Source organism: Saimiri boliviensis, chromosome 15 (genome assembly GCF_048565385.1).
Source record: "Saimiri boliviensis isolate mSaiBol1 chromosome 15, mSaiBol1.pri, whole genome shotgun sequence".
Classification (NCBI taxonomy): domain Eukaryota; kingdom Metazoa; phylum Chordata; class Mammalia; order Primates; family Cebidae; genus Saimiri; species Saimiri boliviensis.
In genome coordinates this window covers 34,852,271-34,924,359 of record NC_133463.1, presented here as the reverse complement: position 1 = coordinate 34,924,359, position 72,089 = coordinate 34,852,271, and the positions used below count along the sequence as shown (strand labels likewise).

Sequence of the window (72,089 nt, the reverse complement as noted above, 5' to 3'; positions counted from 1 at the left end):
AGGCTGGAATGCAGTGATGCAGTCTTGGCTCACTGCAGCCTCTGCTTTCTGGGTTCCAGTGATTTGGAGGTCATTTTGTTAAGTATAGTAAGGCAGGCACAGAAAGAAAAACTTAACATGTTCTCACATAATTGTGGTAGCTAAAAATAAGAATAATTGAACTCATGGAGTCAGACAATAGAATGATAGTTACCAGAATCTGGAAAGGGTGATCTGTGTATAAGGGGGAGGTGGGGATGGTTAATGGGTCCAAAAAATAATAAAAAAAAGAATAAAATTCAGTATTTGATATGATATCAGGGTGACTATAGTCAATAATAATTTAACTGTACATATCAAAATAACTAAAAGAACATAATTAGATTGTTTGTAACACAAAGGGTATATGCTTGAGGTGATGGATACCCAATTTACCCGGATGTGATTATTGCATATTGTATCCTGTATCAAAATATCTTTTATACCCCATGAATGTATATACCTACTATGTGCCCACAAAAAATAAATGTTAAAAAAATTGATATATCTACAAGGTGTTTTGTGTAGGCTTTATGGTAACCACAATGTAAAAACTTACAGTAGATTCACTAAAAATAAAAAGCAACAAATTAAAACATGTTACTGGGGAAAACCACTTGACCACAGAGAAAGACAGTGAGAGAGGAAGAGAAGAGTTACAAAACAACCAAAAACGTCCACCAGAAATAATAGTAAGCAGGAAATCATGACCTTCTCAAAATGAAAAAGCAAGGAACAAGTGTGGAAAAATTATAATAGTAAGTTCTTACATATTAATACCACTGAACATAAATGACTCAGTTCTCCAGTTAAAAGGTGTAGAGTTGCTAAATAGATAAAGAAACAAGACCCAACTATGTGCTACCTACAAAAATTCCATTTTACCTATAAAGAAAAATATAGACTGAAAGTGAAGGAGTGGAAAAAGGTATTCAATCCAAGGGAAAACAAAAGAAAAATGTAGGAATAGCTATACTTACATAACATGGGCTACATTATTTCAGCTTCCAAGATCACTGATGAGAATAACATTTATTCATTTATTTGATTAATAGTTACTGAGTTATTCACTTTGTGCCTATTACCAAACTGATCACTTTGAGTGATAAAAAAAGATATTCCTTTAGGGGACATATTCACAAAGGTAAATAGTAATGATCATACATACTGAGCAGCAATAAAATAATATGAGATGCATGCCACAGGGCAGGACAAAATTCAGTTCTAAAAGAATAATGGAGACAATATGTTTTGCATTTTGCATGTAGGAGGCAGCACTCTGGGTAGAGGCATTTGGAAACAATGCAGGGGAAGATATTGGAATTACCCTGTTAAAAATATATGTTAAGAGTCAAAATAATGATCATGGTTACATGAGATGTAGCCACAATACAAACATGTCAATACTACCATAAACTAATAAACTGTTTCAGAAATAGAATTCTCATCAAACATACATAACTCAGAAGCAATAATAAAAACACAGAACATTAGAACAAAGCAAATGGCATAAAACATGAGTGGTCAGAAAGTATGAATCTCTTACAGAAAGCAGTGCCATGAAAGGTGGGTATTGATGGCACATCTCACCCCTTGCAGGGACAACAGCCTTCTGGTAGAGGAGTCAGTACAAAGTAATGTGGAAACTGTGAAGAGAGCAAGAGAAGGATAGGCCTTTGATAGTAGGTGATGCTCATGGCAAGAAATTGATGGGAGGTCATCAGAGGGGAGCTGATCGTTGTGGATGTGAAAGTAGGGCCCACTTTCTCTGCAGCAATTATCTCAGAGTTTTGTCAAAGAATATATCTGATTAGGATGCCTGCCTACCAGTTCTATTTTATTAACAGCACTGCAGACTGGAGCCTGTAAGGTTTAGTGAGACCTATGTACAATCTGTTTACTTGGATGTTCCACATGCCCCTCAAATTCACTGTATTTTAAGCAGAATTCATCATCCTTCCCCGATTTCCATACTTTCTTGTCAACCACATAATTCTAGAACATTCACCACCTCTCATTTTCCTTGGTCCCTCAGATAGGCAACCAATTCTGTCAATTATATTTCCTTAGTGTTTTTTCTCTCTGTTCCTTTCTCTGTCTTAGTGGATACTGCCTTAATTCTGATACTAATTATTTCTACTCAGATTTTTACATATGCATCCTAGATAAGTAAACATTTCTCTAGTCTCATTTCTCACTGTATCTCCCAATCACTCTGCCATAAAGCCACCAAAATATCTACCAAAAAGGCAAACATGACTATTGTCTCCATTGTCTTTGGAACAAAGTCTTGAGCCTTTGCCACAGCCCACAATGTTCCTCACTGGGGCTCTTTAGATCCATCTCACCTATAGCAACAGTCATGCAAAACCCTGGCATGCTTCAGTGGGCCACAGGTTTTCATTTCCATCCCTCTGCTCATGCTCCCTCAGCCTAGACTGACTGGCCCTTTGTCTATATGAAGATTTACTCATTTTCTTTTATTTCAAAATATATATTTTTAAGACCCAGCTCTCTCAACTACACCAAGCAATCTCTCCTCATTGTTCCTGGAGAGCTGAAAACATCCTCTTTCAGTCTCTACTGCACTTCTATTGTTGTGCCTTATCACACTTCTTTATTCATTTATTTTCTCAACTGCTATGCTTTGAGCTCCTTGAGGTCAGAATTTTTATCTTCTTTCAAATTTGCACTTTGGTATCTTGGATAATTCCTGGGCTATTGCAGGTGTTAATAAAAATGAGTTGAAACAAATGGATAAATGAGAACATGACATACCACAAACATTCATACATGTATATATATGTGTACAAAAATATATTATGTATGTATTCATGTATTTTCTTGTGGTATAGAGAAACCTCCTCTTTCAAAAGTATTCAGGAGAAAAACGAGAAAGTAATTAGAACATTAAAAAATAAGTTTGGTAAAGTAATTCTTGAGGTGACTGACCACAGGAATGTGCCCATTTTAGAGAACAATTTGAAAAACTTAGATTGTGATCAATATTAGCCATAAACAAGAATCTCCTCAGACCAAATGAACTGTAGAAATAGTCTGAATACTGACTGAGAAACACAAGAGGGCCTTAAGACCTTCTCAAAGATAGTGGAAGGCAATTTAAGACCCAATGACTTTCTACAGAACAGAACCACTCCTAGTGACTAGGATGATGTATGTGTACTATCAGCAGGTCGGGAATGATTTTCACAAATTTCTGTCAAGACACATAGCAAAAGAGGTCTCCTCCAACTGGAACTATATCATATGTAATGGAAGAGATGCATTCTGGGACAGTCCTTCTAGAAAAGTACTTGACTTCAGGGTCATCCTCACTTGAAGAAAATGAAGCAGAGTTGATCCTTTCATGTCAGGGAAAGACCTGCAGAACTTACTTGCTCTTTTCTCACTCTGGTTTTTCTGACTCCCTATTTCCAACAAATAAAGTTTTTTAAAGGCTTATTTTAAAAACTTATGAGGATTTCTAGTCATTGAATATCTCTTATGAAACAATATCATGATGAGTTAAGTGAAAATTAGAAACACATGCCTGAAATTTCCCTGAAAAGACACACATATCCTTTAAAATGAAAGAGGAAAGTGCCAGGAAAAAAATATGTTTTTAATTTGTTTGATTTGAAAACATTGGAAACATATTTTTAGATATTTGCCAAGGGTTTTCTAAAAACCACCGGATTTCTCATAAACCCTAAAAGATGTCTTTCTTTTTAGGAATGGCAGACAGCAACTGGCTTGTTTACTAACTAAATATCCTATCTTCAATTGCTTTTGACTATTGCTATCTTTTTACACTTCTAAGTTTCTTATTTGGGGTTGAAAAGAAAATATCCATGGTCTTGGCTTTGGGGTAAGAAAGAGAAACATTTTACCTATTTATCTTTACATTTATAAGAAAATAAGTGTTAATGATCCTAAAGAATTTGGCTTGAGTGTTGGAAATACTGTAGAGAAAGTGGGTGACCATCTTTATAATTTAGAGAATAAAGAGTTAGTAACAGATTCCATTGCTGCCTGCTGTCAGAGTTCTCCAAAAGGATTACACTTAAGTTTTCCATGTCTGCCTATATAATTTAATATTATTATGAGAACCCCTAATGTACTAACAAACAAAAAAGAATTTTCTCTAGAGAAATTGCTTATATGATAACTTAATGGGCCCTTATCTTCTCCATTCATTATTGGAGTAGTTTAGCTTATCAAGCATAATGCTTAACCTGTTGGCCAAAAGGAACTTGATAGTCTTTAAGTTGCAAATCGTATGCTTCTACCATGCCAGAGAATGTAGGAGTCTAGGCATGGAACATTTGAAGGGGTGTGTGTGTGTGTGTGTGTGTGTGTGTGTGTGTGAGAGAGAGAGAGAGAGAGAGAGAGAGAGAGAAAGAGAAAGTGAGAGAAAGGAGGGACGGAGAAAGAAGAAAGGGAGTACAAGAGTGTGAGTGTGTGTATGCATGTATGCATGGGTGGAATGAGAGAGAAATGACTTACATAACCAAGGGATAACTCTCAAGTTTGATTTAGAGGCAGTGATGGCATAATGAAAAGTGTCCTGTGTTTAATCCAGGAGTGTCAGAAGTCAAATCTCATTTCAATTTCTAGTTATGAAGCCTTGGAAATGTGCTGAATGTGTCTACAGTCACAATTTCTTCCCTACCCACTTTGTCCTCAAAGGGAAGCTGCCCCTAACCAAAGTGGCCAAGTGGTGATATTTAGTCTTTGTAAATCCCTCTGCCTGAATGCAGCTGCTTGGGTCGGAAGTGAGCACCTGATCCAAGGGCAACAAATCACTAGGAAACCCAGTGACTTGTGAGCCTGGATCAAAGAAATAAGATGAGCTGATCAGGCTCTTTCTTTCTGTCGTCAAAATCTGCCAGTTGTGTTGAGAATCTCTGGTAAAGATCAAGACATAGAGCTGGAACAAGAAATAGTGTGACGACCTAAAATTATATAAAAGCAACTAGCAGCAGAACAGAAGGAAGGAAACAACGGGTGACTGTATCATGTTAATGACAAAGCACTAGGAAGTGGTCCACGCTTCTGACATCTCTAGACATCTAGAAGGATGCCTTGGCTCCACCTCCATGACCCCAGGACTTTTTAAGTCTTAAGTTCTTGACTCTTCTCAAGACACCTTTTTCTTTTCATTCCACATAGATCCCAACAATAACCCCCCTTAGTTGAGTTTTCCTGGGTATTGTGGGGATATCTATCACTCTAACCCAGGCACCTAGATGTATCTTTTTGCTACTATGTACCTCTTAATCGAAACTCCTTTGGATAACGAAAATATGGTTAAGATTTTCATAACATCTCTTATAAACAGTCAGATAAGTTTCAGTCTTCTACATCAGTATTTGTTGATGGAGGGGTTTCTTCCAGTTATAATATCAAATCAGACCAACCAAAACAAGCACATCTTGGATGGTGTCCTTACATTTTAAACCAAGTTTAGATTTTTAGCTAGTGATCCCACATTTTGTTTCTTCCCGTAGATCTCATCTCTCCTATCCTTCTCTTTGGGACCTCTTGTGGCCTTATCTTCCTCTGAGGTCACTATCAAAGAATCACTTGACTTTCCTTTTACATTCATAAGCCCTCTTCAACCGACCTTTCAGTACCCTACCTTTCTGTGTCTGTCTCATTGCTACTCATTATGTACTGGGTCCTTTCTAAGAAAATGAAAAAAGGAGAAAAGATGATCACAAGAACTAAGCATTTATTCAGAATTTTCCTAGAAGTATCTTTTTAGATGTTGCATAACAGGAAACACAGCTACCCTTGTTTAAAGATTAGATTTTGATATATAAGATTATTAGTCTTATGCCTCTTTGTGCTAGGCATAGAGTCCTTGTCCTGAATGTAGGAGTGAAGACCAGAGAAAATCATGTAATTGTTTAAATACAAGAACTGTAACAACAGCAACAACAATTTCTTCTAATATCTTAAAATATGAATATGCATAAATGACTTTATATTTCATTTGGTTTTCACAACAACCTTATTAGGAAGTTTCCCATACTAATTTTAAAATAAGGATGTGGAAACCCTGGACTACTAAATACAGCCTAGTTCCAAATGCCTTGTTTTTGTTTTGTTTTGTTTTGTTTTGTTTTTTGTTTTTTGTTTTTGCCCTACTAATAATTTATTTCTTTTGCCTAACTTCCTGTTTAAAAACAACCAAACCCACGTCTTCAGGCCTTGCTGACACCAGCTGCTTGTAGCAGAGGCCACCGAAAACACGCAGTTTCTTGCAGATTCCCTGATCCTACTCTTAGGGTCCACATGCAGGAATGAATTTCCCTTTCTCTTGTGCCTCTGGTATTCTAACAAAGCCTGGCTATTTATTTTTAATAACCACCCTGGAGCTAAGTTACAAAGCACCTAGCCTGTAACAAGTAATAATAACTGCTTGCTTAATCAGAGACCGACTCAACAGACACCTTCCAAGCCCACAGATAATACAAAAGAGACCGCTGGGCTGACTGCAATCGGTTATCCATATGTCTTCTGATTTGGAGCCTTTAGAAACTGAGATCTTCAAAAAGATTGGGATTTAAAAAAACACATACATTGTATAGCACTTTACAGTTTTTAACAATGGTCCTCCCTTCATTGTACGTTGTAATCACCTGCAGATCTTTAAAAAATACTGATGTCCAGCCCCACTCTCAGAATTGTGATTTAATTATGACCTGAGTATTATGATTTTTAAAAGCTTCTGAAATGATTCTAATGCACAGCATTTGGGAAACAGTGGTTTATACTGTCTTCTGTCCAATGACTAAGATATGTGAATATAAGCAGTTACTATTCTACGCTATATTAGAATTACACAAACGAAGTGCAGCAGCTCAGTAGTCAGTCTGCACTTCCTATATTTACAAACATCGGTAAAGTTAATTATTTGCAGAATGAGAATAATAATGGCATCTATCTATTGGAAACCTTTGAGACTTTACATCTGATGTAAGAACACTTTAAATGGTAAAATTTTTATAAATAGCTATTATCATGATTATAATTATGTAACCCAACTATATCATAAACCATATTATGTCACAATTATTTATTTACTATGCATTTTTCTCATTAGGTTTAGAAGATCCAGGTAGACAGGACCATGGCTTTTGCTTTTGTCTTCCTAGTATCTAGTGTAGGATTGGTCCATTGAAGACAACCAATAGGAATTTGTTGAGTGGATAAGTGGATAGATTAACCTACATAAGTAGCATAGAGGGTACAAAGAACAGTGGAAAGGAAAAGACTAGGGTTAGAATCATCTCTCTGTGATTGTATTAGCTTTGTGGGTATGGGAAAGTCCCTAGCTATTTGAGGACTTGAGTTTCCAATCTGTAGCTATTAGCTAATGATTTTGATTACTCAATATGTGTTCTGCTCTATGTTAGGCACTGGGGATATGAAGATGAGTAAGACACAGGCTCCCATCCCTCCTTTATTTCCTGGGCTGATAACAATTGCTTCTATAGTTGTTAAATCATAACAATTACAGTAAGACTTTACCATCTTATATCAAGAGCTTCTATTGTCATACTCTATTTTCCATCTATTTTCCCTTAAATAATACTTTGAGGTGCTAGAAGTAGCACAATTAGAGCTTAAGCAAGATATAAATAACTGTTAAACTAAACCTGTGAATAAATCGTAGTTTTTGAGGGCATCTATCACATTCATTTCATTTGAAAAACAAATAGTTCGTAATAACATTCTGTGAAGAATAAGACAATAAAATCTTTACAATGCTTTCACATGTAGGGTTTCACTGAGTTGATTGAGTCTATGTATTCAAAATGAAGATTTGTAAATGTCTGAATCTTTATCCCCAAAGCACTTTTCTTCTAAAATGAATAAGTACTTGATATGACTCACCCAGATAATTGTTTAAATTGTTGAAGTCACATGAAGGAAAAAAAAAAAGGAAGAGACTCACTCATGTCTCAACTTTATCACATTAAATCCTGTAAATATTTTAAAATCTTTTTCTGTCATGCTGCCCGTTTTCCATCAACAGGGTTAAGGCATATTTATATGGAATTTTTCTTCTTTCTTTGTCTAATATACTTTTAGCAAGTTATTTCAGAAAACACACATGCACACACACACACACAAATACACACACACACACACACACACATATACACACACAGAGACAAATCAAATTTCAAATCTATCCTTAACTGGCTGTATTATCTTGGAAAAAGTTCTTACCTCATTGAACAATGTGACCATTTAATTAATTATTTAATTAACTTAATTATATGTCACAAAACTTATCATTTATTTATATAATCAAATAATTTAATTATATGTCATGTTAAAACATTGGATATAGATACCCCATAAATGTAGATGCCATCTTCAAGAATAAGCTCCTTAAACACAATTTTCACTATGTCAACAGCTGACTTTTAAAAATGACATAGCTCAACAATTACCTGTGTAATGAATTCCACACCCATCAGTAGGGGGACATTCCCACATCTGGTCTCAAACCACAGGACTTCCTGATCACTCCCACAGCCTTCTCATCTTCAGGCATCTGCCCTTTGCTCCATGCATGCCCCATAGCTCCTGTGCTATCGCCCAAATATAACCTCCCTTTCCTCACCTAAGCTACTCCTTTCTGACTTGGCTCCTGCAGCACTTTTTACTTCTCATATAGCACTAAAAATATTCTACCTAACTACCAAAGAAAAATTGTTTAAAAATATCTGTCGTCCTAACAATGTTATAGGGGCTTTTACGAAGGCAAAGCTGGTGTCTTCTATATCTTTGTATTCTTCCCAGCTCTTAGCAATCAGCCTCTGTCATAATGAATATGTACTAGGAGCTTGCTGAATTGAAATTACTTATTTGACATTAGGCACAGTAATATGTCAACTACATTTTTTTAAAATTTTTTCAACTGATTTTGATGAGAGATGTTAACATGGGTTCCAAAGCAATTATAGTCAAAGTTAACAGAACTCAAGAAGTTTGCATGCTGGAAAACACCAGAGACAATATAGGCAGGTATTAAGAGAAAAACAAAAGGGCCTGAAGGAAGTTGTACGAAATGAATTCGCTGAACTGCTCCTTTTCCCAAGGAGGCATGAAGACGCCAGGGATAAGGGAACAGAGGCTAGTGGCAGGTGCAAGAATTTTGGAGCCATGCACCCCAGCTTTGAATTCTGGCTCAATTAATTACTGCCTTAGGCCCTTGAAAAAGTGACTGGACCTTTCTATGCAACATCTACAAGTTAAAAGCTGGGTTTTGTGTGAGGAGTAAATGAGTTGATATATGTGAAGCACGTAGGGCAGTGCCAGGCATATTGTAAGTGCTATGTAAATGTTTATAAACAAATAAGGGACATGTGTCTCAGAGAAACTCCCCAGGAAAAGGAAAAGTCAAAACACAGAAAAAGAGGTGATAATTGATGAAGCAAAGATCTAGAAGAACGTTTTTTTATAGTGGGATTCCCAAACGATCTATATTAGAATCTTCTTTGAGCTTAGTAAATGCAAATTTCTGGATCAAAATTCCCTTATCAAGGGAATTGGGGAATCCAAGATACTGCATTGTAATAACATCCCCAGGTAGTTCTGGTGCCATTTAGAAACAGGACCCACAGCACCAGCAGCACCTGGAGGCTTGTTAGGAATACACAGTCTGAGGCTCTGCTTTAGACCCACTGAATCAGGACCTACATTTTCACAAACCTCAGGTGGTTCATAAGTATACAAAAATTTGAGAAGCATCTTCTATTCTAGAAAATAGATAATTTTGGAAATAGAATCTGCCCAGTAGAATGGGATTTAACATATATAAGAAAGGGGCTTTTTTTTTTTTTTTTTTTAGTAGAGAGAAATAAATGATAGAAGTGGTACATATATATAGTCACTAATTGATGTAACAAACATATTAGGTGTCTACTACATGCCAGAAACAACTCTGATGCTGAAGAACAAGACATACATGGCCTCTACCCTCTGGGGTGTATCAACTAAGGCAATGTTGTGACAGATAAACCCTGAAATCCCACAGACTTCATCCCCATGCAAGTTTACTTCTCAGTAAAAATGAATGTGGATTTTCCTGGTTGGCAGGTGGAGTTCTCCAGAGTCATTCAGAAACCCAGGGCCCTTCTGTAATTCTGCCCTCCCTGGGTACCATAATTTCTGCATAAAGGCTGCTTGGTAGAAAAACAGAGTTCAGGGTATCTCATGGAAGTGCTCACAGGCCCCACCTGGAGGAGTGTGCATCCCTTGTGCTGACATGTCATTGACCACAGATCAGATACATGCACACCCCAGCCTAGAGGCTGGGAAATTCAGTCTAGCTCTGTGGCCTGCAGCGGGAGGAAGCAGAGATTTAGTGAACACATGGCAGCCTCTCCCATGTTGAGTTTACCAACTAAAGGCTAAGGACACAGAGTACAAGGGAGAGAAATAAAAGACCAGAAAGGGTAAAGTTAGTACTGGGAGCCAGGTAAGAAACCTCTCTTAGAAAGATTGGTGCATGGGGCATGATCAAACAGACTCCTTTTAAAGACATAGTAGTATTTTCACACACACCAAAAGGAATGTATGTGTTAATATATATGATCTTTGCAATAACTCTATAAGGTTAGCATCATTACTTCTTTTACAGCACACATGGGGGAAATGGACACTAAATAACTTGCCTAAGTTTGTGAGTAGCAGAGTCAACATTCCAACTCAGGAGCCCACGTCCTCAGGAGCACTGCCTTATCCTGCTGGCCTCACACTGGCTGGGTTGAAAGATCCTGAGAAGCCATGTGTTCACCTGGCTGGCAATGCAGCACACAGCATTATTTTTACACAGACAGAACTTAAAGTATCGAATTTAAACAAATAACTGGGGGGTGACAGGATAGTACTTTTAAAAAACTATATATTTGTTTTGATTCGTACAGATAGCTCTATTCATGTGATATCTCTAGGTTGCAAGAAACAGAAACCAATTCTGATTAATTTAACAGATAGATTATTTTGAATGATACCAGATAGCTCATGGAATAACAGGAAAGCTGGAATTAATAGAACCTTCCTCTTAGTGCTACAGCGAATCTTACATTATGTAATATGCCAGATAGATAGATAGATAGATAGATCTATCTTAGCCTGGTTTCTTCTGAAAACAGAGCCTGACATAAAGGCTTACGAACAGGTGGGATATTTGGGAAGTGATCTCAGGGAAACAGGAAAACAGGAAAAGCCAATACTAGAATAAGTTATGGAATTGTCCACCACTATGAACAACTTCTGAAGAACCTGTAAAAATGCTCTCAAAAGTATCTCCCCAAGAGATACAAGGAAAGCACATCATTTTCTATCTTCCTTTGGTCAAGAGTAGCCCATGGGCATTGATTTCCCTTTCACTTCATAGCTATGGAAACATCCCACATCAGAGAAGACCCAGGTCAAGAAGCAAACGGGGCCAAGAATCAAACAGTACACCCCGCAGGCCTGAGGGATGGTGCTATCAGGCTGCACCTGGTAAGGAAGGTGTAAGCCACAAAACTATTGGTGTGACAGTGGTCAAGGGAAAAAAAAGAGAGGATACAGAGAAGCATAGGAATGGCTGGTACTGTACGCAGCCTGCTTTCATATTATCACTGGGCATGCAGCAAGTACTGAGTGAATTACTGTCAAGGAACAAGACTGGTTCTGGTTATACAGAAGGAAGAAAAGATGACTCCCAAGGTGATTGCACTGTGGTCAGGAAGAAGAGACAGACATTTTCAGTGATCCTGAAGAGCCAGCTAAGTAGTCTGGTTGTTGGAGATAAACTGTGTTTCATTATTACTAAATGTCCTCTCTTTCTAACAGCACTTCAATTTACATGAATGTTAATTACTAGAAACTAGAAACTTAGCCCTACAATGATGTAATCAAATAGGCAGTTCTCTGTCCTGAGTGAATAAAATGAATTGTTCTTTCAAAGTCACTTATGTTCAATCTCTACATATTCCCCTTATTTGGAAGAATCATATGGAAGAGTGGAAATTATAACATAAATCCATACATGTACCTAAGGCATACTATTTCTTAGAAGGGTGCTGGATTAAGGGAGGATAACAAGAAAGACTGAAATGGGTAGAAAAAATCTCTTTTTAAAGTTCACTGGTCAGATATAATCACCCTGCAACTATGTATTTCAGAGTGACAGAACACCATGGACTAAATGTATGATAAAAACATGTTCTCTTTGTTAAACCATAGATGAATACATCTGGAAATCAAAACTTAGAAGAGAAAAAAGACAGCATTTTCTCTTAACAGAGACCCTTAAAATGTTTCTTCAAATAGGGTAGAGGAGAAAAGGTGGAAGTATAAGATTTTGTTTAATTTTAGTGGCCTTTCCTCTGGACAGTTTGAAACCAGTCACTTCATAGAGCTTTACAGCTGTTCTTACTCCTCCCATCTTAAGCTTTTTTACTACAATGAATGATATTTCTGGTCCTGGGAGTTCAGATTTTTAGGGAATTTGTTTTGTAATCAAAAGGATAACTGTAAAATAACGGTTCCCTTGCTTGATATGGATTTATTTTATCAAGAAAATTCTGAACAGTTATGAAATGCAAATAGTTTCAAAAAATTTGAATTAGGATACCTGAGTTCGGCAAATTACAGAAACTACCTGTTTTCTGTAGAGTCAACTGAGCAGGAAACAGATGTCTGTTTCAACTCCCATTGGGCTGCCAAACAGAGGATTGTTTCCATTGATGCTTGCTGTATTAACTATAGAAACATAAAGGATATAGCAATTTTAAACTACCTTTCTCCAAGATGAAAGTGGCTTCACTAGATAATTAAATTAGCTTCCTGAATGGTGAAGAGAACCTCCTCACAAAAGAACAAGCACATGTGCCATGTTTATTGGGAAGGAAATAAGGAGGTACTGCAAATGGTAAAATTGTCTAGTGCTCTACAAACCTTCTTCAGTTAGATCATTTATACATTTGTTTTATCTAATTTTAGCATCGTACCCCAGCATTTGATCCCATATGAAATAGGAAAAAGTAATCGGTCTAGAAGATGACTACATTATATAAACTACTATATAGCGATAGGGAGTGACCATTTACCACATTTTTCTGTTGTGCCTTTAAGAAAAACAGAAATGATAACTCTTAGCCTCAGAAAAATCAGAAGTACTAGACAGCTATACATGGCTATTCCTAGCTCCCGGAACTAACATGGGTGGCAACCTCTGGAAACATGCTATGCACAGCCTGCTTGGCCTCCACAGTAGTTTTTTAACATGTGGTGAGGTCAGGGAGGCAGGAGGAGCCAGATCAAGGAGGAAAAGAGCATCCAAGAGCCAAGCCTCATAGGCTTTGCCTATATTTTGAGATTATTTTTTCTAATTACTGTAGAAAGTCACCAGGTCTTTAAGTAGAGGAGTAATAAAACTTATCTTAAAAATATTGTTTTGTTAATTGTGTGGAGATTGGACTTTAGGGACCAAAGATTAAAGGCAGGGAGAGAAGTTAGAGGCCACTGCAGTAGCTAGAGTGTAAGCATGGTGGTAAACTACACCGGGGTCTGGGCCACCTTGCTTAACATTTTGCTTAAATTTCATTTGCCTGGAAATAGTGAATCAAGTTAAGAATTCATTTATCTCTGTTTCTTTGCTGTATAAATTGGAAATATATACAGTTGTCAATATTAGAAACACAGTGGTTGAGTGGCTTAAAGAAGAGGAGGTTTATTTGCCTTATATTGCAAAAAGTCCAGGCATACCTCATGGTCGCCAGATAGATGCTGTACATCCAGTTCTCTTGATCACATTCCAGCCAGAAATAAGGAGAAAGAGAAAAGAGGAGAGGAATTTTCCCCTAGCAAAAATTTGACCTTTTGTACAGAAAGGTCAGAAAAGTATTTCTTCCAAAATATCATTTACTAGAACTGTGTTCACATGGCCAACCTGATGTATATGGAAGCCTGGGAGGTTCAGTATGTAATTATTTTAAGTATTTTCACCCAGGCACTTTGCCACCCTAAACAAAACCAGAATTCTCTTAGCAGGAAAAGCGGGGAGTGGCTGACAGATAGGGACTAGCAGGGTCTGCCACTCTGCCAGTGGTACTCTACCCTGTGATTCTATGACGTATGCTCACCAAAATACAGCAACTGGCTATGGTATAAAAATAATCAACACATTTTCAGACACTATCTTAGACTCCTGATGACACTAAAGATTCACTCATTATTTATAAAATACATATTTAGTTTGAGAATACTTCTTCAGAAGTATTCTACTAATTTTGGAAGGCACCCTATTCTTATCAGGCAATGAAGTATCTCAGTATCCATTACATAATGTTCTTCGGTCAATTTGCATTGGGATCATCATTACTAACCAGATGGGAATATTTTGATTACTTGCTGTTTGTGCTATTACTGTCTTCTATCCTGGTATCCTGTCATCAACATCAAGGTTATCCTAAATGAAGCTACTCAAACAGAGGCCAGAGGGTTCAAGTGATAAGAAAAGTTTACAAAGATTTAAATGACAAATAAAATTTGAAGTTAGATCTAATTTAGTGAAGAAAAATAGTCAAATTTCTATGTCTATTAAGATGGCTACAATGAACAAAATAAGTGAGCTTTATTTGAGGGACTAGATTATTTAAGTATTACAATGTTTATGCTATTGTTAATGTTTCATAAGCTGTCATCTTTTTATATACAGAAATAAAGGCACATTTATATACATGTATACACATACACATATATGTATACACACACATATACATATATATATATATATATATGTATACATATATATATACTCTCTGTAATGGTCTTATTCACCTTTGGGTCAACTGTTTTCCAAAATTCTCTCCAGCTTTATAATAAAAGTCAGTGCAAAAATAGCAGTCAATTTGTTGTATTTATTCTATTCAGGCTTTCTCTAGATTACCTAAAAGGTATAGGGTTGGTCTAGGTGAGCTTTGGAATTCTAGCCCTGGAAACTCTGAGATTCTAGTTCTAGGATTCTATGATTCCAGAAAGTAGAGTATTCCTAGTTTTCATAAAAACAGAAAAATTAAAGCATGTCTTACCTGAAGTATTATATTAGTCTATCCTCACACTGCTAATAAAGACATAGCCAAGACTGAGTAATTTAAAAAGGAAAGAGGTTTAATTGACTGACAGTTCAGCGTGAGTGGGAGGAAACTTAACAATCATGGCAGAAGGGGAGGCAAACATGTCCTTCTTCACATGGTGGCAGCAAGGAGAAGTGCCAAGCAAAAGTGGGGAAAGCCCCTCATAAAACCATCACATCTTGTGAGAACTCTCTCAGTATCACAAGAACAGCATGGAGGTAACAGCCCCCATGATTCAATTACCTCCCACTGGGACCCTCTCACGACATGTGGAGATTATGAAAACTACAATTCAAACCCTACTCAGGTTTGAGTCGGGACACAGCCAAATCAAATCAAGACTGTACATGTTTAACTTGGATGCAAGTAGGGAAGAAGGAGAGGAGAAATTGACTTTAAGACTCTTTTTTTTTTTTTTTTTTTTTTTTTTTTTTTTGAGACGGAATTTCGCTCTTGTTACCCAGGCGTGATCTCGGCTCACCGCAACCTCCGCCTCCTGGGTTCAGGCAATTCTCCTGCCTCGGCCTCCTGAGTAGCTGGGATTACAGGCACGCACCACCATACCCAGATAATTTTTTGTATTTTTAGTAGAGACGGGGTTTCACCTTGTTGACCAGGATAGTCTCGATCTGTTGACCTCGTGATCCAGCCGCCTCGGCCTCCCAAGGTGCTGGGATTACAGGCTTGAGCCACCGCGCCCGGCAAGAAATTGGCTTTAAGACTCTTAATGAGGACATCCCTATGGTTGCTAGTTTCTAAAGATGGGCCATGCCTACTGGTATACAAATCCCATGCATAGTCCCCCCTGTTTGGGGTTGAGCTGATCCTGTTACTCACCTGTGACTGACCAACAGAATGCAGTGGAAGTAATGCTGCATGACTTCTGAGGATAGTTTGCAGAGAAACTTGCAGCTTTTACAGGGGTCCCTTTGGAACACTTATTTTGAGGGAAGACACTTGTCATGTAAGAAGATGACTCTAACGCTTCCTTGCTATAGAATAGCCCAAAAAGTTAGCCATGTGAGAGGCCATATGGAAAGAGAGAAAGACCCAGCCTGAGCTGTTCTAACCATCTAAGCCCAGGTACCAGACATGTGAGTGAAGAAGTCATTTTGGATGTCCCACCTAGTCAAAACTTTAGATGACTCCAGTGCCATTCACCCTCTGACTGCAAATACATGGGAGATGCCAAGTGAGTGATGATGATCAGAATCTAGACAAACCACAGAATCATGAGAAATAATAACAAAATATTGCTGTAAACAAATAAGTCTTGGGTGGTTTGTTATGCAGCAATAGATCATCAGAACTACCATCTGGCATGAACAACTTAGAGGACTTTTGACATAATTAAGAGTCAAAAAACTCTAAACTGTGCTGTTGACTAACTCAGAGTTTCCTTACCTGTAAATTGAGATCACTTTCTTCTTTCAACAAGTTTGTTGAGTGCCTACAGGATGCTAGCATAGTGCTTAGAGAAAATCAGAGAGACCAAACTTTCATGGCTTATAGACTAGAGGAAGAGACAAACAATAAATAAGAAAACAGTGAAATGAAACACTGTCCATGGTGATGAGCATCATAAAGGAAGAGTGTTTGGGGTGGGAAATAACATGGTTGTAAAAGAAAGCAATCTATTTTAGATAAATAGATTGGGAAGATGTCTTTAAGAAAGTGGGAATCAGGCTGAGATCAGAAGAAATGAGAAGAAATCAGCTATGGAGAAATTCAGGGATAAGGGTTCCAGGTGGTAAAAGTGATCTGCACTTCACAAAGTTGTTATGACAATTAAAAAATAAATGTAGACAAGCAGTAAAGATGTGTAATGCATAAATACTATTTCCTTCTCTGAAATATTTCCAGCTCTTTCCCTTAGTGAACCTAGTTTCCTTTAATTCTCCATGAGCTATGTGCTGATGATCCTCCAATTTGTTCCTTGGTATAGTATGAATGTTTGCACCCCCCAAAATGCATATGTTGAAACTTAATCACCGATATCGATGGCAGCAGTGGGTCATCCAGAGCGGCTGCTGCCACCGCGCCAGCTGCAGTGGGAGGTGCAAGGAGTGGTGGCAGGAGCTGCTGCAGGACCGGCAGTAGTGGCAGCGGGAGCCCTGTGCCCCGTGACCCTAAGCAGTTGACTGTGCCACCCCCACTCTTGTGCAGCCAGGCAGGGCCTGTCCCCAGGCCTGGAGTCTCCATTGCTCTGGATCTTGGTCCCGCATCATTACACCTGCCCTCCATTGCTGCAGGGAAGGCATGGGGAGGAGGTGGACAGTGACTGGAGCCTGCCCTTGGGAGACCCCTGGAGCTCACCGCCTTGGGGCCGCCACAATGGAGCTGGGCCAAGTTACCCACTGGTAGGGGAGCAAGATGGTTGGGCATGATGGGGTGGGCTGAGAGGGACCCCAAGTTTGAGCTGGGCCTGGGGTGGTGCCAGTATTGAATATAGAACAGGAAGTGGGAACAGCACCTGCTTCACAGATGGGGCTAGCAGCATGGCCACCACACCCATGCCACCAAGGGTTCTGGGTTCCTGAGCCTCAGGAGGAGGCTCTGCATGGGGTTTCCTGGGGCCATGTCCCCAGGCCCCCACCACCACCACCATATCGGAGTGACTGAGAGCCTGAGGCTCCCAACGGCCAGGCCTGAGGCCTGTGATCTGCTCCTGGAGGCAAACCCCTGGGCAGGGCCACAAGCCAGGCAAGGGGGAGACCTGGGCTGCCCCTGAGTGCCAGAGCCATGGGAAGAACTTGAGCAATGTCACCCCTCCCCGGGATGCTGGCCTGGGCCCAATAAGGACCTGGAGCTCCTGCTCCAGGCTGCAAGGAGGCATGGTAGAGACTGCATGCTCCACAGAACTGGTGGGAGCCAGGGACAAGTGGGCGCTCTGCCCCTTCTGAGTTGGTGGGGCAGGAGCTCTTAGGATGCAGCTGCAGCCCCCCTGCTGTGGCTGCAGATAAGGCATCTCTGCACTCTCAGGGGCCCAGGAAGTTCCCCCTATCCCTCTGCAAGTTCAAAGGTGCCTGCTCCCGCTGCCTGACTTCTCCCCACTGTCACAGCCTGCTCTGATCTCAGAGCAAGGTTGGAGTCGAGCCTGGACACTGTCACAGCCCAGCTAGGGGTGCACGTGCTTAGGGAAGTGCTGATACGCTAGCCCCCTGCCACCTCAGTTCCCTCTGAACTTTGGTCACCAACAAGCACAGGAGGTCGGTCGGTGGGTGGAGGGGATGAGGACAGCCTGCCACTGGTCTGCAGGCTCCCCTTGACATGAATAACCTGGGCACCATAAATGGTGGCAGGAAGCAGAGAGGCTCCTGGGAAGAAGGGGGCAGGTCTCTGGTGAAGCCCCCCCTTCAAACTGGGGATGGCCTGAAGCCTGGGGCCAGGCTGCCAGGCCCCTGGACCACAGAGGAGCTTGTGGTGCTTTTCCCTGGGCCTGCCAATGGCCATCCATGGTCCAATCAGCATGAACTTCCTCCTCTCTGAGGCCCATAAAAATCCCCTAACTCAGCCAGACTAGAAAAGAGGATGGAGAAATGACGGTGAGGACCTGCCTGCAGAGAGGAACAATGCACTCTAGGGCCTCTTCTCTGCTGAGAGCTGCAGACAGTGGGATGACCAGAGAGGGTCATCTATGGGATGATCTACAATGGGATGGTAGACAGGAGCTCCCCTTTCTGCTGAGAACTGAGCACTTCTTGGGACAACCTGCCTGCAGAAAAGAGCTGCCCTCTCTGCTGATAGCTGAACACTCATCGGGACATCCCAGCTGCTGAAAGGAGATACCTCCTGTGGGTCTCTTCGGAGCTGTTCTATCACTCAGTAAAGCTCCTCTTTATCTTGCTCACCCTCCACTTGTCTGCATACCTCATTCTTCCTGATCACAGGACAAGAATCTGAGACCCACTGAATGATGAGGCTAAACAAGCTGTAACACAAACAGGGCTGAGATATGCCCCTAGCTTGTAACATTGCAGGTGAAGAGAAAGATAGAGGAGCTGCAGCCCTTTGGGAAGCCCAGACCTGGGAGCTCCCCAAAACAGAACTATGACTCCCTCTTTGGGGTCCTTCAGTTCTTTGCATCTCAAAGCTTCTGGGCACCACCATATTCCTCAGTGCCAGCCGTGGAAGCTGCTTGCAGTGCACATGGTCCAGCTACAACCTCATAGAGAGCCAGCACCCATGCCAACACCTGGAGCTGCCCACCCTGCTGCAGCAGCCAGCATGTCTGACTGCACAGTGGCTGGACCCCACACACACTCACACACCACTCACCACTCCATGCCTGACTCGCCTTTTACAGGTGTAGGATCCAGGCTGGTAGTTTGAGCCGAGCACAGGTGGAATGAGCAGAGGGCCAAAGCAAAATTTGGGCAAAGGTGCCACCAGCCACAGAGGTTTCCAGATAGAAAAGCAGCACCCCAAAGACCCCATAACAATGTGATAGTATTTGGGGGTAGGGCCTTTGGGAAATTATTAAGTTATGAGGGCAGAGCCCTTGTGAATGGGATTAGGAACTTTAGAGAAGAGGTTTCAGAGAGCTTCCTTGCCCCTTCTACCATGTGAGGACACAGCAAAAAGAAGATGTCTCTAAGCCAGAGAATGCATTCTTACCATACACAGAATCTATTGGTGCCTTGATCTTGAACTGCCCAGACTCTGTAACTGTGAGGAATGAATTTCTATTGTTTATAAGCCACCCAGTCTAAGGGATGTTGTTATAACAGCCCAAACGAAAACATACCTCCATCCCTATACATTGTCCTGAACTCCAGACTCAGGTATTGAATTGCCTACTAGTATTTCCACTTAGATGTCTAATTGATGACTCAAACTTAACTTGCCCCAGACTGGACTCTTGATCTTTGCTCCAAACCTGTACCACTCAAAGTTTTCTTCATCTAAGTCAACTCCATTCCTCTATACTTAGAATCTCCCTGCATACCTCTCTTATTTTCATCTTATATATGATTCATCAGTAAAACTATTTATTCTACCTTTCGACAATATCCATAATCCAACCGCTTTTCAGCACTGCAACCACTACCACTCTACTCCAAAGCAATGCAATCTTTTGCTTCATTTATTGTAATAGCTCCTAATTGACTTTGCTGCTTCATGTCTTTCTCCCCTGCCATCTGTTGTCAACCCAATCAAGGGAGCAAGCTTGTCTATTCTAAACTTTCTGTATGAGTTTTCCCAGGGATTCTGTTACCAAGTGCCACAAATTGGGTGGCTTAAAACAACTGATATTGATTGTCTCCCTAAAAGTCTGAAATCAAGGTGTCAGCAGGGCCATGCTCCATCTCAAGGCTTCCTTGCCCTCCCTGCCTTCTAGTGGTTGCTGGCAATCCTTGGAATTCCTTGGCTTGCAGCTGCATCACTCCAGTCTCTGCTTCCATATTCACATGATGTTTCCCTCCCTATGTGTCCGTGTCCAAATTTCCCTCTTTTTATAAAGACAGCAGTCACAGGACTAGGGCCCGACATAGTCCAGTATGACTTCCTCTAAGCTTGACAACATCTGCAAAGACTCTATTTCCAAATAAGGCCACATTCATTGGGCCTAGGTGTTAGGACTTGAACACGCCTTTTCAGGAGACACAATTCAACTCTCCACACCCTCCAACAACTTCCTTCCTCAAAGTTACTACAGTGGCCTCACATGTGTCTCCCCCATGTACTCTATGAATTTATCCAGACTGTCCACGATCTTTCTCTATCATACTGGGCATGCTGTCTCCTGGGGACGTTTGTACCTGCTCTGCTCCTTCTGACTCATAGCCTCTTTTCCGAGACCATTCCTCTGCATTCTTCATCTTCATCCTCTTTCATATCTTCAATCTCCTGCTCAGCAAGACCTCCCTGACCACCTTACTTACAATTCCTCCACTACCTCTTCATCTGACACTCTGCATTCCTATTCTCAGCACTATTTTTCTCTTCTTAGTTAGGTAGTAACTGTTACCATCCTCATTCACAGTAATCTCAAGTATTTTCCTCAGGATCACAGAGCTAGGAAATGAAGAAGCCAATTCCCCGCAAGCTCACTCCAGAGTCTGTATTCTTACTTAGTGTTTTGTAGAGTCTCTTAATGACTATTTTCTATGGCTAACTCATTACCCACTTGGCTAGGATGTAAAAGGCCCAGGCTTAGTGACAATTGCCAGATGTTTTATCAAGGATAAACTGTACCTTGTATGGTTTTTTAAATTTTTCTTTGTCAGAATTCATAAAAGTCTAGTTTTCAGTGAAAGATTCAACATGGAAATTCAGAATATGAGGGTATAAACCAATATTTTCATTTTCTTTGACCAGTGATCCAGGAGGCTGACTGAGCAATAAATCAAGAAGAATTTATGTTTTATTGACTCATCTTATCTAAACACTGGGGAGTCCTGGGGCCTACAGAAGAGCACAGACCTATAGTTAAATCATTTATTTTACCAAGCAGTATTGTTTCTACAAATCGATCAGAAATAATTGTCAATAGCACCATTTCTAAACAGAGTTTTCTTTACTGGTGTGATGTCACCTAGATACACTTGTTTATTTGCATGATGTCACACACTCATACACACTTGTTTTTTGCCTGATGCTGTACCAAAAAAAGAAAATGGTCACCCATGCCTGCAGAGATTTCTGGGAATTACCCGAAATTATAGTAATATTCACAGTAACAGTCACCATCCATTGAGTACTGCCCATGAGCTAGTGACTGTGAGAAGTGCTTTTGATGTATTGCTAATTTAATTTCCATAACAACACTGACACAGGTACTTTATCTCTGCTTTCCAGATGAAGAAACGAAGCATTTAGGAGATTCACTAACCTTGCCCAGTGTCAGTTTGCCAGAAAGTGAGGATATTTTTTAAAAGTTCAAAAAGACTATAAAGGAGTACCACACAAAGATTGTCCAGTACATGTACTAATTTACATTGAAAAACATGGAGTCGTCAAGAATATTTATGTTGGCCAGCTGCACGCACAGTTTTCTCTTGAAAAATGTCTATGTTGGCAAGCATATCACCATCAGGCATGGTGTTTGTGAGCATCAGGACACTCTTCTCTTGGGCAGTCTTCAAAGGGCATACAGAATCTTTTATTTTCTCTACTTAGTATAAATCATAAATCATTGTTCTTCCATTATTTTCCAATTTACCTTACAGTCTTTCCACTATGATTGCAAAAATGACAGTTTTATTTCTATCAATTAGAATACAGTTATATTTTCCAGGAAGACACTGACCATCCTGATTGAATTTGGCAACACCTGGCTCTAGATAAGCCACACATGATATACCCCTCAGTCTCTGACAGCAGGCTTACAAGCTTCTGTGGCCACAACCGACTGGTTCAGGCAGCTAATCTCATCAGATCTGTATTGATTCTGGTTATCTTCAATACAGAGTGTTTAGTTTTTTATACCTGTGTCTGAAATATCTGGTGTGCAGGTTTTTTTGGAGACTATGGATCTCCTGTACTGACTTCATCTCATAACTCAGCATCACCATTTTTTCATATAGGAAAAAGTTAATTAAAATATGCTAACAAGTCTGAATTCTATTGTGTACTGTTTTATAACAGATTTTATGAACAGTTTTTCTTTTGCTAGAAGGAGATAAAATAAACCTCTTCACAGACTTATGGTCCTTAAAACACATAGGTTACCAGGGCTTCCTTAATAAATGTGAGCTTCCCAGGATTAGGTCCTATCTTATTTAACACTATATCTGCACACCTATTAAGAAGGTTGGCATTTAATAGTTCTCAATGCACACTTAGAAACTGGACACAACTAGCTCCAGCCCCTGCCCAAATCAGCCCTGTGGAGTTTCTCCACATTCTTTATAACCATCAAGAGAACAAGCACTGACAGCCAGAGAGATGACACTAATAACGTATACTTACAGATTGTTTTGAAAAAAAAAAAAAAATCAGTAAATTAAAAAAGAAAGAAAGGTATTATACAAAGCTGGACAGAATTTCTATCTAAAGTCAAGTGCCTAAGAGTATAAAGCCCTCCTATCCCAATAGTTTCAAATCAATCATTTTCTTTGAAGTAAGTAGGGGAATTATTTAACTCTCATTTTATAGAAATAAAGAATACCAAATTTAACCAAGTTGATTTAAGTCACACAACTTGTTGATACTGTGACTGGGTCCCTGGCTATTATTCTTTGTTTTATTCTATTCATAGCATCCTGAACAAGCAAAGAAAGGGCATGTAAAAGAGAAACAATAAATGTGGTTTTAAGCAGTCAGAGTCTGCGCATTTTTGGCCTAAAGCGCTTTCCATTAGTTGTGGGTAGCTGACTCACCCAATTAACTAACGCTTGCTCACCAACTGAACAAGCCAACATAACTGCAACTTGTTCTTTTTTGCCTCTTACAGAACATTTCTTTGAAGTAATCTCTAAAATATCAGCTGGGAAAAAAAATTTTTTTACTTTAAACAAATCCTGCAATTCTCTTATTATCTCCAGGAGGGGTCTGGGCTATCAAGAAAGGGTACAAAATAAAACTCAACTTCGATTAAGAACTTAGAATGTTCCTGGCAAAGTCTAAGAATATTATATATATGACTTCATTGAACTTTCGCAAGAACCCAGAGGTAGGTACTATTCTTGGTCTCACTTAACAGATAAGAAAAATCAGACCAAAGAGAGCGAAGATGTGAACCCTGGGAATCTGGTTCCCAAACCTATATAATTGTTCTCCCTTCTCAATGGTTTTACTTTGTGTAGTTTCAAGTACCAGACATTAATTGCAGTCTGAAAACATTAAATGGAAAAATTCCAGAAATAAACAATTTATAAGTGTTTTATTTTATTCATTTCTGAGTAGTATGATAAAATCTGAGACTGTCTTGCTCCATCTCACCCAGGATGTTAATCATGGTGGGTTTCACTGTGTTGGCCAGGCTGGTCTTGAACTCCTGACCTCGGGATCCACCCACCTTGACCTCCTAAAGCACTGGGATGACAGGCGTGAGCCACCGTAACCACCTATTGTATCTTTTAATGTAACATGGCTTTTCATTCCTAGCAGTTAGCCTACTACTCAACTAAATCTTCTATTCTTATTTTTAGCTCTTGCCTTTTCCCTAGAGAAAAACATATGAGTCCTTTGAGAGCATTCATCCATTCATGTGCTCACTCTTTTAATAAATTCTTCATTTATTTGTTCAGTAAACATTTCTGAGAAGTAGCATACTCTTGGGTAGATTCTGGGGATATAAGGACTGAACATTGCCCTTTCTTTTAAAAAGCATGTAATCTGGCAGATAAGGTGGACAAATAACATTGATACAGGGTGATATTATGCTGTGGTACTAAGGAAGCACCCAGGAGAAATATGAACCCCAGTGTAAGGTAAGAAAATAAGTCAGGATTCAGGAAGTGGAAGCATCTGGCTTTCTTAGAGGAAATATCATAGATTTTACAGATGAAGAGCATTGATAAAGGTACTTCAAACGGGGGGAGGGAAGAAAAAGCAAATAAATTATACTTTTAGAAAATTGCAATAATTCTGCAGAATATACGTCAAGAAAGGCAAGCAGGTAACAGATCACAAAAGACCTTGATAGTCATACTAAGGGGCACACATGTTCTTATACTGTTTGTGGTAGAAAGTCAATGGAGGGGTTAAAGATACAATCTACACAATAGATTAGAATTTTTTTTTTAATGACTCTATCTCACTAAGAAGAATAGACTAGAAGAGGGTAAAAATAGAGGGAGGATATTCAGGTAGGAGACGTTTGCTGCAATCCAAACATGAAATAATAATGATGGAGTGTCCTAAAGCAATGGCAGTAGGAATGGTGAGAGCGAAGTAGATTCTGGAAATATTCAAGAGAAAAAATCAGTAAGTCTCAGAGTATGGGTAGATGCTCTGTATGAGGAACTCATACACTGGTTCGGCAGTATACCCTTCACTGACATGGGATGGGGGCACAGGAGAATGTACAAATGGAAAGAGAAAGATGAAAACCTCAAATGTTGTATATTGTTAGGTTTTGGCTTTCAAAGGAGAATTTTATGACTGAGTGATTTTCTTCAGTACTGCTGGCAGCCCTAAAATTTCAAAATAAATGAGGACTAGGCTTGGAGGCTGACACCTGTAATCTGAGCACTTCAGCAGGTCAAGGCAGGAGGATCGCTTGAGCCCAGAAGTTCAAGACCAGCCTAGGCCACATAGCAAGACCCTATATCTTAAAAAATAATAATAGTAAATAAAAACACAAAACAACGGAGACAGATGAGTAAGTAAAATGACCCATTATTAAGGATTTACATGTAGGGCAAGTGAGGAGAAAAGGTAAAAGGCCTTGAGCTAGAGAATGAAGCTGGCAATGAACTGGGAGACATGAGAAGGCTTGAGGAACTGAAGGTCTCTGAGAGAAAAATGTGTACTTGCGAGTGAAGAACTGAGAAGGCTTGGAGGAAAGAGGCTTTGTTTAAAGATTAGTAATTTGTGGTTTAAGATTTTCAGAGTTGTAGAATTGACGGTGACTTTTCTAGCAGAGAAAGCTTATAACATTACCAAATATACCTCTTTTGATTCATTCTCTGAAAGTTGACAAAAGGCTAAGTGCTTTTTAAAGAAAAGTACATGAAATCATGTGGTTATCTTTGTTTTCTACAAGGATATCCTAAAAGTGGCATCTGTGATCAATTGTTGTGTGTAATTTTTGTTATTTCCAGTTATTTGATATAGAACTATTTAGTAATAACCATCTCTGGAAGGACCGAGAAGATAAAATTCATCTAGGAAATATATTAATCAATAATGTAATTTGTTTCTTCACTTACCATATGGAAAGTATAATGGAATATATATTTTCCCAAATGTATTAGAGATTTTTATCTGTTTCATTTTTCTTTTTTTGAAGGGTTGCCTGACACATACTTTAAAGACATCATTCCTCAGTTGGGTTTTAGTCTGTTAAAAGTTAGATTCTAATATCCCTAAAGACAAATCATGTGCAAGACATGTTCGTCTCCTGAGACTGCTCTGTGGAGACTTGGAATGTGAAAATTTTGCCAAACAGTTGCTAAAAGGCAAATGGTTGAGATACCCCAACATTTTTAATACAATGCAATTTTCTTTGAGACACCAGATTTGGATTTATATCAACTCACTGAAAACTCATATATTAATTACAATTTCCTTTGAGAACAAGATCAAGGAAAATATTGCTTAGGAAAATGAAGATAAATTATAAAATCAGAGGACAAGCTGTACCATAGGAAATATGAAAATGCTTCTCGGCTACACTGTATTTAGAAATGTTCTGTAAAATTATTACAGTCATATCTTAGAAGTAGGTAACCATTTCAACCAACAACAAAAAAATTACCATTTACTACTCAAAAGAGAAAAGACATGATCTAACTTAATTTTTTTCAATATCTATAGTGCCGTCTACCTCTTTTAAATTTATTGCTCAAAAATTTTACAGACTATAAACTACTAAGACAGTAAAAGTTTTAACATTAAATTTTAATGAAATAATTATTAAGAAATGCTTTTTTATTGCAAAGAGACTACACCTGACATGGAGAATCTGTACTAAATTTAGAAAACATTCTTCCCTTAGTTTCCTCATCTGTAAAATGATCCTGTGCAAGTATATGCCATGAGAATTAAATGTGATAATACACATGAAATGTCCTATACAAAGGTACTAATTATAGCATTTATAACAAATTTGGAGGTAATTTTCATTGAGTCACTTCCTGCAGGATCAACAATTATTATGATTACCCTCTTTGCTTACCAACACATTTAGCATGCCTATTTGAGACCACATATGACACAGTAGAGGCCCCTTCACTAATCCTGGGGAGTGATTATACCATACTTTTTATATGATACAGTTTCTTATGTACCAGACATAAAACTGAATTGGTAATATTTAAAATGGTTAAGAAATTGGATGAAATGAGAATTTTTAAAACCCCATTAGTGACTTTTCATGACTGGAAACATTTTCAAACTCTATCCTTGTTATCTCAGGAGAAAAAAATTCCTATCAATATATTGCTGGAAGACTGGCACATATGCTATGGGCTTTTTCCACTGTGGGACTTGCCTTTTTATTCTTTTGTTTGAGGAAGACTATCAAGAAGCTAAGAGTACTCCTAACTTTGCTGGAGGAGTAACATAGGAGACAAAATTTGGAAATAGTCACTTATGTGTTTATTTCATTTAAATTTCACAATAAGCTATTTATGCCCTCATAAAATTTCAGTGTAAGAATTTTGATAGCAAGATATGATTTGGACAATTAGAAATGGAATGAGATCATATTCTACTACATAGTTTTCCTTGGTATAATTTGGTGAACAGTGAATACAATAGTAAAAGTCCCAATTTTGGTTGGCATTCAGGAAGGATGTTATTCTCAGGAAAAAAATGACAGAGTTTTGTAGAATCTTTGTTTTTCTAAATCGGTACCAGAATTTCATTAGGTTGATTATTTCTGGTGGGTCTTGATCAGTGATTCTTCATTTCCACTGTTAACTGGAAATGAAGAGTCACTGATCAACAGATGTGGCCCCCATCCCTATTCTGGAGGGGCCCAAAGTAGAGACAATCACTTTTCTTTGAAGAAAATCCTGTGATCTCAGCAAGTTATGAATCTACTGGCTTGTTAAACACATTTTCAAAATGTCATGTCAGTTTCTTTTTGGAGGGTGACAAATTCTAAGTTCTGGCCAATATCCTACACAGGAAGAAGGTGGTCTCTTCCACAGCTGATGATTGTTACACGATGTATCAATCACCTTTTGAGAAACTCCAAGATGCAGCAGCAGATTTGCAACTCTCATTGATAGCTATTCAACCTCTGACTTTATGGACAGAAACTAATTATGTATGAATTCACTCTAAATTCATTGTTATTCATGTGTAGACTAGATATGAAATTTAAGTATGTAAAATGGTGGTGAGTTTTTGGCCACTTTCTTTTTGCCTTGGACCTTAATGATACAACAGCCATACTTAAAAAGCAGGAACAATGGCTCTTCTGCTATCAAATATAGACAGCTAAATGTTCTTCTCTATTTCATTGTTTTCAGGTGTATAATCAAGTGGTTTGGTTGCATTATCTGTGAGCTCAATGCTCATTAGGTTTGAACTGATCAACTAGACAGTGTCTCCTTCATTGCTCCTGGGGTTACATGCTGGCTCAAAGGCAATGACCCTCCCAGGTAGCTGAGGATAAACAAAGGCAAAAAAAGTAACTGAATTTCCATTGATCTATATTAAAATCAAGAATTGAAAATCAAGGATTGAAAATCAAGAGTTGAAAATCAAGAATTCTAAAGCCAAAATAATCATTTTTGACAAGTGTCCTCTGACATTTAATTGGCAAGCTAAATACTGTCAATTCTCCACATGAAATCAAATTGTTCTATTATCTAGGGTAATATTTTTCTCACTAATCTAGATTTTCTCACTAATCTGGATTTGATTTTCATAAAATAAACTGGTTTAAATTAGTTAATCTGCATATATCTAGTGGAGACTATTTTATACTACCACAGGTAATTGGCAATGATTCGTTTGAAAATCCTCCAAAATAAATTGCTGTGGTTGTGACCTATTGAATTGGACTTTGGGATTCAGCACCCAGGGACATAAAAGTTCAAGAGGACCTAGGTCTTCCTCTGAGTAAAACCTTGTGCTACCTGTAGACAGTACTTCAGACCACCTTAATACTGATATCAATAAAGTGGCACTAATCTTTATTTTAATTAACTACTTTAGCCTTCCTTTAACCTATTTATGTACTTATTGTATCCAGTTGTGAACTGTATTTCTTTAAGCCATGACCTCACTTTATTTTTTATTTTTTATTATTATTATTTTGAAACAGAGTCTTGCTCTGTTGCCCAGGCTGCAGTGTAGTGGCATGATCTCAGCTCACTGCAACCTCCACCTCCCAGGTTCAAGTGATTCTCCTGCCTCAGCTCCTGAGTAGCTGGAACTACAGGCTTGTGCCACCACATCTGTTTAATTATTGTATTTTTAGTAGAGATGGGGTTTCACCATGTTGGCCAGGCTGGTCACTAATTTTTGACCTCTGGTGATCCACCCGCCTTGGCCTCCCAAAGTTCTAGGATTACAGGCATAGGTCTCTGCACCTGGCCAACCTCAAACACTTTATGTTCCAGAGCATAAATAAACAGTAAGAAGAATAATAACAGCTACTATTAACAATAAATTTATACCTTAGACTTTTCTAGCTGGAAGAGTCCTGTAGGGATTGCCTAGTCTTTTAGTTTTAACTACTGAGATTCAGAATACTTAAGCAACTTAAGTTTGTAGCAGTCTCTGGTGAAAGTCCGTAATTTCTCATTCTCCACTTAATATTCTCTCCACTATTACATGATGTGTCTCGGGTCGGGTGCCTCTGATTTTTCAGGGCAATGGTTCTTGTTCTCGTCCTTTGACCAGAAGAAACATCTGGAATCCGTCTATCCTCTGCCAGAATATCACTGGAAACCATGAAAGTAGGGATTTCCTTTCTCTAACCCTGACCCTTTCACAAACTTGAAAATTTTCTGAACAAAAACTCGTATTTGATAATCAACATAAACATTAAAGCTTCAACTTGGATTTTCAAGAGTTAATAACAATGAAAATGTCTTATAATGTAGTAAATTCCTCAAACTCCATATACAGGGCTTGTAGTTGTATTTACATAGACATTCAGAATCTGATAATTGTTATAGGTATTAGTAGTTGGCAAGAGAAAATAAAGGGAATCTGAAATTGAAGTGATTAAATGCATCCAAGAGGCTATTATCAAAAGGAAACTCCTCTCATTCTCATTCCACCTCCAAAGTGGAAAACAGCCAGGAAATATGTTTCCCTCACCTCCTATCAAAGACTGTGTCCCTAATTTCAAAAGTCTAACTGTGTTAGTCTCTTTCTGGATTCATCTATGCTATGCCTGGACTCTCTCTGCCACAGAAACTCAGGTCTGCTTTTATTCAATTGTAATTTTATCTGTGCTTTCTTTTTATGTACTCTTTAAATGGTTATTTTGACTATAGTTCTCATCAAACAAAAGATGTCTATCTTTTACCATTTGGAGATACTGAAGGAATGTTTCTTCTCTCACCAATTCTCAAAGCATTTACCCATTATATAATGAGAAGAGAAATTCCACAGAGACCAGCTACAATAAACATGTGCAGACTAAAGATATGTGTATGTATTTTATATTTGATATATTTAGTTCAATATCTAAAAAGGTCTGAGTAAAATTATGATATTCTATTGCAAGCTATGTGATTTTAACAGACTCCAAGGAAAATATATTCTAACTTTTTGCTCCCTCAGATAAAATGTATATTGAACAAAAGACAGTTTGCCTTCTAAATGCACCTACTCATGATGGAAGTCTAAGTATTTCACAGTACGGTATTTTGAGTATACCTTGATATTGGTTTGCATAGGTCTCTTTTGTCACAATGTCAAATATAAGGAGAAATATTGTCCACGGTATTATTACCAGTCCTAAAGTATAATGATGGCATGATATGAAATGTAGTCAGCCACAGCCTGCAGTCTAGAACGGTAAAAAGGATAGTCATACCATCAGTATGTGACCCTGGTGCCCACACGAGCTCCTCCTAGGACAGAGGCGGAGATGGAAATGCCGAAGGTATAGAAAGGGTGCAGCAGAAGACCATAGGGATGTAGTGATTGTTGGGCCCCATTGATTAGATGTCTTGTGCATATTTCAAGAAGCTTGAGGTAGCATCATTTGTTAACTTGTGTGGGTTTGAGCCCTAGCTCCAGGAGTATACAAATGGTGTTCACTTGTGCCAATTATTTAACTTCTCTATGTCACCATAGCCTCTTCTGTAAAGTAGGAAAACAGTATTCACCTTACAGAATTATTGAAGTTTAGTAAGATAACAAATATCAAATTCTTGTCAGAGACATCTGTAGAAAACAATGGTTTATAATGCAGTCTCCGGCCCAAGAATGGCTAAGTTTTAAACCTGACCATGACACTATCTGTGAAATTTTAACTTCTTTTAGCCTCAGTTTTCTCTTTAGAAATATGAAGACAGTAAATAATAGTAGAAGTGTTGTTTGGATAACATTAGTTAATTCATGTGATTTAGAAAAGTGCCTAATGCATGACAAATGCTCAACAATATTAGTTGTTATTAGAGTTCCTTAAAATGTTACTTGGAAGATACCCAGGGCTAAGGAAATAGTGTTTGCTTTCAATTGTTCGCTTAGCTTGCTCTCATAACAAAAGAAAGGAGAAACATTCTCCCTCTTTTTCTCTTCGGGTCAGTATCCGTCTTGTCTAAACTCATTTTCCCTGCTCTCAGAAGAAAGGAAGTATACTTGCATTGGTGGTAGTGGAAAGGGGAGGGATGCACATTAGGATTGCATCCTGACCCATCCTAACCTTCCTGTCTAGCAATATCCCCAGAATGCAGTGTGCATTGCTGTGAAAGCTGGGAAACCAGCCATTTGCAGGCACACGCATTTTCCTGACTAGTGTTACGAAGGACTCTCCTTTACCTGGACTGCATTTTAGAGGTCTTAGATTTCATCTTTATTCGTGGAATGAACAAGTATCGTCTCTAATGCCAGAGAGCAGTTGTCTGTGGCTCAGCACTTGACAAAGGTGATTTTACTGGATGATGAATCTTACTGAACGTTACAACTGACAACACTATTGTATGTAAGTGGAAGGGGTTTGAGGTACAGCCAGTACCAATCCTAAGAAAAGACAATGCTGCATTGCATTATCAGTTTAATAAGGCATGTGCTTTCAGTAATATTTATTTCTTTAAAAAATACATATGGCTGCTGATACAGTTTTTTGAATTGTGGCATATTGAGTCCTGAACTTACAGATTCAGTTATATCAACATGAGCATCTTGCCCAAATGTTAGCCTTGCCCACTCATCACCCTAGTGGAAAAGGCTACTGAAAAAGCAGGTCTGGTTGCCTGCAACGTCTGTCTGCCTGCTTGTAAGGAGGAATTGAGGTGGACTGAATAAAAAGAGAGAGAGGTGGATGGAAAGTGATATGAAACTAGGTTTAGCTAGAAAGCAATTTCCTAAAGAACTTTTACTCTCGTTGGTGTTCATCGTCCACAAAACTTGACCTTATTTCCAGAGGAAAAGAATTAATGATCATGTGAAATTGGATGTCTGTCAATTTTTCCTAAGTTTCTCAATTGTAACTGCTATTTGGTCAAGGTAAGACAACTTTCTATGTATCTAATTTACTGTGTGTTATTCATGCTAGGAATACAGCACAGGACTCTTTATATTAACTGAATAATCAGATGGTAAAAGAATCACTTTGGCCATTTGCTATGTGAAGTTAAGGAACATATTTTAATGATAAAATAAGTAATTCCATATGCATGTGAATTGATTCCTGTTTCTCTTGTAATGTCCTTGGTCTTTTGTCTTTTGAATCAATTAGGTCAGTCTCAGGGGGATAAAAAGAGAAAAAGAAAGAAAGAAAAACAGACTATAGTTTAAGCCAGAACACTCTAATACTGTCCACTCAACATACGGTGTTTATAGATCTTGAAAACAGAATGAGGAGGAATGCTTCAGATTAGAAGGACTCTCTACATCAGGGATGGTTTTAATTTGTTAGTGTTTTAAGTCTTTGGTCCTGGTGTAGTTCTTATTACAGTCAATAAAATGGTTAGTGAAATGAGGGTAAAATATAATAATTATGTTCCTTAAATAAGATTTGTATGTCCCCCGTGGTATGAAAATATGCCACTTTTTACTCTTTTTGTTGTTTCAAAAAGAAGGGCAGATAGTAATAAAGATAGAGAGAGGACTCACCTGATAATTCTGTGCCTCTTCTAAGGCACAATGTGAGAAGTTGCTCCATGGAGGTAGAGCTACCTAAAAAATCTTTGCTCTGAGCCAGGGCAGCACGGCTGGCCTTTGACTCCACAGGGAAGTCCGCCCTCTGTCCAAACCTTCTTGGTCCAGACAGCCCAGCACAGATGGCATGAGTGCTTCTGCCGAGCCAGCCGGCAAGAACAGGCAGGCAGACATCTGCAGGTGAAGGCCAGGAGGGAATCACGGCTGGAAGGTCATTGAAAGTCGATGCACAGAAAGGCTGTTTCCCCAGCAGCAGAAATTACCCTGTAAGACCTCTGCAGGTCCACACAGGCGGTAGGCCAAGAGCGACGGATACCGCATACTTACGCTGTTCTTAGAAGGGGATCCTGCACCTGGTGTCTATTAAAATCCAAAACACCTGAGTCACATATGATGCTAAGATTATAACAAGCTTTCACCTAAGGTTCTGAGTACTGTACAGCTCTAGGAATGGGTCTGTTAGCACATTAAAATCACATGGAAAGTGTTTTAAAAGCCCAATGCCCAAGCTATACTCCAGACCAATTAAGTCATCATCTCTGGGGGTGGATAACACCATTATCTACCTCTAAACGGTTCCTGCAGAGGACAAGGCTCAAACAGAAAGAAACACTCCTCAAAGCACAAAGCTCGGGTGTTTTCTGATATCCTGTGTTAAGGGAGGCAAAGGCTGAGCTCTGGACACCCACAACTTGAGCCAATGGCTATAGAGATGTCATTTTCTCTTAAGAAACTCTATGTTAAGGAATAGAACTTTAGTTTCCTCATTTGTAAAATAAAAGAATTGAATAAATCTATTTCCAAGGTTCTCCCATTTCTGTCTCCATAATCAAATACTGGTGTAAAATTTCACCAGACTATTCCTTTATTGAAAAAATGTTAATTGATTTTTGTGCTGATTAAAAAATGAGAATATCAGAATTGTATGTTTTAAAGGGCCTCCCCAAACCATCATTCTCAGCAAGCTGACACAGGAACAGAAAAACAAACACAGCATGTTCTCATTCGTAAGTGGGAGTTGAATGATGAGTACACATGAACACAGGGAGGTAAATATCACACACCGGGGCCTGTTGAGGGGTGGGGGGCTAGGGGAGAGCCAGCCAGGTGACGGGGGAAGGAGATGGACTGAAGGAGGCACCTGAGCCATGTGATACATGGTCCATACAGTGGGAAGGACCCCATCCATGCACCGGTCCCATTTTTGTTAAGAAAGCTTTATTAAAATACAACCATGCTAATTTGTTTATATATTGTCCATAGCTGTTTTCATGCCATAATGGCAGAGTTAAGTAGTTGTAGCACACTCAGAGTTAGCAAGTAAAATTACAAGAAGCCTAATTAAATGTAATAGCAAATCATTTTTTACTATAAGCATGCCATGAAATAATTGTGATATACTTACACTACAAAAATGTTGTGTGGCTTATCTGAAATTCGGATTTAACTGGGTGTCCTGTATTTTATCTGGTAAACCTATGTGTAAACTCAAAGACTAAAATATTTACTATTTGATATTTTATAGAAAATGTTTGCCAACTCCTGCCTGGAAAGGAAGAAAACTTTCTTTAAAAATTATGTTATCAATATTTCCAATCATTTAAAATTGTGCTATCATTAAAAGAAGTCATAAAATAAAGCGTAATATATTTGGATTCTTTCAGCTACAAAGATTGAAATATTACACATAAAATTTTAACAATCTGGCTAAATATTTTCACCAGTTTCAAAACTTTCAGCAAACCACTCTAAATGTGAGGGTATACTATAATCTAGAGCAGTGAATCATAAGCCTGCACATCAGATCAACTGAGGATGCTTTTTTAAAGAAAAGTACATATTCATAGACCTCCACTCAGAAATTCTGATTTTTTTTTAAATGCCTGAAATAAAAACCAGGAATCTGTATTTTTTGAAAGGTATTTGAGAAGATCCTGATGTACAGACAGGAGACCTGGTGAGTTCCAGTAGTAGTTTGAAAACTTTAACCTGCATTGGAATAAGCTGGAGGGCTTGTTTAAACAGACTGCTGAGCCTCCAACTCGAGACATTCTGATTCAGTAAGTATACAGTGAGGCATAAGACTGTCTGACAATTTTCCGTGTGATGCTGGTAATGCTGGTCTGGAGACCTCATTTTGAGAAAGAGTGGGTTGCAGAATTTTACATACCTATTTTGTGGCCTTCTTAAATCCAATCTACATTATTAACCAAATTTCAATAATATGTAAAATAATGGAATTTTATTACTACAAAATGGACTGTATTGTTTGTAATTTCATCTAAAAAAGAAATACTGTTTTTTTTCCCATGACCTAGAATGTCTCTAATTTCTTCAAAAAAAAAAAAAAAAGTCATAAGAATTTAACGCCTAACTCAAATATAGGATTGGAATATTATTGTAAAAATTAAACTATTTACTAATAAACAAGCTTAGCAAAGCTTCAGGATACAAAATCTGTATGTACAAACCAACTGTGGCTGGACACAGTGGCTCATACCTGTAATCCCAGCACTCTGCGAGGCCAAGGTGAACAGTCACCTGAGGTCAGGAGTTCAAGACCAGCCTTGCCAACATTGTGAAACTCCATCTCTATCAAAAACGCAAAAATTGGCCAGGCATGGTGGTGCATGCCTATAGTTCCAACTACTTGGGAAGCTGAGGCAGGAGAATTGCTTAACCCAGGAGGCAGAGATTACAGTGAGCTGAGATTGTACAGTGCACTGCAGCCTGGGTGACAGAGACAGACTCAAAAAAAAAAAAAAAAAAAAAATCCAACTGTATTTTTCTAAAGTAAAAATGAACAAATCAAAAATAAAACTAGGAAAACAATTCTATTTTTAAAAAGAAGTAATAAAATGCTTGACAATAAATTTAACCAAAGAAATGTAAGACTCATACACCGAAATCTATAAACATTGAAAGAAATTAAAGAAGAGCTAAGAAGTTAAAAGACATCCCATGTTCATGGATTGGAATGCTTAATATTATTAAGATGACAATACTCTACAAATTGATCTACAGATTTGACATGATTCCATTAAAATCTTAGCGCACTGTTTCAGGGAAATTTGTAAGCTAATCTTAAAACTCATATGGAAATGCTAGAGAAAAAGAATAATCAAAAAATCTTGAAAGGGAAGAACAATATTAGAGGATTCACATTTTCTAATTTCAAAATGACTTCAAAGCTAGAATAATCAAAATAATGTGATACTGACAATAGATGAGACATATATAACAGGAAATGAATTATGAGTGCAGAAGTTAAACCCTCACATTTTTATTTAATTGACTTTTGACAAGGGTGACAAAATAAATTATCTTTTTGACAAATGGTTCTGGGATTACTGCACATTCACACAAAAAAAGAAGAAAGATAGACCCCAGTTTTGTACCATATACCAAAATTAACTCAAAATATATCAAAGAACTAAATTAAGATAAAAAAAATTTTAAATTATAATTTTTATTAAAGATTATTTAAAATTTATAATTTTAATAAAAATATTAGAAAACTTAGGTTTAAATCTTTGTAATTTTGAATCAGAAAATTGCTTCTTAAATAGGGCACTGGCTAGGCATGGTGGCTTATGCCTGTAATCCCAACACTTTGGGAAGCTAAGGCAGGTGGGTCATGAGGCAAGGAGATCGAGATCATCCTGTCTAACACAATGAAACCTTCTCTATACTAAAAATACAAAAAAATTAGTTGGGCGTATTTATAGATTTTAAAATATTAAACAACTGCTAATTGACTTTTTGACTCTATAGATTCATCAATTCTGGTCATTTTATATTAGTGGAATAATTCAACATGTAGTGTTTTGAGACAGGGTGCTTTAACTTAGCATAACATTTTCAAGGGTCATCTATATTGTAGCATGTTATCAGTACTTCATTTATTTTTTATTACTGAATAATATTCTGTTATATGAGTGGCATGCCCCTGTAGTTGCAGTTACTCAGGAGGCTGAGGTGAATCAATTGAAGGGGATGGCAGAGGTTACAGTGAACCAAGGTCATGACACTGCACTCCAGCCTGGGTGACAGAGCAAAACTTCATCTCAAAATAAATAAATAAATAAATAAAAATAGAGCACCAAAAGCACAAACAGCAAAAGAAAAATTAGATAAACTGGAGAATAATCAAAATTAAAAACTTTTGTACTTCAAAGGACACTACAAGAAAGTGAAAAGGCAACCCACAGGACAAAATTTTTGCAAGGCATATGTTTGATAAGGTACTAGTGTCTAGAATATATAAATAACTATTAAAACTCAGTTGGAAAAAAAAAAGCAACCCAATTAAAAATGGGCAAAGGATTTCAATAGACAGTTCTCTAAAGAAGATATACAACTGTTCCATAAGCACATGAAAAGGTACTCAAGGTACTCAGGAGGTTGAGGCAGGAGAATCACTTGAGGCCAGGAGTTTTAGACCAGCTTGAGGAACATAGCAATACCATATTTATACAAATAAATAAATAAATATTTTAAAATCTATAAAAGAAAAAAATGTTCTAGGTCATTAGTCAACAAGAAAACACACATCAAAACCACAAGATACTCCCTTCATAGCCACTCAGATGGCTACAATAAACACACACACACACACACACACACACACACACACACACACACACACAAAGAGAAAACAACAAATGTTGAAGGGAATATGGAAAAATTGGAGCCTTCATGCATCACTGGCAGAAATGTAAACTTGTGAAGCCATTTTGAAAAACAATTTGCCAGTTTCTTAAAAACTTAGAGTTACAATATGAACCAGCAATTCAATTCCTTGGTATATGCCTAAGAGAAAACATAATACATGTCCACAGAAAAACTTGCACACAAATATTCATAGCAGCATTATTCATAATAGCAAAAAGGTAGAAACAACACAAATTTCCATCAACCAATGAATGGTTAAATAAAATGTGGTATAGTCATATAACAATATTATTCAGCAATAAAAAATAAATGAAGTACTGATAACATGCTACAATATAGATGACCCTTGAAAATGTTATGCTAAGTGAAAGCATCCTGTTTCAAAATACTACATATTGAATTATTCCACTAATATACAATGACCAGAATTGATGAATCTATAGAGACAGAAAGTCAATTCACAGTTGCATAGGGTTGGTGGGGATATGGAAAGATTGGAGGGTGACTACTGAGGGATACAGGGTTTCTTTTTAGGGCAATTAAAATGTTCTAAAATTAATCGTGATAGATTCACAACTCTGTGGCTATACCGAAAGTTGTTGAACTGTATATTTTTAAGGTGTGAATTGTAGCCTGGGCAACAGAGTGAGTACCTGTCTGTACAAAAATATTAAAAATTCACTAACCATTATGGTGTTATGGGATCTCTGCGTTGTCACTTTTCTGGCCTGAAACCTCTGTGGCTGGTGGCACCTTTGCCCAAGTTCTTGTCCTGTGTCCAAAAAGAATGGGATACACAGACAAGTGGAAGGAGAACAAGATGAAGAGGAGCTTTATTCAGTGTTAGAACAGCTCAGAGGAGATCCAGAGTGGGTAGCTCCTCTCTGTAAGCAGCTTGTCTCATCAGGTGTTCAGCCTTCAGCAGAAGGAAGGTCCTGGAGAGGATACCCTCTCCAGAGGGAGGGTGGGGACAGGCCATCAGTGGCAAACATCTGTAGTGTGCCTGCCTATTCCCAGCTCCCAAGAGAACAGGGGTGCCTGAGTTCCAGCCACGGCGTGGGCAGCTGCTGTTGCAGCTGGAGAGCTCCTGCTCTGCCACCTTGGAAGGGACAGGGACCCCACTTATCCCCAACTCCCACTGTCTCAATGGAGAATGGCTCCTAATCATGTGCCCTTGCTTCCTGGGGCAGGGGGTCCAGGTCCTCACTGGGCCTGGGCTGGTATCCAGGACAGGGGTGATGTTGCCGTGAGCTCCTCCTGTAGCCTCAGCACTCAGAGGTGACCCAGAACATGACCTGGCCCAGCCCCTTTATGGTGGTCTCCAGGGTGGTAGGGTGTCCACTTCCTCCCCATGCCTTCCCAGCAGCTGCTGGCATGATGGCAGTGGCTGCACCAGATGGTCCACTGCTACCATCAGTGGGACACATCTGTAGTCCAAGCTACTTGGGAGGGTGAGGCAAGAGCAACCCTTGAGCCCAGGAGTTTGAGGCTGCAGTGACCTGTGATTAAGACACTGCACACTAACCTGGGTGAGAGAATCAGACTCCATCTCACACAAAAAAGGATGACATGTGTAGTATATGAGTTATATCCAAAAATCTGTTTTTATAAAAAATAAAGCCACCTTTGTTAAGAACATTATTCTGTAGTAAAATAAATTAGGCATTTTCAATTGCAACAAAAGCAAAAATTGACAGATGGGATCTAATTAAACTAAAGAGCTTCTGCACAACCAAGGAAACTATCAACAGAGTGAACAAACAACCTGCAGAATAGAAGAAAAATTTTACAATCTATCCATCTGACAAAGGTCTAATATCTAGCATCTAAAAAGAACTTAAACGAATTTACAATAAAACAAACAACCCCATTAAATAGCGGGCAACGGAAATGAACAGACACTTCTCGAAAGAAGGCATACATGTGGCCAAGAATCACATGGAAAAAAAACTTAAAATCATTAGAGAAATGCAAATCAAAACCGCAATGAGATACTATCTCACACCAGTCAGAATGGCTATTATTAAAAAGTCACAAAATAACAGATGCTGGTGAGGTTACAGAGTAAAAGGAATGCTTTTACACTGTTGGTGGAAGTATAAATTTCTTCAACCATTGTGGAAGACAGTGTGACAATTCCTCAAAGACCTAAAAACAGAATTACCATTTGACTCAGCAATCCTCTTACTGAATATATACCCGATGGAATATAAATTTTTCCATTATCAAAAAACATGCAGCTGGGCATGGTGGCTCACACCTGTAATCCCAGCAATTTGAAAGGCTGAGGTGTGTGGATCACCTGAGGTCGAGAGCTTGAGACCAGCCTGGCCGACATTGTGAAACCCCATCTCTATTAAAAACACAAAAATTAGCCAGGTGTTGTGGTGGATCCCTGTAATTCCAACTACTCAAGAGGCTGAGACATGCAAATTGCTTGAACCCATGAGGCAGAGGTTACAGTTAGCCAGCATTGCACCACTGCAATCCAGCCTGGACAACAGAGTGAGACTCTAAAAAAAAACAACACATGCATGCATATGTTCATTGCAGCACTATTCACAATAACGAAGACGTGATATCAATCTAAATGCCCATCAATGATAGACTGCATAAGGAAAATATGGTACATATACACCATAGAATATTATGCATCCATAAAAAAAGCAGGATCATGCTCTTTACAGGGATTTTGATAGAGCTGAAGGCCATTATTCTCAGCAAACTTACACAGGAACAGAAAACCAAATAGTGTATGCATTAGTCCATTCTCGCATTATTGTATGGAACTACCTGAGACTGGGTAATTTAGGAAGAAAATAGGTTTAATTGACTCACAGTTTTGCAGGCTGTACAGGAAGCATGGCTAAACACGCCTCAGGAAGCTTATAATCATGGTGGAAGGGGAAAGGAAAGCAGGTACATCACATGTCAGAGAAAGAGAGAGAGAGCAAAGGGGAAGTGCTACACACTTTCAAACAACCAGATCTTGTGAGAACTCACTATCATGAGAACAGCAAGGGGGACATTTGCTCCCATGACCAATCACCTCACATCAGCCCCCTCCTCCAACAATGAAGATTACAATTTGACATGAGATTTGGGTGAGGACATAGAGCCAAACTATGTCACCACATGTTCTCACTTATAAGTGGGAGCTAAATGATGAGAACCACATTGAACATACAGAGGAAAAACACACTGGGGTATATAGGAGAATGGAATGGGGGAAGAAGAAGAGGATCAGGAAAAATAACTAATGGGTACTAGGCTTAATACCTGGGTGATGGAAATAATCTGTACAACAAACTCCCATTAAACAAGTTTACCTATATAACAAACCTGCACATGTATCCTTGAACTTAAAATAAAAGTTTAAAATGTATGTATATTAGGCATTTTGATGTTCAGTCCAAATTCTCTTTGAAAATATGTTGTTGAATCTACGTTGAGTTTAGCGTTTGTTGCTTTAATTTTGTAGTATTTGTAGTAAAACTACAGTACCGCATATTTTCACTGTGCAAATAAGCAGGCTTTGCTTCAAATGGATGTTTCTATTAACACTATGCTAATTATTGAAAATAAACATGTGCAAGTATGAGCTTCTGCTGACTGCCTCTCAACCTATCTTTTCCTCCTGCTGGTTCATGCTGAGGGGCTTCGACTTACTGAAGCTTGCCAGGGACCGGGTTTGAACATTCCCATATCTAATAGTAATCTACAGAGTCTATCAGATCACTGAAATTTATACAACTCTTTTCATCATCCTGGTAAAGAACAATCATACATAGTACATATAATACCACAAAACAAATAAGGAAAGTTTTATTCAAAATAAAAAGCTTAGCTCATGAAAGACTGTATTTTTAAGATAATTATTTTTTCTTTGATGAATACAAGCAGGATCCCAGAATCCCAAATCAAAATCTCAAAACCAAAATCATGGACTAAGGTAAGCATGTGTCTGCAAGTCAGAATATTTAAATAAATGTTTAAAAAGCTAGACACCTAATAATTTCAACTAACAAAATTGACAATATTTGGGGTGTGGTAAGTGCTTGTTTCCTTTTTCTGCTTTCTTTCTAAGCTTTCAAAGTACTAATCCTCTTTCTGTTCAATAATTTCTACTTCACACCATTTTTTAGGGCATCACAGATTCTTCAACTCTTACTTTGACACATTATATCAGAACCATTCTAATGCCAAGGAGATTAGGCAGCATGACTGACTGGGAAACTGTTTTGACAGACACTGAATAATCCTTGGGAACTTCTACCAAGTGGAGCATGGATATTTCTTTGTAATAGGAAAATATGTAAGTCAATATATGGAAAGCAGTGTGCAAAACAAAATATGATATTTCCCTTCAATGATTAGGTGCTCTACAATAAACATAAAAGAATTTAGCAAGCTAAGAGGCATGAAACAATCTTATAAATTATTAAGTATTATACAAAGATTAGATCTGGTAGAAATAACAGTAATAATTTTTGAGAACATAATTTTTATTCATTTGCAAAGCTGCATGGTTTTAGTAACTCTTTAAAAATGCTTTATCTATAAAGTTCTAGAAATATGAAATTAGAAATCAAATCAGAATTACTAAGATTTGGAACCAGGGCATACTGCCATATTTTTAGAAGAGAAAATACATTGTATTTTCAACATGATTTTGTAGTAAAAAGATTTTGTTATTACCAAGCCTTTTGAGGCCTGGAAGATCATCAATTAACAGTGATAAGTAGGCTCACTTGCAAGGAAAAAGTGCCTACCTTCTGCAAATGAGATTTCCTAATGCAACACTCGGCCAAATTTGACTTTATTTCATTCAGTGACTTCACAGCCTCTGAAAAAGGGGTTCTTGTGACTTCTGCAGTTTAATGACTGCAAATATTGAGCAAAGTGGGTTTTTTTAAGTAAACACTTCAAAATGAATACCTTGTAAGAATAAATACCTTTTGTCTGTATATTTGTTTTATAGGACAAAAAAAGTTCTAATTTAAATAAAAGTCCACTCTTTGGAGGAAAGGAAATGATTAATGGTAACAAATAAAGACCCTTCAATTTTACCTGGCCCCTTTCACCCCACCCCATAAATTTTAGTATGGATAATAGACAATATTTTAACAAAACAGCAAAAAGCTTCCTGTTTCATATGAAGGCAGGTAAAGTGATAGAGATCCTGCATCCCAAAGAGCTAATTTCTAAACTTTGCAAATCTGTCTAGTTCCTGGTAAAGAAAGGCTAGTTTGGGTAATTACTAGCCTGAAATCTGTTCTTGTTTCCATTATTTTAGCCAATATGCTTATATTTGTTATGAGTAATAAAGTACTTGTAATTCTTCTAAGTTTTTTCTTAAAATCTCTTTATTATGGCTTAATCTTTATAGTAAATGGTTTAATTTTTTAGGCTAAAGATACTAAAAATAGATGATCCACTACAGCTCTGCAAAATAACTCCTCAAAATATAAAACTTTCTATTATTTCTTCCATATACTAATACTATCAAAGAGCCCATAAACTGCAAGAAACACAATGCCATATGCCTTTCTAGAAAAAGAAGAGGCTAATGCCAAATAAACTATGGTTCATGCCTCTTTATTATTGAACATTTTTATTATCTATTTAATGACAGAGTTACTTGAGACTTATTTGGATATATATATGTATATTTATCACCCAAGTGCTATAAAGAAAGGAAAATAGAAGCAAAATCAATTTATTATGATATTTGTAAATCTTGGCATGTGACAATCCTTTAGCACATATCTCAGTAGCAGACATAACATGGATTCTACTTTGAGGCATCTTTCTTTCTAAGATCTCATAAAGCATGTGGTTATTGCCTTATAAGAAAATATGAAGTTGTGGTTATTTCCACAGGGATGAGCATTTGCTTCGCTATATCATATTGATGTTTCATTACTCTGCTTCTGTGCTTTTCTGTTACATAAATTTCTATTTCAATGTCAAATCATAATATAATGTTTTTAAGAACATTTTGCATGGCATTTAAACTCAACACTTACAGCTGACTCAGTTGAATTAACAACAATAAGAATAGCAATGGCCGGGCACAGTGGCTCAAGCCTGTAATCTCAGTACTTTGGGAGGCTGAGGCGGGTGGATCACGAGGTAAAGAGATCGAGATCATCCTGATCAACATAGTGAAACCCCGTCTCTATTAAAAATACAAAAAATCAGCTGGGCATGGTGGCACGTGCCTGTAATCCCAGCTACTCAGAAGGCTGAGGCAGGAGAATTGCCTGAACCCAGGAGGCGGAGGTTGCAGTGAGCCGAGATCGTGCCATTGCACTCCAGCCTGGGTAACAAGAGCAAAACTCTGTCTCAAAAAAAAAAAAAAAAAAAAAAAAAAAGAATAGCAATGACCAGGTTCACACATAAGCAAGTAATGACTACTATATCAGATTGACTCCTACTCATCAATTGTAAGATGTATGCTGATTTTAAATATGTTAAAATGTGAAGAAATATGAATCTTAGAGTTATTTAAATCCAGTAACAATCCTTATATCTGTGTCATGATGCCTAGCATCATGAATTTTGTAATGAAATAGACATGGATGCTGAGCTAGTCATTTAATTCTGTGTGATGCCAAGCAAATTATTTAACCTCTCTAAGCCTTATATCTCTTAAAAATGAGTATTGTAGTAATGCCTACTGCATAGAATTAGTATAAGGATTAAATAACAGTTTCTACACAAACTGTCCATTAGATGTTAGATAGTATGATTTTTATTGGAAACATTACCTTTTGAATCTTCATAATCATCTGTGATACGGATAGGAAGACAATATTATCCCCATTTTGCAGCTGGGAAGAACAATAATTGGAGATTGTGATCTGTCCAAGATCACAAAGCTAGTAAGTGACATGAGGGGAATATCAGAACTCTTTCCATATTCCCCTTGGGTTGAAGCTTGTAAATGTAAAGTTCCTATTCCTATTTTAAAAATATTGAATTAGCTTGTATAAAAATGTTCTTAGCATTCTGGATATTTTCAGTTCGAAGCATCCAACTCCTCTTTATTCAAGTAACTGTAACTCTTCCCAACTTTCAATCCATATGCTTTGAGTTGGGCCTTAATTCCTGGTTTATGGGATAGAACAAAAGGCCTCGGTTTAGCCAATCAGGACTTTGAATTCTTCTGGCTACAGTTCGATTCAAGAATAGACACTTAATTCAAGCCAAGTCAGTCAGAATAAATCAGAAATAATCTCAGGACTTTTACTTGACTAACCAGAAAGAGACATTTAAACAGAAAGGACATTTCCCTCTTCTGTTTGGCTTTAACTTAAGGAGGTGTGAGGCTGGAGCAGCTGCTGCCATATTGTGACCACATGGATTCTGAAAATGAAGCCAAAACATGGAAGAAAGTATGGCCAAGCTGGGCAACAGATAAAGACCAGCTACTAAATCCAATATGTGAGCTTCTGAATCCAGTCACACTTGAATTTAGCCTTAGTTTTTACTTCTCAGTTATATGAGTCAATAAATTCCCTTTCTCTGAACAAATAACAGACTCCTGAGCAAAGGGCTTTAGGTGGGGCAATATAAGCTAACAGGTATGTGTTTGATAGAGACCATGACTTCCATGTCTAATACATAATTCTTTATCTTTTTTCTAAAACAGCCAAATTGGGCAAATAGTAATGACGGAACACCACCCATCTGCAGTGCACGCAATTCCAGCAACAGCAAATGTTTACTGGGTCGGTGTCTGTGCCACTGGCCAAGCATGTTTGTAAATTAATTTATACTAAGCAATGCTGCAGGAAGAGTTAGTTTTGTGCGTATTTAAATATCTTGTGCCCTGAATGACATGCACATGGAGTTGTTTATTTCACTATAGCTGAGTCCACTCTGATTGGTGTCATCATGCATTTGAAAATGGTTGACCCTATGCAATTAAATTTGGTGCCTCTCAGTACTCTAAAATCTGACTAGTCAAAAATCCAGAGAAGTTAATCCAAGTAGCTAATTACAATAATCTATTCAGACATGCTAAAGAGTAAAATCTAGGTTTATCAAGGCACCACTAATACTGATGTTCAAATGTAAAATCAGGAAAAGGACAAGATGGCAAGAAAACATTTCCTTTAGTAGGTAGGTAGTACATTTTCTTTACTAAATGTGAAATATGTATTGTGGAGGTAAGTGTATCTAAGATTATTCCAGAAGATATTATCAACAGCTGAAACATTTATATGTATATAGAGAAATCTATACGTTTCCATATTTTAGTGTTTCCCTCTTATTTCCACTGTTACAGAGGAATTACTGTACTATTTTGGTTTTTATGTTTCTTTAACATGCTGACTTAAGTTGTTGCTTTAACATATTTTTAAACCATCTATTCCTACTACTAATCCACATGTGTTGCAAAAATGTTTGTATACAGAATGGGTTTCCAAAGAGAAACAGATTGTGACTTAACACCACACACATAGAGTTTTGTTACATTTCACATACAATTATATATAGTATAGATAATAAATCTGCATAGGCACATGTGTTCAATAAGTATGAATATTACCACACATATACTCTTCTATTTCATATGTTTTTTTTTCCCAGAATAAATAACTTTATTTGAATTGAGAGCTGGAGAATAAGAATAGGACCTGAGACATCATATTGGGCTAAGGAGGAGAGAAGATGCTCCAAAATGGCAGTCAAAGCACATCAACGAAACGGACTCTACTTCCCAGCAACCCTGCAGTTAGTGCAACCAACAAAAAGCCTGCTGGAGAATGTATTTGCCACTAAATTCCCCAAGTATGCCAACATTACAAAAACGATAGAGGTTTTTCATCATAATTAAATTTCCACAAACCTCCCCAATCACAAGTATTATAAGAGTAAGTAAAAAAAATCACATTTTACACATCTTAAACTCGTCTTCAACATTTAGTTCATCATCTTTAAAAAATAGCTCCCCTGCTAAACTCGTTAGCTATATGATCTATCCAAGCAGCAAGAAGTTGGCCATGTCATGGCAATCCTCTTTCCATTCTCCCTAGCCACTCAGGGCTGAACAGCAGGGTGAGGCTCAAGTGGGGTTAGAGGTGGGGAGCACAAGAATTACATTCTCACAGTAGAACATGGCATCTGACACTTGATGGGAGAGCCGAACTGGTGAGACTTGAGGGAAGGGTCCAGGGCCTGTATTTAATCAGTCACTGCTGAAAGGGAAAGAGAAAAAGGAGGAGGAATGTTTGCCATGCTTGTGATGCTTGTGGTGCTTGTGCATCTTTTTATGAGCTTTCTTTGTTTTCTTCTGCATCTTTTTGTCCACTACCACTCCTGATCTGGTCGTACCAGGACCCAAGGGATTCACAGGAGGCATTCTGAGGGCAGGTGGTGAGTATGGAAGAGGGTTGGAACCCCAGGGTTGGCATCCTGGATACCCTGGCTGTTGCACAGGATGAGGAAGCCCACCTGGGGGGAAAGCTGGATTGCCCTGGGGAGCTCCTTAGGAAGGAAAAAAGGGGCCTGGGGAAAAGGGTGGATTGATAGGTGATGGGAGGGCAGGATTGGAGCCTTCGGGGTACCCAATGTTGGGGGCATATGAATTTGGCTCTCGCTGTCCAGGATTGGAATTTCACATGTTTAGGTGTGTCCTCCAGCCCTGTCATATTTCCACCACCGCCTGGGCTTGATGCATTCTCGTTATTTATTTTTCCTTTCCATTATAGGACAAAAATTCAGAGAGCAAAAATTCTCCTTCAATTTCCCACCTCAAAAAATAATCCACACATATAATTCTTGAAATAGTAATTGCTACTGTCTGCCTTCCTGCAATACACCAGATGAAAGTTTAAATTAGAAAAGCTTTTTTTAATGGCAAAGGGTCTTGAATATGAGTGGTCCAGGTTCTTGGTGTTTTGAATGAAGAATTGGATAAAATGCACAAACAAAGCAACAAAAGAATAAAACAACAAAAACACAGATTTATTGCAATGAAAGTACACTCCACAGAGTGGAAGCCGGTTTGAGCAAGCAGCTCAAGAGCACTGGTTTCAGAATTTTCTGGGGTCTAAATACCCTCTAGAATTTTCCCATTGGTTACTTGGTTTACACACTATGTAAATAAGGTAGTGATCTGCAACTAGTCTGATTGGTCATGGAAGGTGACCAATCAGAGGTTGAAGTGGTTACAAAGTTACACCCTATGTAGATATCTAATTGGTTGCAAGAGAGGACCAAGTAGAGGCTGAAGCAAAGTTACAAAGTTATACCCCTATGCAAATGAAGACTAGGCCTATGACCACTCTGATTGGTTGTTGTATGGGAACAATCAGAGGTAGTTTCCATTTCTCATCTGTGATGCAGAAAGGAGTGGGCCAGGCAGATTCAAAGGAAATAGCCTTTGTTGTTTTGTTACTTGGGTGTAGGAAGTTGGGGTTTTCCTTTTGACTTATTTCTAGGAAAACAGTGTGGATTGGCCTTAGATTCCCTGCTTCCAGGCCCTATTCTCCTGCTTCACTTGACAGCTTGCCATTGATTGAAATGAGAAGGGAGAAGAACTGGTCAGCTAACTTTCCTCAGCCCCAACAAAACTTCTCATTATCTTGCTATCCTTGCTATGTCATCTAAGTGAGGTGTATTGGGCTTTCAGTTACTGGTAAACATTTAACTTCAAAGGAAAAAGTGCTCACTATGGAGTGGTAGAGTGATACCAGTGATTTGATTGATATTTCACTGAATGAGTTTTTCAAACATTTTAAACCCCAACCAGTAATAAGAAACATAGTTCCCATAACAACTTGTACATTTTATATATACATATATATGTATAACTAAAACACATTTTCAACCAGTGTTAACTGTTATTACATGCAATGCATACTGATACTCTATTTCTCAATTTTCTTTTTTTTTTCTTCTTTTTTTGAGACGGAGTTGCTCTGTCACTCAGGCTGGAGTGCAGTGGTGTGATCTTGGCTTACTGGAACTACAGGTGTATGGCACCACGCCCAGCTGATTTTTATATTTTTAGTAGAGACAGGGTTTCACCGTGTTGGCCAGGATGGTCTTTATATCTTGACCTTGTGAACCATCTACCTTGGCCTCCCAATGTGTTGGGATTACAGGCGTGAGCCCTGTGCCTGGCCCTTCCCCAATTTCATCTATGGAAATTTACCAGCCCAAGAGAAATATCTCTGTTACTGATGTTCAAGGCTGTCTCAAAGTTACCATCCCAAGTAATTTAAAGAGAGACCATTTCAGTTACTTAAAGCCACATAACAAACAGAGATTTCAGCTTGAACACTAATTAGATTCTCAACTGTGACCTTGAACTCTATTCATAATTGCTATGGAAGTTACTCCATGACTTAAGAAAGTGGCCTTGTGGTCCATGACCCTTTTATGTCATCAACTTATTTTATTTATTCACAAAAGCCTGCAGCCTGAACTACTTAGACTACGTTATTTGACCAGATGTTTCATTAATTGGGCCACTAAAATTCATGAAGCATCTTTTCTACCTAATTTAAAATATACTTGGCCGGGCATGGTGACTCATGCCTATAATCCCAGCACTTTGGGAGGCCAAGGCAGGTGGATCACCTGAGGTCAGGAGTTTGAGACCAGTCTGGCCAACACGGGTGAATCATAATCTCTACTAAAAATACAAAAATTAGCCAGGTGGTGGTGCATGCCTGTAGTCCCAGCTACTCTGGAGGCTGAGGTGGGAGAATTGCTTGAACCCAGGAGGCAGTGGTTGCAGTGAGTAGAGATCATGCCATAGCACTCCAGCCTGGGTGACAGAGTAGATTCCATTTCAAAAAAAAAAAAAATTAAACTTGATGGACTTACACATCTTTTTAAATACTGCCCAAATCCATGGCTCAATAAGAGTAAAATGATATCCTAGTCTGATGTTTCTCATTCCTTTGAATATTTGCTTATAACCTCTAAGGTCATTCTATTGATCCAGATTTGCTTATAAAAACTCACCTCAAGTTTATATTAATATGATCATTTCAAAATATTTAAATTAATTTTCACTTTTCAAAATGTCTCCACTAAGGTGGGTATAGTGGCTCGCATCTCTAATCCCAGAATTTTGGGTGGTCAAAGTGGGTATGTGGCTTAAGCTCAGGCATTTGTGACCAGCCTGGGCAACGTGGCAAAACCTTGTCTTTACAGAAAATATAAAAAGAAAGAAAGAAAGAAAGAAAGAAAGAAAGAAAGAAAGAAAGAAAGAAAGAAAGAAAATTAGCTGGGCATGGTGATGTGTGCTATGGTCCCAGCTTCTAGGGAGGCTAAGGTGGCAGGATCACTTGAGCCCAGTAAGTTGAGGCTATAGTGAGCCCAGATGTTGCCACTGCACTCCAGCCTGGGCAACAGAGTTAGACCATGTCTCGAAAAAAAAAAAAGTATCTACTAAAGTTTGTAAGTTGCAAAGCTGAGATAATTTCTCTAAGGGATATTTCTAACCATGTTCAAGTTACACAGATATACTGTAGGGAACTGAACTTGAACAAGGAATAGGAACTCTCTAACTTCTTTCTGACAAGACTTGACATAAACCTCTATAACTAAGATAGTTAAGTAGCATTGAAAACTGATCAGTAAGTAAGGGGAAAAAAACAAATATTCCTTTGATTATTTGGTTATAACATCTAAGGTCACTCTACTGATCCAGATTTTCTTTGAAAATTTACCTCAAGTTTATATTAATATGATCATTTAAAAATATCTAAATTAATTCTCACCTAGATTAAATTTGTGAGGTCTACACAGGTTTGCAGCCTCGGAGCCAGAGACAATATTATGGAGCATAGGTGCGTAGTAGGCTATACCATCTAGATTTGTGTAAGTACACTCTATGGAGTTCACACAATGATGAAATCACCTAAGGATACATTTCTCAGGATATATTCTCCTTGTTAAATGACACATAAGTATTTGAAATTGTCTAAGTGATTAGGTCTTCATTGTTCTCACACACACACAAAATCAAGGGGGTGTATAAATATGTGAGATGATGGTTAGGTTAGTTAGCCTGTTTCAAGGAATCATCTCACAATATATACATCTATTGAAACAACACATTAATTCCATTAAATATATACAATGTTTATGTGTTAACTATATCCTCAAAAGCTTAGGACAAAAAAAGTAAATATAATTATTGTTGACTTGGAGGAGGAGGCACTGGCCATTTGACTCTGGTGGTGTCTCTGAGCCTGGAAATTAAACCTCTGAGATTCTGAGGTCTCTAAGGTCACTGAAGCCAATTCTTTAAGAAATAGAAAAACTATAAACTGGATTTAGCTGTTGCTACAGGAAGGCACTCTGAAAAGCATCACCGGGGTAATGCTTAAAGAACTACCATGAGAAAGAAATTCCATAGAAAGCCCACAGGGAACAAACAGAAAGAAGCAAATGCATCCTTCTTATACTAAACATGCAGTATCCCTTTATTGCTGCCTGTTAGCAAATCCTAATATGGAACCAGCTGACAATGCAGAAATGTGGTTTTCAGACACCCATTTAGATGGCTTTGAAGTTGATATGCAATTATTGACACAGTAGGTTTAATAGCAGGTTAAACTGAGCTAAAGAGAGAATTCATTAATTGGAAGACAAGACAGAAAAAAAAAATATATCTAAACTGAAGCTGTAGAGTAAAAGGAGAGATAATACACAGCATAAATTCAAAGATCTAGCACATTTAACTGAAATTCCAGAAAGGAGAAAGAGAACAGGACTGAAGCAATATTTTAAGAAATAATAACTAAAAACTTTCCAAAATTGACAAAGGACATTAAGACACAGATTCAAAAAGTGCTGCAAACCTAAGCCTGGTAAACCTTAAGAAAAACACACCTATGAACATCATAGTGAAATGGAAAATCAATGACAAAGAAAAAAGTCAGAGGGGCAAGTAGATTATCTGCTTCTGGAGCCAAGGCTTTCCAGCTTGGGTAGCCAGGTGGTGTGGCCCAGGGTCCACCTGCAGCTGCTTTTTGTGTCAGTCCTCTGCCCTGCCAAGGTCATAAAGCTGGTTTGTGTTGGTAACGAGATGCTCTGAAGAGTCACATACCAGCTGCATCATGGTCCACCTCACCACTCTCCTCTACAATGTCTACCATGAGGGCCACTTAACATTTGCTTTATCCTTGGCACCTGCATCAACAGGCCCTTTTATAGCATTGTGGCTGCTCACAGCAAGTGTCCCAAGGATGGCCCTCTGGTAGAGCAGCTGGACTCCTAAGATCCATTTCCCAATAGTTACAGAGAAAATAATGTTTTCCTCAAACTGGACAGGATTCAGCATTGGATTGGCTGTGCAATCCACCTCTCTTAAGCCTATGGAAATTCTTCTGAGTCTTGCTGGCTTTTTCCCTCTGCAGTCTATGATGATCACAAATGCTGAGAGACTGTGAAGGAAACACGCATGTGAAGTCCTCTTAGCTTCTCAGAAAACAGATGCAATGGCTACAGAAACATAAGTGAGCTGACTTCAGTGGGCACAGCCGTGGGAACAAGGTCATGGTCCCCTTAAAACACTGTGCAGAGATCTTAGCTTTATTAGACTTGGAGGCTAATACATGGAGTAACCTGAGTCACCCTTTTCTTCTGGCCTGGCCTGAATAGGGCCCATGGAAAGATTTGTTCTTGTGTGACATTGAGCTGGGTCTATGTACTAATTCAGTTTTTCAGACTTTGTCTTTGGAAAGACAGTGGCTATGGGAGGATTGGACTTTTGAGTTGGACTGTGGGTCTCTTGGACAAGTTTACAATCTACTGGCTTCCAAGGTTTCCTGCTTCAAAGCCCCCATCCAGACTCTTCATGGCCCATTTGAAATCTTCATGTGCATCCCACAAGTTCAAAAAACAGTTGCCTTTCTTATTGATTTTGTACTTGGAGATTTATGTTGTCTTGCTAAACACACATTTGCAAATATACAAAGGTAGATTTGTTATGAAAATTGCTTTTGAGCTGGAATAACCTACCTTTTAAGAATGAGAAACTGCTGAGCTTAAAGGAGTTCAGGATGAATCAAGATTGAACTGTTCAAATGTGGCTGCAGTTCCTGCATGTATGATAGGTAGGATCCTTCTGAGAATACTATAATAGGGAATTATGACATCAAGCCAATTCAACTGTAAACCTTATTCTTGTACTTATCTTTCTTGCTGGTAATTTTATGGAGCAGGTTAAGAAAGCTGTTTTATGTTAGGATAAACTGTACACTAATTTTAAAAAAGAAAAAATTTTTTGAAGCAACCCAAGAGGGAAAATAAAGATTTTGTTTCTGTTTTCTTTGTGTCATTAGAATTAATAGGGGATTCCCATTTGAGTAATTATTACTTCCCCTCAGTTGCCTGTACCTAAAATGTCCATGATATCTCTCTTTATCTCAATTATATATCCAATTTATCAAAAGTCTTTTTCTTTGCAGCTCTAAAATATATCTCCAGCATATATTTTTTCTATTGTCACCAGAGTCACCAACACTTATATACCATCATCTCTATTTTGTATCAGTGTAATAGGCCCCAAGTGGTTTTGTCGGCCTTTATTCTACTTCTTCCAATCCATTCTTCATATCACACCAGAGAAATCCTTTTTAAATGCTACTAGGATCTTGTCACCTTCCTAATGAATACCTATCAGTAGTCTCCAAATGTTTTTAGGACAAAAATCAAAATTTTTACCATGTTCTACTAATTCAATCTGATACCTGCCTGCCTCAACAGGTTCAGCTTGCTCTACTCTTGTCAGCTCTCTACATTCCAGGCCTTCTTTGAGAAACACAAATGTAAAGTGCATCTTCCCACTTCAGAACCTTTATACAGAGAGACCAGATAGCATAGCAGTTAAGAAGAGTATGAGTCCTGAAGTCAAACTGGAGTCAGAGTCTGGATTTGTACCTATTACCTACAAGTTATAAGTTGTTTAACTTCTTGATGCCTCTGTTACTTCATCTGTTAACTGCACATTTTTGAAAATACCTACTTTGCCGGGCGCGGTGGCTCAAGCCTGTAATCCCAGCACTTTGGGAGGCTGAGGCGGGTGGATCACGAGGTCAAGAGATCGAGACCATCCTGGTCAACATGGTGAAATCTCGTCTCTACTAAAGTGCAAAAAATTAGCTGGGCATGGTGGCGCATGCCTGTAATCCCAGCTACTCCGGAGGCTGAGACAGGAGAATTGCCTGAACCCAGGAGGTGGAGGTTGCGGTGAGCCGAGATCGCGCCATTGCACTCCAGCCTGGGTAACAAGAGCGAAACTCCGTCTCAAAAAAAAAAAAAAAAAGAAAGAAAAAAAAAGAAAATACCTACTTTGTGAGTTATTGCACAAATTAAAAAATATATACAATTATTCTCGTTTTGCTGTGTTTCACTTTATTTCATGCATTAGTCTGTTTTCACACTGCAATAGAAAAAAATACCTGAGACTGGGTAACTTATAAAGGAAAGAAGTTTAATTGACTCATGATTCCACTTAGCTGGGAGGCCTCAGGAAACTTACAATCATGACAGAAGGGGAAACAAACATGTTGTTCTTCACAAGGTGGCAGGAGAGAGGAGTGCAAGAGAAGGGGGAAGAGCCCCTTATAAAACCATCAGATCTCGTGAGAACTCACTCACTATTTTGAGAAGATCATGGGGGAAACTGCCCCCATGATTCAATTACCTCCACCTTGGTCTCTCCCTTGGCACATGGGGATTATAGGAATTATGGGGATTACAATTCAAAATGAGAATTTGGATGGGGACATAACCAAACTATATAATCGCAGTTAGTAGATATGGCATTTTTTACATATTGAATGTTTGTGTCAACTTTGCTTTGAGCAACTCTATTGGTGCCATTTGTTTCCCAATAACATGTGCTCCCTTTAGGTCTCTGTGTCACATTTTTATAATTGTCACAATAGTTCAAAGTTTTGGTTATTTTTATATCTCTTATGGTGGTCTGTGATGAGTGATCCTTGATATTGCTGTTGTAATTGTTTTAGGGCGTCACAAAATGCTCACATATAAGATAACAAATTTAATCAACAAATGCTGTGTGTGTTCTGACTGCTCCACAGACCAGCTGTTCCTTCATCTCTTTCCCTCTCTTGGATCTTCTTATTCCCCAAAACACAACATTAAAATTAGGCCAATTAATTACACTACAATGGCCTCGAAATGTTTAACTGAAAGAGTCACACAGCTCTCACTTTAAATCAAATGCTATAAATGATTAGGTTTGGTGAGGAAGTTTATGTTGAAAGCTGAGATAGGCTGAAAGCTAGGCTTCTTGTGCCAAACAGCCAATTTGTGAATGCAAAAGAAAAGTTCTTAAAGAAAATTAAAAGTGCTACTTTAGTGAACATATGAATAATAAGAAAGTGAAACAGCCTGAATAATCATATGGAAAAAGTTTTAGTGGTCTGGATAGAAGATCAAATCAACCACAACATCCCCAAATCCAGAGCAAGGCCCTAATTCTCTTCAAGTCTGTGAAGGCTGAGAGATGTGAATAAGTTGCAGAAGAAACATTTGAAGATTGCAGAGCTTGGTTCTTAAAGTTTAAGAAGCTTCATAACATAAAAGTACAGGGTGAAACATCAAGTGCCACTGAAGAAGCTGTTGCCAGCCATCCAGAAGATCCAGCTAAGATCATTAATGAAGGCAGTTACCCAAAACAACAGATTTTCAATGTAAACAAAACAGTTTTATATTGGAAGAAGATGCCATCTAAGACTCTTATAGCTAGAGAAAAGTCAATGCCTGGCTTCAGAGCTTCAAAAGATAGCCTCTCTTGTGAAGGGCTAATACAGCTGATGACTTTAAGTTGAAGCCAGTGCTCATTCAGCATTCTGAAAATCCTACAGTCTTTCAGAGTGATGCTAAATCTATTCTGCCTGTGCTGTATAAATGGAACAACAAAGCCTGGATAATGGTACATCTGTTTACAGCATGGTTTACTGGATATTTTTAGCACACTGTTCAGACCTAATGCTCAGAGAAGTCCTTTCAAAATATTGCTGCTCATTGACGAAGCATGTGGTCACCCAGGAGCTCTGATGGAGATGTACAAGGAGACTGATTTATTTTCATACCTGCTACCCAACATCTATTTCCAGGAGGAATTTTGACTTTCAAATCTTATTACTTAAAAAATACGTTTTGTAAGGTTAGAGCTGCCATAGATAGTAATTCGTCTGATGGATCTGGGCAAAGTAAATTGAATAACTTCTGGAAAGGATCCACCATTTTAGATGCCATTAAGAACATCTGTGAAGTTTTTAGAAGGGCCATTTTACCTGTTTGGGAGAATGAACATGTGTTAATTTGGTGAAGGACGTTAAACATGGAGTGGCAAACAGTACAGAGAGAGGAAAGAGAATAACTAAGGAATTACACTGATTGAGCACTTCCTATGTACCAAGAACTGTGCTAATTACCATATGGCACATATGACACATTTTATTTTATTTTAAAATTATTTGTTTATTTACTTATTTATTTATTTTTAAGATGGAGTCATGCTTTGTTGCCCAGGATGGAGAGCAGTGGCATGATCTGGGCTCACTGCAACATCTACCTCCTGGGTTCAAGAGATTCTCTTGCCTCCAACTCCTGACCTCAGGAGAAACACCTGCCTTGGCCTCCCAGAGTGCTGGGATTACAGGTGTGAGCCACTGTGCCTCACCTGGCTACTAATTTCTGATACATTGATTCTAAAGTTCATCAAACGATAGATAAGAATATACAGACTTTTTCTTAAATGACTAATTCAAAGGAATTTGCTTTAACCAATATTAAAATATACTTACTAAGCTCCAAAGACCTAAACAATATTATGTCATCAACTAGAATCTACAGATAAGTGGCTTGAAAGGGACAGCCATAAATTACATATTTCATGTATGGATGCAAAAATTTAATATGTAGCAAAAAAAGATCAGAAGACTGTAGGAGAAGATAAGTTATTTAACAAATTATACTGGAAAAATTGGCTATTGTGAAAAATCTCAATATGGATTCTCAGCATAATAATGAATTTCAGTATATCACGGTTAAATGTAAAACATAATCAAACCACAAGAAATCCAGATTATATGCTCATTTAAATATATAAATAGCATATATACTAAAATTGAAACACTACAAATATTCGATGTGCAAATATTCTAATCACTCCTCTTAAAGTCAAAACAAAATACTTTCAAAAGAGTATATGTAAATAAATAATCAACTTGTCTTACAGTACATGAAAACAATGGAAAAAATGAAGGTAGCAAAGACCAATGAATTTCCCTGAATAAAAATTTAAACTGTTACATATTTAAAAAATATATAAATAATAGTGAAATTGGAAACATTTATAAAAATTAATTTGATTAGAATTTAATGCATTCAATATATAAAGAGGATATAAGAAGTGATAAAACATACTTTTATACTCCAGTAGAAAAGTAGGCAAAGAAAATGAATAGATAATTCTTAGAAGGAATTAAAAGAGTAAAACTATAATAATCAAAGGAATACTGAAGTATCAGTCTCTAAACATCAAATTGTCAAGATTTATAAAAGTAATGATACCCATCATTGGTGAGGAGGTAGTGAAGCAAATACTCTCCTAGGCTAGTAGTAAGGTTTTATAATAATTCAATCTTTTTAGAAAGTAATAAGTTAACATGCATTAAGAGTGGAAAGAGTCTAAGGTAGAGTGAGTTAGAAAAAAAAGAAAAAGAGCTGAGAGAGCCTTTTGCCTATAGGCCATTTTGAAAATTCTCTTCAAGAATACTAATTAAGGTAATAACAAATTACATATATAATTAAAATATATAAATTAAGTATGAATGACTGAGAATAAAACTGCATATATATTATAGTTGCCAATTTATTAATATGCACAAAATACACAAAAGTAATACACCAAAATATTAGCAGTAGTTAGCCCTAGGTGATGTGATTAAGAGTAATTTACTTTTCCATTCTTTATATTTCTTTGTATTTCCAATTTTGCCATGCTTCTGTAACTAGGAAAATTACATCATAAAATAGCAAAAGCAAAGTCATGTTAAAATAAACCTAATCATTGCTCACTTGTGACAGTCTGGCATGCATCATGTTTGTCTTATTCATCTCGTGGGTCTTATTTATATAGAAAAGGATTGAATCTATGCCTATGCCTTGAAAAGCATCAAGCATACAGTAAGGCATTCATGCATATTAAATAATTATTTAAAATGAGAGATTATAACCAGCAGGTGAGAGCCTGAATTTACTGATTCAAAAGCAGAAATAATTGTGAGGTTTTAAGTGTCTCCCAATTCTGCAGAAATGTTTATTGTAGTGTGGTGAATCTCTCAATTGCATTCATGTGCCACATAACTTTTCAGTCATGACAGACCACATATATCAAGGTGGGACCATAAGACTATAATGGAGCTAAAATATTTCTATCACCTAGTGACTTCGTAGCCATGGTTAGGTTGTGGTGCCATGCATTATTCATGTTTGTGGTGATGCTGGTGTAAAGAAACCTACTGCACTGCCAGTCATATAAAAGTATAGCATATACAATTATGTATAATACTTGATAATGATAATAAAGGACCACGTTACTTGTTTATGTATTTACTACACTATGTTTTTAATCATTATTTTAGAGTGCACTCCTACATATTAAAAAAGAAAAGTTAACTGTAAAACAGCCTCAGGCAGGTCCTTCAGGAGATATTCCAGAAGAAGGCATTGTTATAGGAGCTACACAGGAGATGACAGATGCATGTTTTTGATCCTGAAGACCTTCCAGTGGGACAAGATTGGAGGTAGAAGACAATGATTTTGCTGATTGTGACTCAGATTACTATGTGTACACTTATATCTTATGTTGTTTTTAGCAAAAAAGTTTTAAAAATTAAAAATTGAGAAAAGCTTATAAAATTAGAATATAAAAAACAAAATATTTTTGTATAGGTGAAAAATGTGCTTATGTTTTAAGCTAAGTGTTAGTACAAAAAAGCCAAGAAGTTTGAAACAATTAAAATTCATAAAGTAAAAGTTACAGTAAGCTAAGGTTAAATTATTATTGCAGAAAGAAATATATATTTTATAAATTTAGTATAGCCTAAATGTACAGTGTTTATAAAGCAGTAGTGTACAGTCATGTGCTAGGCCTTCACCTTCATTCATCACTCATTAACTGACTCAACCAAAGCAATTTCCAGTCCAGAAAGCTCCATTCATGGTCAGTGGTCTATACAGGTATACCTTTTTAAATCTTTTATATTGCATTTTTATTGTCACAGGATGAGATAGGAGGTCAGCACCACACACAGGTCACAAAGGCCCTGCTGATAAAATAGGGTGCAGTAAAGAAGCTGGCCGAAGCCTACCAAAACCAACAGGGCAATGAAAGTGACCTCTGCTCGTCTTTACTGCTCATTATATGCTAATTAAAATGTATTAGCATGCTAAAAGACACTCCCACCAGCCCCATGAGAGTTTACAGACGCCATGGCAATGTCCAGAAGTTACCCTACACAGTCTAAAAAGGGGAAGAACCCTCAGTTGCTGGAAACTCCCATCCCTTTCCCAGAAAACTGATGAATAATTCACCCTTTGTTTAGCATATAATCAAGAAATAACTATCAGTACGTTCAGTATAGCAGCCCATGCCGCTGCTCTGTCTATGGAGTAGTCATTCATTTACTCCTTTGCTTTCCTAATAAATTTGCTTACACTTTATGGATTTGCCCCAAATTCTGTATTGAGAGAGATACAAGAACCCTCTCTTGGGGTCTGATTCGGGACCCCTTTCTAGTAATAGTGAATTCCCCTAGTTTCTTGTGTTTTTATTTGTGATACAATTTTATTAGTAATACAATTATTTTTCTTACATTTAATATATCATGTTTATACTTAAAAAATGAATATGCATTAAATGAGGACACAAAACAAATCCATTAAATGTGTATTTTTCACTTCTCTAATAGTTTATTCTTGAAAATGCAACATAATTAGATCCAATTCTGTAGAGGGTAATTAATACTTAGCAAAACATAACAAGTTGTACATTTTTGTTTTTTAGGTAATATTTGTTTTTCATAGATCTTCAATCCTTACCTCTTCCTATCCTGTGAATTTTTTCAGTTTCTCTTCTAACTCCTAAAGATTGTTGAACCACTTTTAGCCTCCATTTTAAATATTAAAGCTAAGAAGAAAACCAGCAAAAAAAGTCACCTAAGTTATTGGTAATATTTAACAGTCCTATTTCTATTGCTGTATTTATTGTGTGATGTTTACTCTGCCTTTTCCTATTGTCCAAACATGCTTAGAATAAAAAGGCTTGTGTAAAACTACTATCTTAAAACCTAATATTGATACAACATGTAAGAAAAGGAAAAGAAGAATGTTAATAATGATGCCGTAAAGAATATTAAGAAGAAAGAAAGGGCTCTCCCTATCAGACCCCTTAAATAAAATCTCTCATCTGATTGATAGCAACAGGAGGCAGAACAACTCTAAGCAGACAGGGATGGGTCCCTGGTGAAACCCCACCTTCAAACCAGACAGTTTAAAGCCTGAAAGCCAAACTACAAGTCCTGCATAAATCCAGACTGGACTGAGAACTTCTCTTCCTATTTGGTGCACTTCCCTCTTATTGATCCTCACCTTTCACCTGTTTTACATATACCTACCCTTCCATTATTTGTTTTTCACATTGTCACACCCACCTTTGAGTGGTGCCTTTGTTTTAGCCTTGCTTGCGTACTCGCAAACCAATCAGCACACACTCCCCTACTCTGAACCCATAAAAGCCCCGGACCCAGTCACACTGGGAAAGATCACCTGACTTCGTGTGGGGGACCACCCTTGCATCCCCTCTACACTGAGAGCTGTTCTGTTGCTGAATAAAGCTCTTCTCCACCCTTCTCACTCTTCAATTGTCAGTGTAACCTCATTCTTCTTGGATATGGAACAAGAACTTGGGAACCACAGAACACAGGTACCAGCTGTAGCACAGGCAGGGTTGGGCACACCTGGTCCAGCTGCGGACTGAGCCCATGTGCAAATCAGGCGTGGGCCAGCAGGTTGAGTGTGCAGGGTGTCCCATGCCACAGGCAGAGGGCCGAACAAGGCCCAGATGGGGGCATCACCAGCCAAGGCAAAAGTGGCCAAGAAATACATACTGTGCTATGGAGAGCACAATAAAAAGTCTGCTGTACAAAAGTGCCTGTGAAGCTGAAGTCCTGGTTTCAGTAGAAATTCCCATATTGTCTAGTTACCTGTGTGAACCTGACTTGTTTCACTTCTGTAGTTCCAAGTAGTTTTCACTCAGCTGTACTGATCTGCCTTTGACAATATAAGCAGACGGCTACATGTGGTTTTGAGTGGTGAAATATGGTTAACCTGCCAATAAATTATCTCTACTGCTTTCAGAAACCCGGAGACCAACATAGTAGGTCTTTTTTTTTTTTTTCCTGCGTGACTCTCATTTGGTGAATGATCACTAACACCCATTCTGTTGATATGGGGTCAGTACCATTATACCAAATATAAATTGTTAAATGCAGAATTTCAGTTAGAATTGGCATTCTGTTAAATGCACATTGTAGTAATGGCTGATGGGAAGTTAGGTGCAAATTATTTCGTTGACACATATTTTACCCCAAGATTCAACTTAGCAAAGCCTAGCAACACTAAGGCTTTATTTTCACTGTTAATTCAGCAAAGAGGAATCGAGGTAAAGAGATTAAAATATTTGCCATTTAGGTATCTTGAAACAATCAAGGATTGGAGGTGGGAGAAAGAACACCCAGTTAACTTAAGTAGTGAATTAAAACCCTGGTTAGAAATTTAATCTATTTTCCATTTTGCCACATTACAAACCATTTCAGAAGGTATAGCCTGAGAGTTACTGGAATTGCAGGAAAGCACAGGGACATACCAATGTACCTAGCCATTCATTGCCAATATTTTTTTTTGAATGAATTAATCAGTTGCCTATGCAAATTAGATAAATTCATTGATTTATAATTTCTATAGTTTTAAATCATTCTTGTTTTCATTCTGCCCAACACTTGAAAAAAATATTTTGTCCATGTCTCTTTGTCTGGGTATGTATGATAATGTAGTGTAAATAAATTAGACTAAGAGAATTTGACTCTACCATATATTTGGTTTGTTGAAGTGACCACAGACCAAAATAGATCAAAGACCACAATATATTTGACATTTGCGAAACTAAAGTATATTATGATGTTTATCTGAGGATCACAGAGGATAAACAAAATGCGCATGGAAAGGTGCTATAAATTCTTGCCATGTAATTTCTCATGGTCTTTAAATAATTATTAAGTTTTTATGCTAGCTGTTGCCTAAGGAGGTTATAAACAGATTTTTGTCACTTCACTATTTTTTTCTTTGTCTAAAGAACAAAAATGTATTTGTCTTTCTAAAAAAAAAAAGTGCACACGAGAACACCAGAAGGAACTATTTTACCCTTAAGTGACTTAACCTTTTAACTCAGGCTGTGTTGAAATGTAAAGAATATTGTGTGATCTGTTTCCATTTCCCCCAAGTTTTGTCTCAATTTGTTCACAAATTCATATGAAGGGACAAAGTCAACTCTATGAATATCGTTCAAGTCACATCTTCACAGTGGCTAAAAGGGGTGTACAAGTGAGGAAAAAAATTAGCCCTCATTGACTGCCAAAAGTCTCTTCTGTATTGTAAAAAAAATTTTAATTGCATTCACTGATGACAAGTGTGGGTGCATTTGGCAGACAAGGGGAAAGGACTTTGCTATGTATCTGCTGTTCGAAAATTCTTCTCATTCTGCTAACACTTTTCCTCTTCATGTCATCAAAAATAATTTTTTACTGATTATGTTGACACCCTCATAATGCCAGAATTTTTCTTACATCTCAGATGTAACTGTCTGTCATGATCTACATTCAAGTGTGTTGTCTTTTTTTAATATAGCATATATGTAAAAAAATACTTTTGAAACTACCAAGTTTAAGTTTTACTTTGCTTTATGAAGACTAGTTCATATCTACACAAGAATGGATAGGCAACACATTCATTTTCAACCTTCAGAAACTAATTTTATCTTTCCTTCCAGTCTTAAAGCATATTAAGCCACCACGTTAGCCTACAACAGAAAGTAGTGTAAAATGAGACAATTTTAGAAGGTGAATTACTTTTGTCATTTCACTTGTGAAATGGGTTTTTTCAGGATATTTTTAATTTAAAAGAGATCTAATCTTCCAACAATAAAAATGGGAAAAATAAAAATTCACTGTAGGTTCTTTTATATAATAATTGTGTTCTTGAAAATGTACTTGGAAACCACATCATATTTTTTCATTGGCTTGTTTCATACTTGAAAGATGTGTTCAGGCTCTTTTGCAAACCATATATTCAAAAGAATCTTTTTGGAACAACACTTGACTTTATAACATTGCTGGTATCTATATCTTTCACTAACTGGCCTCTTCTTTAACCATTTTTGTTACTGGTGATAAAAAAAATTATGAATTTTTTTCTTTAGATCATAGCATATGATTTCTGCAGCTTCTGCAAATAATCCCCCCTTCTCCTTTCTCAATTTCTAATAGAATTTAATGGAAGACTCTAACAGATAATCTCATGATAAATTAGAATAGAAGGTTAATAATTTTTGTGGCTTTGTGCTTTCTGAATTATGTTCAACTGCAGATCACTTTGCTTAGAAAAATAATAACCTACCCAAAATAACTAGGCAATAAGAAAAAAAAAACCAAGTGGAAGCATCAAAGAGACAGAACAAAAGCAAAATATCAAGAAATAGGATTAAATCAATAAAAAAACCTGAGGGAGAAATATATCTATATCTTTTTCACAATTAACCCTGTTGAAGGAAAACTCCTAGAACAACATAGTGTCCATGGAATCTGTTTAAAGTATGACCACTGAATCATTAAATTTATATGGTAAGTCATAGATATATCTAGTAATCATCCCTACAAGTAGCAAATAATTGTCAAACAAATACTGAATAAGATTTTCCATGACATTGACATACTGCTTGGTCAGGTTTCTCATCAAGAATTTCAGAAACACAGATGCTCTAGTTTGTCAATGGAATTTCTCACTCTGTCACTCCAGCTAGAGTGCAGTGACCTGATCATGATTCACTGCAGCTTCTACCTCCCTAGCTCAATGGATCCTCCTACCTCCGCCTCCCCAGCAGCTGTAACTATAGGCATGTGCCACCATGCCCAATTAATTTATTTTTACTTTTTTGTAGAGATATAGGTTCACTATGTTGCTCAGGCTGGTCTTGAACTCTTGGGCTCAAGTGATCCTTCCGCCTCAGCCTCCCAAAGTGCTGGAATTACAGATATGAGCTGCTGTATTTGCTTGTCAAGTGCTTTTTTTTACTATTGTTTAGTCCTTGTTGGGCATAAGCAAGAAAAACATTAAAGATCAAAGAAAAAGAAGGTTCCATTGAAGGAAATGTGATAAAAATGCTATAATCCATCACTGTCCTAGAGGCACTTGCAATCCAGATAGGTAGCATAGTCATACTCAAAGAAAATACATTATTTGACAAAAATGTACAGCTACAAAATACAAAGTAAATACTTAAAATTCAATTGGGGGTGAGAGATAAAATTAATTTATTTATATCAATTGGAATATCAAAATACAACAACTCACCACTCAGATACCTGTTCACCAAATAATCTTACTTAAATTCGATTTTAATTTAAACATTTTAATATACAGTAATATTAGAGTTTCACCTTACAGTCTTGATTTGCAATTTTAACTATTTTTTACTTATTGGAAGACCATGCCCTCATAACTGAAAAATCTGTTGATAAATTTCACTATTTATCTTCTGAAATTAGTGGATTGGCCTTTTAAATGTGTATCAATCCTTCAGGTGAGAAAGAGAAGATTATTGGCGAAATCTACCTATTTCATTCAGGACCTTCGCACTTGCCTGTCCCTTCTCTACCTCATTAACTATGGATGCCACAAAGGGAACTGCTTAAAAGTAGTCTTTGAGTGCCAGGCTCGGTGGCTCACGCCTGTAATCCCAGCACTTTGGGAGGCTGAGGTGGGTGGATCACCTGAGGTCAGGAGTTCGAGACCAGCCTGACCAATATGGGGAAACTCTGTGTCTAACAGAAATACAAAATTAGCTGGGCGTGGTGGCTTATGCCTGTAATTCCAGCTACTCCGGAGGCTGAGGCAGAAGAATCGCTTGAAGCCAGGAAGTGGAGTTTGCGATGAGCGAGATCGTGCCATTGCACTCCAGCCTGGGTAACAAGAGCGAAAAGCTGTCTTAAAAAAAAAAAAAAAAAAAAAGTAGTCTTTGAGCTACTGTCACTGTATGGGGTATTTGCTGCAGTTTTTTCTCTCTTGTTTCAGTTTCCGCTTTGCTGTGTCAGCTGTATGGAAAATGGCTTGAGTTATTCCCACCGTTGCCAATGAAGACGAATACACACAACAGGATTAGAAGGGGGAAGTGGCAGTAGGGAGAGATGGAAAGAACATACTCAGGACGTCTGGAGAAGAGGCAGAAGATGAAAGCAGAGACTGTATCCTGTCTCAAGTGAGGAGACAGGTCTACGAGATTGAGAGAGCACAGAAAGTGTTTTGAGAGACTTGTGCATGGGAAACCAAGAGTCACTGAAAACAAACTCAAATTTTTGTTGTAATCTCTAAAAGAATGTTAAAGAGATACCTATTTTTAACCCACATCGACATTTCTTAAATTTCTCTTTCTCTGAGCATTTCCTTATTTATTGAGGATAACAATCTTTTGTCACATAGATGTTGTAAATATTTTTACATGAGTTTTATATGATACAATCACACCTTAATTGTATCACATAACATTTTTTATATTCATAAGTTTTATAATTTTGATATTCAAACCTTTTAATTTTATAATTATATTTTTAGTATGAAGCTTGCCAATGTGTTCCTTTTGCCAAAATTAAATATTTGTTCATATATTTCTAGTTATTCTATTATTTTATTTTTATACTTAACTCCTTAATCGGTTGATTTTACCCATCTCACAATCAATCATTCTTAAGGTAACTCAACATTTCTTACAATTTTAAAAATTACTTTTATTACATACGAAAGATTTAAACACTTTAAACTGTATTTAGAGGATATATTCTGCTTCACTAACCAATCATTTAACACATGTATAATATATAATTAATTTTTGTAGTTTTATAACATGCTATCTGGTGAAATAAACCTTCCTCAATCATTATTATTCCTCTCAATGTTTTCTTGGCCTTAAAAAAAATAGTGGTTAAATAAACATAACATAAAATTTGTAATCTTAACCATTTTTGATGTGTACAATTCTGTGACATTTAAGTACATTCAAAATACTGTGCAGCTATCAACTCTATTTAGTTCCAAAACGTTTCATCATCTTGGAAGGAAACCCTGTACCTATTGGAAAAGTCACTCACTTTTCCATCTCCCCTTAGCTTGTGGCAACCACTAATCTGCTTTCTGTCTCTAATGGATTTGTTTATTCTGGGTATTTCATATGAGTGGAATCACGTAATATTTGTTTTTTGTATCTCTGGCTCATTTAATTTAGAATAATGTTTTCAAGTTTCATCCATGTTATGGTGTGTATCAGTATTCATTACTATGATTGGATATTATTCCATTGTATGAATACACTCAATTTAGTTTATTTGTTCATAGGTTGATGGACATTTGAGTTGTTTGCACTTTTTGGCAGGTGTGAATAGTGCCTCTATGAATACTACTGTACAAGTTTTTGTTTAAATACCTGTATTCAATTCTTTTAGGAGTGGAATTGCTGGATCATGTTAAGACCATTGTTTAACTTATAGAGGAACCACCAAACTGTTTGTGACAATGGCTATGCCATTTTACATTCACACCAGCAATATACAAGAGTTTCAGTTTCTCTACATTCTCACAAACACTTATTTTCTGTTTTTATTTATTATAGGCATCCCAGTAAATGCGAAGTGCTATTTCATTATGGCTTTGATTTCCATTTTACTAATGACTAATGATGCTGAGCAAACTTTTCATGTGCTTGTTGACTATTTGTATTATCTTCTTTGGAGAAATGTTTATTCAATTCCTCTGCCCATTGGCTATTTTTGCTTGTTCATTTTTCTACAGAAAAGTCACTTAATCAAATTCTATCTGAAAGAGGGACTTTGAAATTTTGATGACCATTACAGGCTCATGCCTGCAATCCCAGCACTTTGGGAGGCCAAGATGGGAGGACTGCTTGAGGCCAGGAGTTCAAGATCAGCCTGACCAACATAGTGAGACCTCAATGTCAAAAAAAAAAAAAAAAAATCAAAAATTTAAATTAATTTGTATAGAAATTTGTATAGAATTAGCATCCACATAATATTATTTTACCATCTAGTAATCTGATATGTCTCCTTGGTCATTAAAATATTTTATGACTCTCAAAAGTGTAATAGTTTTTTCAGAAAAATGTTTTGCACAACGCTTATAATTTTTTTAAGCTTATAAACATTATCCTCAGGCTGTCCTTCCTTCTTCCCTCCCTTCCCTCCCTCCCTCCTCCCTTCCTTCCTTCTTTTCTGTCTTCTTTCCTAAGTGAATTGAATCTCCTTTTTCTATTATTATATTTTCTGTAGCTTTATTGTGGTGATTATTTCACAATATTTAAATATATTGAAACATTAAATTGTACATCTTAAGTATATAAATTCTATGTCTCAATGATAGCTCAATAAAGCTGAAATTTTTTTCTGATACTTCTTTTGAGACAGGATCTTGCTTTGCTGCCCAGGCTGGAGTACAATGGCTCAATAATAGTTCACTGAAGACTCAAACTCCTGGGCTCAGGTGACCCTTCCACCTCAGCCTCTCAAGTAACTGGGACTACAGGTATGTGCCACTATGCCCAGGTTATTTTATTTTATTTTATGTATTTATTTGTTTATTAGTAGAGATGAGGTCTCACTATATTGCCCATGGGACAAAAGAATACCCCACTATAATACGCCATGGGACAAAAGAATCTGAACAACAGCCTTCAGCCTTAGACCTTCCCTCTGATGGAGCCTACCCAAATGAGAAGGAACTCGAACTCCTGGCCTAAAGCAATCCTCTCACATTGGCCTTCCAATGTGCTGGGATTACAGGCATGAGCCACTGCCCCCAACCTGAAAATTTGTTTTAAAGAACAAATGTTCTAAACAATTATTCCTGATACCTAGCACATGGTAGGCCATTTTACTAGTGATCCACTTTCTCTTCCTCCTCTGAAAGTTTCTGTTACTTATATCTATCAATAAGATTTAGTGCCTGGTTCTATGCTGCTTTATATTACTGTCAAGTTGTTTTATGTAGGAAAGCACTTTCTTCTCACTGATATTTCAAACTCTTCAAGGGAAGGAATATCTACATCATCCATGCCTTTTGTATTATCCCTAGTACCTAATACAATTATTAAGAGGTTACCAATTACCTTATTAGGGATTATCTTACTATAATAGTTGTAGAAGAAAGCCTATTATCTAGATTTCTAGATAAGCATCTACAGAGTATTGAAATAATTTCTAGAGAAGCCACTGCAATATTACCTGTGGCTGCCCACAAACCAATGGTTAGTGGAGGCAGGGGCTGACTGAGAGTGTCAGCTTGCTCCAGCTGGGACAGACGGAGCAGCCTGCTGAGGCTCATATCGTGAATTTTAGCTCCAGAACAACTGCAAGAACAAACTGGGAATCCTGAGAGAACCCTCTGAAGGAAGCAGACTGCTCCTGCAGGACTCAGGAGACACCCCAAATACTCAGCTGCAGCAAAACCTGCCCAAGGAGAGTCTGAGCTCAGACATGCCTAGTCCTGCCCCCACCTGATGGGCCTTCCCTATTCACACTAGCTGCTGAAGACAAAGGGCATTTACTCTTGGGAGTTCTAAGGCCTGATCCACCATCAGGTTCCTCTCTATACTACCACAGCTGATGCTCTCTGGAAAGCACCACCTCCCAGCAGGAGGCCAATCAGCACAAAAACAGAACATTAAACCACCAAAGCTAAGAACCCTCACTGAGTCCATGTCTCCCCTCTCTCCCCAATACCTCTCCAGGAACAGGTGCTGGTATCCATGGCTGAGAGACCCATAGACAGTTCACATCACAGGACTCTGTACAGACAACTCCCAGTACTAGCCTGGAGCCAGGCAGACTTGTTGGGTGGCTAGACCCAGAAGATTGACAATAATCACAGCAGTTGGGCTCTCAGGAAGCCACAGCTGCAAGAAAAAGGGGACAGTACTACATCAAGGGAATACCCCATGGTACAAAAGAATCTGAAAAATAGCCTTCAGCCTTAGACCTTCCCTCTGACACAGACTACCCAAATGAGAAGGAACTAGAACACCAACTCTGGTAATATGACAAAACAAGGCTCTTTAACAGCCCCCATAAAATCACACTAACTCACCAGCAATGGATCCAAACCAATAAGAAATTCCTGATTTACCTTAAAACGAATTCAGGAGGTTGGTTATTAAGCTAATTAGGGAAGCAATAGAGAAAGGCAAAACCCAGTGCAAGAAAAAAAACACACACAAGAAGTGAAAGAAGAAATATTCAAGGAAATAGCATGAAGAAAAAACAACCAAAAAACTTCAGGAAACATTGGACCCACTTATAGAAATGCAAAATGCTCTGGGAAGTCTCAGCAATAGAATTGAACAAGTAGAAAAAATAAATTCAGAGCTCGAAGACAAGATCTTCAAATTAACCCAATCCAACAAAGACAAAGAAAAAAGAATAAGGAAATACGAACAAAGTTTCCAAGAAGTCTGGGATTATGTTAAATGACAAAACCTAAGAATAATTGGTGTTCCTTAGGGAGAAATCTAAAAGTTTGGAAAACATATTTGGGGGAATAATCAATGAAAACTTCCTCAACCTTGCTAGAGACCTAGACATCCAAATACAAGAAGTACAAAGAACACCTGGAAATACATCACAAAAAGATCATTGCTTAGACACATAGTCATCGGGTTATCCAAAATTAAGATGAAGAAAAGAATCTTAAGAGCTGTGAGACGGAAGCACCAGGTAACCTACACAGGAAAAATCTGTCAGATTGACAGCAGGTTTTTCAGCAGAAACTCTACAAGCTAGAAGGGATTGGAGCCCTATCTTCAGCCTCCTGAAATGAAACAATTATCAGCCAAGGATTTTGTATCCAGTGAAACTAAGCATCATATGTGAAGAAAAGATAGTCTTTTTCAGAGAAACAAATGCTGAGAGAATTCGCCACTACCAAGCCACCACTATAGGAACTACTAAAAGGAACTCTAAATCTTGAAACAAATCCTGGAAACACATCAAAACAGAACGTCTTTAAATCATAAATCACACAGGACCTATAAAACAACAATACAATTTGGAAAGCGAAAACAAAAAACCAAGGTACCCAGGCAACAAACAGTATGATGAATGGGATGATACCTCACATTTCAATACTAACATTGAATGTAAGTGATCTAAATCAGGCGTCCCCAAACTACGGCCCGAGGGCTGCATGCAGCTCCCTGAGGCCATTTATCCGCCCCCCTCCCCGCCGCACTTCAGGAAGGGGCACCTCTTTCATTGGTGGTCAGTGAGAGGAGCACAGTATGTGGTGGCCCTCCAATGGTCTGAAGGACAGTGAACTGGCCCCCTGTGTAAAAAGTTTGGGGACGCCTGGTATAAATCCTCCACTTAAAAGATACAGAACTGCAGAATCAGTAAGAACTCCCTAACTAACTATCTGTTGCCTTCAGGAGATTCACCTAATACATAAGGTGTAAATTTCAAGTAAATTTCAAGTAAAGGGGTGGAAAAAGGCATTTCATGCAAATAGACACCAAAAATGAACAGGGGTAGCTATTCTTATATCAGACAAAAACTTTAAAGCAACCGCAGTTAAAAGAGACAAAGAGGGACATTATATAATGGTAAAAGGACTTGCCCAACATAAAAATATCACAATCCTAAACGTGAATGCACCTAACACTGAAACTCCCATATTTATAAAACAGTTACTAATAGACCTATGAGATAAGATAGCAACACAAGAATAGTGGGGGACTTTAATACTCCACTGGCAGCGCTAGACAGGTCATGAAGACAGAAAGTCAAGAAAGTAACGATGGATTTAAACTATACCCTGGAAAAAATAGACTTAACATATATACAGAACATTTAATGCAACATCTAGAGAATACACATTCTATTCAACAGCGTGTGGAACTTTCTCCAAGATAGACCTTATGATAGGCCATAAAATAAGCCTCAATAAATTTAAGAAAATTGAAATTATATCAAGCACGTGCTCAGACCACAGTGGAATAAAACAGGAAATTAATTCCAAAAGGAACCTTTGACACCATGCAAGTACATGGAAATTAACCTGCTTCTGAATGAGCATTGGGTCAAAAGTGAAATCAAGATGGAAATTTAAAAATTCTTCAAACTGAACGACAATAATGACATACCTATCAAAACGGGACGGCTGGCTGGACCCAGGGCCTGGCCCTGTCTGGGCCTCCCGTGCCAATACTGTGACTTACCGACAGTGTGACTGCTGGGTAGTTCTGCAGCCCTTCCCGTGCTGCTTGCAACAGTCCCAGGCTGCTGGGGAGCAGAGGCCAGACTGAGAGACTATGCTAAGGAAAACCGAGTCCACAAGGGGCATGGTTTCAAAGGCAAGAGCTTCCCTCCATCTACATCTCCATCCGGTAACGTAAAGTTCTTTGTCTGACTTTCCCAGGTGTGGGTAGCTAGAAATTCCAGGTGAGCCTCTTTGTTCAAATAGCTCTGAAAAGCCGTCGGAGAAAGGGCCCCTGTTGCAGATCTAGCAGCCAATCCAGTAACCAAGTGAAAGATCAATCACTCCAGCAGAAGGTTGAAAGAATTTCTCTCATTGGACAAGAACATGAATGGGGCTGGAATAACTCCAAGGTTAAAAACCCACTGCCCCTTACCTGTGTGGATATCCCCTCTGGATTCTCCTTCCACAGCAGCATGGGAGCTCTCTCTCCTCTCTCTTTCTCTCTCTGCCTAATAAATCGCTCTCTACTAAACTCTTTGGATCCATGATATTTATTCGAATGGTAAGCTCACTGCACCTCCAGGGCCCCTTCCCCCATTCCTGGGGCAAGAGAGGCTGAGGACCTGGGTACATTGGATCCAGGAAACTGAAAGCCTCTTCAGATGCCTCTGCTCCCTCTCCTCTTACAAGACCAGGGCTGTTCTGGGTGCCCTACCTCAGATGGCCCTG

The 72,089-nt window shown here is 37.9% G+C and overlaps 2 pseudogenes; one reads left to right on the top strand and one right to left on the bottom strand.

The window, feature by feature from the left end:
* Window positions 1–46,956: 46,956 nt before the first annotated feature.
* LOC101027499 (proline-rich protein 13 pseudogene) lies at window positions 46,957–47,391 on the bottom strand (annotated as a pseudogene).
* Window positions 47,392–51,808: 4,417 nt separating this feature from the next.
* Window positions 51,809–52,249, top strand: LOC101047001 (small ribosomal subunit protein bS16m pseudogene; annotated as a pseudogene).
* Window positions 52,250–72,089: the final 19,840 nt, after the last annotated feature.